We start from the raw sequence: 72,089 nt of genomic DNA, 5'->3' as shown, positions 1-72,089 counted from the left end.
GCCTAGACTAGTTTTTTAATGCTTTATGGTTTGGTGTAGGATCGTTTGTGTATTATGCTGCTTAGCTATAAAATTAAGAGGTTCTTCCAGTTGGGGCCATTCATTCATTCATTCATTCATTCATAATTCACTTGTTTGAGCATGCATTTGATCTAAATACTTTATTAGTCACTAGGCACACAATACTAAACATAGAAAATGCTGAAGACACATTTTTTTTCTTCATAGTTGGTATATTCTTGTTTAGATGTTAAGGTAGGGTGGTTTTGATAATGAATATTTTTTCTAGCACTTTATTCTTAAAAAAACTTTTAAAAAATAAGTCCACTCTGTAGGCCAGGCTATTCTGAAGCTCACTATCAGCCTGACTTATGCTTGAACTAAGAGATCCTCTTGCTTCAATCTCAACATGAGCTACCATGTCTGGTTTAGCACTTTGTCGGAAATTTTATTTCTGTTACTAATGATATGTAAATACCTACTATTATGAATAATTTTCGTATTGTCTTGAGCTTTTTAGATTTCTTTATTTTATTTTATGTGTGCCCATATATATGTATGTGCCCCACGTGCTTGCCTGTTGCCAATAGTGGTCAGAGGAAGGCACCAAATCCTCTGGAACTGGAGCTATGGATGGTTGTAAACTGCTTTGTGCGTGCTGGGAACCAAACTCTGGTCCTCTGCTAGACCAACAAGCGCCTTTATTAACCGATGAGCCAGCCCTCCAACCAACCTTGTTAGATATGGTACGAGATTGAATCAATCTGATAGAGAAACAGAGCCAAGCGGTGGTGACTCACACCTTTAGTCCCAGTCCTAGGGAGGTGGAGACAGGAATTGATATGTCTGGGAGAGACAGAAATATAAGGCGGGAGGAGACAGGAGCTCAGGATTCAATCGAGGTTTTGTAGAGAAGGCATTCATTCAGTCTGAGGATTCATAGAGACAGGATCTCGCCTTATTCAGTCAGCGGATTCAGTCGAGGTAAGAACTAGTGGCTGGCTGCTCTGCTTCTCTGATCTTTCAGCTTTCACTCCCTTAATATCTGACTATGGGTTTTTTTTACTATTAAGACCGATTAGAATTCATGCTACCCTTTGTGTTTTTAAATGCTGTCTCATTTCATGCTTCCAAACTCTCAGCAGCTGTTGAGGTTGGATAATTGGTGAGGTGGCAGCCAACACAAAAGACAAATTTATGTTTAGTGCCACTTGTCAGGTAGATGCACAAAGGGACGGCTTTTCCTGCTCATCATTAAAATGCATTTCCCAGTTGGAATCATTGTTTTATTATCAGTGTACGAACTTCACCTGACTCAGCTCCTCAAATGAGAAGTGAAATTTGAGCCACTTATAGTGTATGGAGCCTTGTTGTTTTATATGGGACACAGCAAGGAAGATGTGGAGGAAGCATAACTCTCTCAGAGTCACCGTCTCTTCTTGACAGTTGAAAAACCAGCACGGGAGCGGGACTAGATACCCCAGTCAAGGCACACCTTGTCTTCAACATTAATGAAACACTGACTGCATTGGGTTCCTTTGCCCTTAGTTACTTTTTTGCTATTGCTTTGCCTGTGGATGTCCTATAAGCAGATTCTCAGGCAGGGCAGACACCAGCATGCTGCCCTGATGACTTGGATTTTCTTGTGGGAATCGCTGCATGTTTTGTCCTCCTTGTTTCCATATCACAAAACCTCCACACTCCACACTCACTACTTGTTCCATCTTGTGTTTAAATGTTAAGAGAGCCAGAACTCATCAATGATGCAAACAAGATAATCCTCTGCACCCTGGTCCTGGATATAAACTTAGATTACATATCATCGGAGTTATAAAATTAGTTAACGTTTACTGGGAAGACACATTCTAAATGATTTCTGTAGAACTTGTTTTGAAGAGCCCAAAATAGTAAGTATCATGCTTACACAATGTTCATATACTATGTGTTTAGTTAGGGTTTCTATTACTGTGAAGAGACACCATGACCACAGCAACTCTTATAAAGGAAAACATGTCATGGTGGTGGCTCACATTTTCAGAGGTCTGGTCCATTATCATCATGGTGTGACATGGTGGCATGCAGGCAGACATGGTGCTGGACAAGGAACTGAGATTCCTACATCTTGAGCCACAGTCAACAGGAAATAGTCTGAGACACTGGGCATAGCTTAAGCCTATATGAAACCTCAAAGCCTACCTCCACAGTAACACACTTCCTCTAACAAGGCCATACCTATTCCAACACACTTCCTAATAGTGCCACTCCCTGTGAGCTTATGAGGGCAATTATATTCAAACTACCACACATTGATAGTGCATTGATATTCACTGAGTTAAAATATTTTTGTTTATGTGCATGTGCCTATTAGAATTTTATATGCACCATGTGCATGCAGAAGTCTGAGGAGGCCTAAGAGATCTTGGATCCCTTGGAACTGAAGTTAGAGGTGAGGTCTTCTATAACTGCAACAGAGGTGCTCTGAAACATTGGATCATCTGGGCCATCTGTTTCCATTGGAGATTTTTTCAGGGGATCTTCCTTAATCAAATCTTATCTGGAGGGGTTTGGAATCAGGCAAATTGGAGAATGCAGGTGAACACTAACCAGAAATTTCTTTTTATTTGTGACTCTCTGTAACAGATGATCATAAAAAAACATGAATCTGATATTTATATGTCCAATGAACCTGAAACAATCCAATGTTCTTGAGCAGCTCTGGGTTTGGTGGTATAATCACCTTATTTCTTGGTGGAAAATGGAGCTGTCTCTCTTTTAAGTTAGTGAAATACATTGTTGAATGGACACCCTACTCTGCTCTGAAACTGCCATCAAAATGATCTTTTTAACACACCCACACACAAACACACCCACGTGCATATATATATATATATATATATATATATATATATATATATATATATATTCTCTTCTTCTGGAACTAGGAAAGCTCTTTTTCTTATTCTCCAAGGAACAGTAAAATCCTCTGATCAGTGGGAGTTGTTCCTTACAGCAGGGAACCATGGGGTATTGGAGTAGCTGAATAGTTGAGTCACTGAGTGGTGGAGTAGTGGGACAGCTGAGTAGTGGGTAGCCAAATAGCAGAGTAGATGAACAGTGGAGTAGCCGAGCACCTAAATAGTAAAGTAGCCCAGTAGTGGAGTAGCTGAATAATGGTGTAGTTGACTGGCAGAGTAGCTGAGTAGCAGCATAGTTGAGGAGTGGAGTAGCTGAGTAGTAGAGCTGCAGAGTGCTGGAGACCTGCTTTGGCAGGAATTCACATCCCAAAGAAGATGTGTGGAGGTGGGGGAGGTGGGGGAAGGGGAGGAGGAAATGGTGTAATCTGAGAGTGAATTGGGATGACTGCCATCAGTGTTGTTTAATTGAAAAAAGTCTACACTTTATATGGCACATGGGATAAAAGGGGGGAAAAAGGGCCCTGTGAGCTGGGGTGTGGTTGAGAAATCTAGCATTGACCTTGACAATAGGCACTTGTCTTGTGTCAATGGGAGGGTCACAAGTTCTTCTTGCTAGAGATAAGAACAACGACTGCCCAGGTAAGCAGGAACCTTTCTCAAACCCCCAGGGAATGGAGACCCTTGTCTGAATGCCTGACCTTGGGAAAAAAAACTTCTTCTGCGGACCAGGCACTATACTACAATTTAAGAGCAATTTTCATTCTTCAGGCGTCTAAGCACTGAGCTGTTCCCTATATGTGTCCCTTTGTGTCTTAGCCTTACTATGGCCTGTTCGCCCCATGGGCTCCAAAGGTAAGGTCTCACTCTTTTCCCACCATATAGGACCATTCTGATTTCTTGGTATTTATTAACTGAACTCTTGCCCTTAATGACCTCAGGCTCTGGAGTTGGATTGTAGGCACTTTATCCTTGGGATCAGGTGTATTTAGCAAACCTCTAACTTTCCTATTCTTGTTATAATGGGATTTCTCCTTCCACAGTGGCAGGGAATTTTTTTCCCCAAAGAATTATTTTGTTTAGAGAGGCTACCATTGTATACACTTTCATCCTTTACCAAAGTCCTCACAAAATTCCCCAAAGGGAAAGGTGTTAATAGTGAGAATTATTTAAAGTGGAAGTTAAAAGGTGCTGGAGAAGTGTGGAGAAGCATTGTTGAATTGCTGGAACTTTGTCATCTCTCAAGAATGCTATCACATTCTAATCCAATGAGGGGTTTATCTGGGCACTAGTTCAGCACCCTTATGATATGAGCATCTCTGGGCATGCCACACAGACAAGCCAGAAGCATACTTTACTGATCTAGCTGTTCCCAATGCAGTAATCCAACCAATATCAACTATCACACTGATCATTCCGTCTTCCAAGGCTGTCTTGGCATCTGCCTTCTGAGGAGCCATGCTATGCGGCTTGGGCCCTAAACTCTGTGCTCTCTGGCCAGGAAGTTTATGCTACCACACATTTTTTGCCATCTTTACTCTTCCCTGAAGAACTGCTCTCTGCCCTCACTATTCTTTGGGCAACCATTATAGCCCATTCCCTGCTAAAGTTGTACACTTTACAGAACACACATGCATTCATGCATGCACGTATGTACACACACACACACACACACACACACACACACACACACAAAGCCTTTTAAAATACACAGATTGCTTTTTATCCAAAGCTAAGTTGGCCCTTCTACTTTTGCTTGGTTACAATGACTGACTTAATTTCCGTTATTGTGGACGCTGCTTTGAACTCACCTCTCACACTCACCAGCTGCCAGGCTTTGCAGTGTGCAAGGCACTCACTCCATTTACAGAAGTAGAGTCATAGCTCTCCGGGAATACTGTCACTTTATTGAATTTCTTTCCTTATTAGGGTAATTGTCATCTTGTAGAAGTGACAGAAAGATGTTGCATTGATCAGGCTACATTTCTGTATGTCAAGAATATACTATCCTGCCATCTGTGCCTCATGGGTTTTGACTCTCCATAAGTTTCTCAAATCAATAGGTTTCTATTATAATTCCCTGTGACATAGAAATTCATTTAGTGTTTTACTCGGTGTCTAGAAATAAAGTAAGATAGTTAGCTTACCAAAGTTTCAGAAGTGGGTCTATCAGACAAACTGCCTTTATTATCTTGGGAAATATCTTTGATCTTATGATATAGTCTTCAAAAGAGAATAATTTCAAAAGAGAATAATGCTGCATTAGGCATGCATTTAAAAATACTAATGTAAAAACATACTCAGCACCCCCTGTCACTTTTAAGGACTCACTGTTTCCTACTGGAAACTCTACAGTTATTATGAGAAGTGACCATGATACAAAAGACTTAATTTCATCATAAATTTGTTAATATTACTTTTTGTTTCCTAGGGCAATTTTCAGAATTTTTGAATTAAATTACCACATTTTAATTCAAATTGTTTTTTAAAACAAATAAAAAAATCCCTGCCTGTGTTTTTTAAACTATGCTGAAAAGAAGATACAAAAAGATATATATTCTGATTGTTCCATTCCAGTTAAGATGGGGAAATAAATAAAAGGGATATGAAAGAGAGAAAGAAATAGCTAGCGCAGACTAAGGCAGGAAAGCCTCGCTCTGTGCCTCTTTCCTTCCACTCAAAGTACAGCAATTTCTGATGCTCGACTCAGACCCAAGTGTGAGCTGGTTCAGTCTAGGCCATTGGCTCCCCAGTATCAGCACGTCACTCGTGGATGTGTGAGAAATGCAAACAAAATCTTTGGTTCTTTTTCCGACGACCACATCAGACACGCGAGATGAGACTAAGCAGCAGCAACTTGTAAGTGTCCTACAACAAGCCCTCCTTGTCATTGTGATGTGCCCGAGTTCCAGACCCATTGCTACAGGAGAAGAGCTCCAAGCCAAGTACTGGAAACAGATGAAGAGACCATTATTTTAGGTATGTGCTTTATATTCTTAATACACACACACACACACACACACCCTATACTCACATACACACTCACTCACACACTTATACACCCCACATTCATACCCCCCCACATTTACACACATACACTCTCACACACATCCACACACACTCACAGACACCACACACAGCATACACACCACACAAACTCACACACATACTCATTCACACACACTCACTAACTTACACACACAAGACAAATACACCACACACAGTAACTAACACACTAACTCACACATATACCACACATACACCACACATATACTCACTCACACATGCACTGCACACACACACTCACTCACACACACATGCACCACATACACTCATACACACATACTCACACACCATACAAACACATATATGAAACAGTAATAATCAGGTAAAAAGAGACTACCAATTTGCTTTCTTTACATTTTCCACATTTATTATTACTATTGTTGTTGTTGTTATTATTATTATTTTATTACTTTAAGAAATACCAATCCAAATTCCCACTTCCTCCCCTTCTCCTACTCCCCTCCTACTCCCTCCACACACCCTTCCCTCAACCCCCCTCCAATCTTAAGAGAGGGCAAGGCATACTGTGCTGTGGAAAGTCCAAGGCCATCCCCATTACATCCAGGTTGAGCAAGGTTTACATCCAAAGAGAACAGGATCCCCCCCCCCCCAAAAAAAAAAAAAGCCAGTACATGCAGTAGAGACAAATCCCAGTGCCATTGTCATTGGCCCCTCAGTCTGTCCCAACTGTCAACCACATTCAGAGGGACTAGTTTGAACCCATGCTCGTTCACTCCCAGTCCAGTTGGAGTTAATGAGCTCCCATTAGCTCAGGCAAATCGTCTCAGTGGGTGATGATTATCTTAAATATCACCATAGAACCTTCATCCAACAACAGATGGAAACAGAGGCAGAGACCCACATTGGAGCACTGGACTGAGCTCCCAAGGTCCAGCTGAAGAGTGGAAGGAGGGAGAGCATGAGCAAGAAAGTCAAGACCATGAGGGGTTCACCCGCTGAGACATTGCCTAAGAAGTCAATTGGAAAGTGAGGAAGTGACACTGAAGGTCTGGGCAAGGGCTGTCTCTGGTCACCAGCACGGGTACCTTCAAGTGCCTCTGTTCACCAACAAGGGTACCTTCATATGTCTCTCTGTTCACCAACAAGGGTACCATCACGTGTCTCTGGTCACCAACAAGGGTACCATCACGTGTCTCTGGTCACCAACAAGGGTACCTTCACGTGTCTTTGTTCACCAACAAGGGTACCTTCAAGTGCCTCTGTTCACCAACAAGGGTACCTTCACGTGTCTCTGGTCACCAACAAGGGTACCTTCACGTGTCTCTGTTCACCAACAAGGGTACCTTCACATGTCTCTGGCCACCAACTAGGGTATATTCACGTGTCTCTGGTCACCAACAAGGGCACCTTTGTGTGTCTCTGGTCACCTTTTAGGTGACTTCAGAGAGTCTGTTCTTTAGCCCTGGAAGAGGCTGTGATGGTTGCTAGACACCTGACATGGTCTCTGGCAGGCCCACAGAGAAAAGAATGACTAGTCCACAATAGTCTTGAGGACAAACAACCCTGTTCTGTAATCTTCATTGACCATTTTTCATAAATGCCCTCCCTGGGATACTGGGGTTATTCTGAAGCCTTCTAACAATATCAGGATTTTGTAAAGCTAAGTTCATAAACAATTAGTGAAGACTCAGATTATATAGATCATGACTGTTTGAGGGTACAGCTAGCTTTTTGTTTTGTTTTGTTTGTTTGTTTGTTTTTGAGACAGGGTTTCTCTCTGAAACCGTCCTCCTGGCTGTTCTGAAACTTTCTTTGTAGACCATGTTGGCCTCGAACTCACAGAGATCCACCTGCCTCTGCCTGTTGAGTGAGGGGATTAAAAGTATGCACCACCACTGCCTGGCTACATCTAGCTTTTGTGAAAACTTTCAAATAAGCTTTTCCCAACTTTGATGACCTAAGACTCAGGACCCACGCAGGTCCTTGTGGGCTGCCAGCCAGTTGATTTTTACCCTAATCAGGATTTGTATGAACATGATATTTTGTTTATTTCATTGCCATTTTTGATGGGGAGCTTCAGCCAATCACATTCTGTTTAGGGTGTGTCCCCCTGAGGCCAAAGAAAACAGATAGGTGCACTTGGCTCTTTCTCTTTGTTCCCTGTGCTCCTGTATCACTGGAAGCCCGGTTTTGTAAGTTCCCTTTCTTCCGTTTATTAAAGCTGAATCTATTATATTAAACTGGTCTGGTTAATTCTAATTACCCATCAACCACACTCATCACCGTTTTGTTCTTCTGATTTGTAAATGACAATGGAGAGGGGAACAAATGTCATTTCACGTGACAAACACAGATCTGTAAGTGCACAGAGCTTCCCATGGGGCCAATGATTCCATAACAATTGGTGCTGTCTGTCCACTACACTGTAGGAGTTCAGACCAAAGTGTGAGAGCTGTATCCCTTTGTATGTACCCCCAGATAGGCTGAGGAGTGACCCCAGGGCATTCTGTACAGGATGCTCCTTCAGCTTCCTTACACCCAGAGCAGTTCAGTCCAGCCCTGGGAGATAATGCCTGATCAAACAGTGAAGCACAGGTTACAGAGGTTGACACAGCAGACTTCATTTTACATTGTAGTTCCCTGTGCTTCAAAGCTAGGGAGAAGGGGAAAACCTTGAACACAACTGGAACACATAAAAACACTAACTAAAATCTGCTCTATGCAGGGTACTGGAGAGGTGGCCCAGCAGTTTAGAGCACTTGTTCTTGCAGAGGATCTGGGTTCAATTCGCAGCACACACATGTTGGCTCACAACCACTTACCACTCTGTTGACAGAGGTTTCTGTCTCACCCGGTCCCACAGTCATTCGTCCCAAAGAGATACACAGAGGTCTACTACATTAATAATAAACTGGTTGGCCTAGTAGCTCAGGCATCTTATTAATCAATTCTTACATCTTATGTTACCCCATTATTCTTGCCTGTATTAGCCACGGTGGATTGGTACCTTTTATCAGCAAGGCATTCTTATCTTGCTTCCTCTCTGTCTGGGTCACGACTGCAGACTGACCTTTCCTCTTCCCAGAATCCTCCTGTTCTTGTTGCCCTGCCTCTACTTACTGCCTGGTTGTAAGAGTTAATAAGAAGCCTGAGCTACTAGACCAACCAGTTTATAATTAATGTAGACCTCTGTATTTCTTTAGGACTGGATGACTGCGGACCAAGCAGGACAGAAACCTTTGTCAACACAACTCCTGTTCCAGGGGATTCAGTGTCCTCTCTGCCCTCTGTGGGTATCAGGAACACACAAAGGTTAGATATATACACACACAAGGAAAATACCCATACACATAAAATAAATTCACATGGATTTTTTTAAAAAAGAAATTATTCTATGTAGTACTATAGAAGTGCTTTATACTTAATTAAGGTAAGGGTCAAAAGTCTCTTTGTAGTGGGTCAGATAATAGCTATTTTAGGCTTTTGGGCTATGAATTCTCTTCCTCAACACCACCACTCTGATATGGAACAGAAGAAACCTTAGACAATCCAATGGATAGCTGTTGCCTAAAGCTTGTGTATGGACTCTGGGATTTAAATGTAATGAAATTTTCATGCATCATAAAATGCTATTTCTTGTAGACCTGGCTGGCCTTGAACTCACAGAGATCTTCCTGCCTCTGCCTCCCAAGTGCTGGGATTAAAGACATGTGCCACCACTGCCCAGCCTAAAAGCTAGTTCCAGGACAGGCTCCAAAGCAACAGAGAAACCTTGTCTCAAAAAAAGCTATTTCTTTCCATGTTTCAGTCATTTTGAAATGAAGACAATAGTTCTCAGTTCTGAGCTTATGAAGACAAAAACAGTAAATTATAGTTTTCCGGCCACTGGCAAGTTATGTGACTGCTTGAGTTTATTATAACTGTTAGAGGAAAGACAATTACAAAAACACAGAAACCTATGCTTAACTCTCATTTCCAGCCTAACGACATGGCAAATGGCCATACGTGGTGGTGCACACCTTTAGTCCCAGCACTCAGGAGGGAGGCAGAGGCAGGTGGATTTCTGTGAGTTTGAGGCCAGCCTGGTCTACAAGAGCTACTTCCAGGACAGCCAGAGCTAAGCAGTAAAACCCTGTCTTGAAAAACAAAACAAAACAACCGAAAAACAAAAACAACAACAAATATGGCAAAGGAATCTTTCTAATTTGAAGATAAATTACTTTGGTTAAAGGAAAGTTTCAGTTGTTTAGGGCTTCGTCTGCTCCTGGGGATTAAAGCCTCTGCCTCGCACACACTAGGCAAGTGCCCACCATGGAGCTACCTCTCTAGCTCCTATAATGTTCTTTTGTTGAATTGATTTTTTTTAAAGCCTCAAATTCTTTAGCAGTTCTTTGTATGGGAAATGATGACAAGCATCTTCAGAAAAAGTCATCCAGAAACTTTGCACTCTTTTTGATCTTTCCCTAATTTTTTATGTATTGAGTTTTCTTAGATTTGGGCTCATGACATATCTGTTGTCGTGAGCCATAAACAGAAAGTTTATTCCTAGGCCAATTAATTAAATGACATTTTACTCATTGTAAAGAATAGAAAGAATCTTGGTGAAGGCATTTAATTTTTTCCCAAACCAGCACATGCATATTAAAATTAAAATATATAAAAAACTACTTAAAAACTCAGGAAAAAATTATTCTTTCAAGAAAAAAATCCTGAATATGATTGTCAAAGACAATTACTTGGATGGGCATCCCTTTCAGGTAAATGGACTTGCCTTAAAAGAAACTGTTATGCCCAATGGCAGAGTCCCCCCAAACCAACAAGAAGACCGAGTCCCATATGTAGAGCAAAGAGCCTTTATTCTTTTTCAAGTTTGAACTTGGACTCTCTGTGTGTCCAACACATTGGCATGATCAGAGAGCCTCGAGCTTAGTTGGGGTGTGATTTTTAAAATAGCAGAGGTTATAGTGAGGGATTTCTAAGGTTCAGGACTCCCGACTGACTGACATTTGTCTAAGGGTGCCCTGGTAAAAGGGTCTGGGCTAAGGGACGTCAGGTGATCTTATCTACAATGGTTGGAATGTTAGGTATTTCCTTTGGATACTAATTGCTTTGCTCCTGGGTGGTGCCTGGGTGGTCCCAGTTTGTGGTCTTTTCTGGAGTCACTGAGACTGAGGTCTACTTTCTTGTTTGTCTCTTTAGAGCCTGCTGGATTCAGGCATTATGCTGGCTTGGCCTATCATCTGTCAGGATGTACTCAGGCAATACTCTGGCCAGCTCAGGGTCCTAGTTTATACGTAGGTGCAAAGGTCTCTTTAAGAGACAAGCTCCACCCACTCTTGGTCTCTCATGCTGTTCCTATAAAGGGGTAGGCAGGCTTTGTGACTGTCCCGCCCCCCTCCGTTTCATTTTTTCTTCCCTTCCCATTTCCTCCCTCTCAATGAACTCTATCAGCATGGCCTATTTGTCACCCACCACTTCCTCACCCACCACGGGTCACGGTGACAATAGAGCCTGTCTTGGCAGATGTGTGCCAAGCTGTCCTGAGCGGATAAAACAGCTGGGGTACGTGAGCTGAACTCTTCCATTCACAGAAAAACACGCTATCAGCTATTCACATCAGGTATTCCCGGACTCCCAGGCTCACACTCCTGCCACAGGCAGGGCCGGCCGTTCCTTTCACACTTAGTCCCTCACTGCTTCCGCCCTTCTCCCCTGTCCCTCACAGAGGGCACCTTACTCCACATTCTACTGCAGATAGAAAGGCCAGCCAACATTCACTTCCGCACCTACCTATCGTGTTCCAGCTCCCCAGATCGTGCTACGAGCTCTTTGAAGGGCAAAGGCTTTTGTACCTCAAGCAAACGTCATGATGGACAAGGACACATGACAGATGTGGGCAGACACTTGTCGGGCGAGGGCATGGACACACAGCGGACATTACTGGTTGCCTTTGGGTCGTTTACAAGCAATCATTAGTCTGCCTCTTATCGTCTCTCTGATATCTACAAGGAAGTAGGCGCCTCCCTGAAGCTAAGCTCTGCCTGTGGCTCACTGGCAGCGCTTCCCTGAGAACCTCAAGAGTCCCTTTCCTGCTGGAGCCTGGAAGCACTCCCCCACCCAACCTAAAGATCCTGCAGGGGACCTTAGAAGTAGAAATCTGATAAAAAATATTGACTGGGAGAGACATCTGTCTTGAAGTTACATTTGAAAAGAAGGAACAATATTCTTATTTGTGTGTGTGTGCGTGTGTGTGTGTGTGTGTGTGTGAGAGAGAGAGAGAGAGAGAGAGAGAGAGACAGAGAGAGACAGAGACAGAGAGAGACAGAGACAGAGACAGAGAGAGACAGAATTTCGAGTGTCCAAAGGGGTTTTCTGAGACACGGGAGACATCTACTAGAGCTACTCCCACTGCTCTGTACAACTCTTCTTCCCCTGAGCTCCAGGGTTAAACTACCTCGTCCTCTGCCCTCTGTGGCAATGGAACCTCAGAATGACAAAAAAAAAAAATGCAGGGCAAAGAGAAATCCACCTCATTTTGGTTTTCTTTCACATAGCATCTAGAACTTTGACAAATTAGCAACCAAAGAGGAATTTATCTTGTGCCAATGAAATTTATACCTCTGTACTATTTGGGAGGAAGCTCAGCTGGTAAAATCTTGCCCTCCAGGTGAGTACCTGAGTTTGACTCCCCAGAGCCCATGTGAAATAGAAGAAAGCCAAGCCGTGGGGCAGGAGAGATGTTCTGAAGTCGAGGGCACCTGCAGCTCTTGCAGAGGACCTGGGTTTGGCTCTCAGCACCCGCATGGTGGTTTACAACCACCTGTAACTGTCACCCGCCTTCCACTACCACAACCCGGGGTGGGGGGTAAGATGGCACATAGTCAATATAGCAGACTGACCCAGGCTTCAGGGAAGTGCCAGAGCAGACTCGGTTATTGTGGGCATTAGGCAGACCCTTATCCACCCTCATGGGACCCAAGGGGCGGAGTTATCTGGACCATTGTGTTGTCTCTCCTTCCTTGACTTGGCTATTTGATGTCAGGGCATCATCTCTCTCCAGGCAGGTTCCACGGCAGGCTCCCGATTGGCTCAAGGGGAAGTTGCAAATGTGCATGCTCAACTGGCCCTGAGGGATTTCCTTTCTGGCAGTCACAGCCGGTTTTAGCCTGCTGTTACCTTCCTTCTACTTGTAACTCCATGGTTCTCAGCTCCCAAATGGTGGCTCACAACCATTGATAACTCCAATTCCAGAGGGTACAGCACCTTCTTCTTACCTCTATGGATCCCAGGCACACATGTGGGTAACACACTGGTATGCATAAAATAAATAAATGTAGAATGATTAAAAAATTAAAAAGCCAAGCAGACATAGCAATCCCAGTAATAGAGAGGAGGAGAGAGACTTAGGACTCCCTGGTCAGCCAATCAGCCATCCTTGCGGACTATGTCACCTCCAGGCCTGTAGCAGACCTTGTCATGTGGGGGTCGGTATAAATACACACATACCACAGACACACACACACCCAAGTTTGAAATTTCTCTTCATAAAGAAAACTTATTTTATTCTTCTTGCTCTCAGTTTCCCTAGAACAAGTTAACTCACTCAAGAAAACACACTGTTAAAACATCCTTCCTGTGACAAGAGACCAAGAATGTCTACCAACCACCATGTGAGAAAGTCAGCTTAGGCTGGATCCTCCATTCCCAGGGAAGCCTTTAAATGAAGGCAGACTGCTCCACACCTTCACCAGACACAAGAGGAAGAAATATCCCAGTTTTGACTCATCAAAGCTGTGAGGTGACAACTTTATTTTCCTTTGTTAAGACGGAGCATAAGGCTGGACATGGGCATAACTGTTAACTCCAGAGCCCTTCTGAACCTGTAATACCTTTAGCTGAAAATGGATCCTTCTTGGCCATTGATTCCTGCTTCATTTATGTCTCTATGTATTCATGTCTCAGTGGTGGGTCAGAGCTCAGATACAAAATTCTAGTTGTAACGGAGTCTAACAATTAATCATTGAAGCTAGAAGGCAAAATGGAAGAAAGGTAAAACTAACGGGGCGTGAGTCAGTTGGCCATTCTCTCCCACCGCACTTCCACCGCCTGCTGTGCCTTGGTAATCTCTAAACTTTCATGTGTATCACCAAGAGTACATATACCACACACACACACACACACACACACACACACACACGCACGCACGCACGCACGCACACAAATGAGTGTGTAATATTTTCCATTTGTTTACACTATATTTTGAAGCAACCCTCCCATGGTTGTGTGAATTTTGTTTTCATGACTACATCAGGTGGTCACTGCATTGCAACTCTTAGATTAATATTTGTAGAAGCAAAGAAAGCCTGACAAAATGAACAAACAAACAATGGCCTGTTTAAAAAATAGTAGCCATTTATAAGGTGGATTTATTTTGGAGGGCTTGTGTTCCTTTTGGTGTTACGTCTTCTTCTTACTCTTGCCCTCGGGGTTAGCCCAATCCATGAGAGCCTCTTTCTTCTGTTCTTTAAAACGTACAGCTCTACCATACCACTATCCCTTCACCCTGGGAGAAATTTCTCTTGCTCTTTAGTAAAAATCTTCCAGAATATGGTAGTAAACCAGCCATTAGCAAGATTCAAGCTGGCCTTCGTCAGATTTGCTTTTAAAGTTATGTATCAAAGAAGAAAGAACAATGGAAGTGGGTGCTGGCTTCAGTCGGGCAATGCCGAGTCTGAGGTCCCATTAGTGTCCCAATCTTCCTGCTGATGAGAGGGGTGGACATCCTGGGCTTTTGTTGAAAATTATTTAACAAGCAGACCTTTTAGAGACAAGTGTTATGTATTATTTAGTCAACAATATATTGAGGAAAGAAGAGAGTTCTCTTATTTACACAGCTCTGTCCCTTCTCAATAGACTTCATTGCTTCTTATAATTGATCTGAGAATTACTGGCTGTTTCTTCCTCCCTCTGGAGACTGGTGGCATCAATCAAGAATTACACTGCCTTTTACAGTCTTCTTCCTTTTCTAGAACAAGCATTACATGAGCTGTGATTGAATTCTTTTGCTCTATTCTAGTCAGTTTATGGAAATGGGAAGAATAAGATGTTGCTATTTCCTTTTAGGTCACCAACAGGGGTGCACAGAGGGAACTCATGTGGAATTTATTCTCTCCAGGTGATTGCTGCCCATTGGTCTTTCTGTCCACAGCGTAGTTTCCAATTTGTATGTTGTTGTTGCTGTTAACAGAATCATCAAGAGCCATGAAGGCTTTGGATAATGAGCTCTATGTCCCCATCTAACTTCTTTTGGCCAAATTTTTGAGCTGCTTACCCTGTATTCTTTTCTTAGCCCTAATCATAGGACCCAGCTCATCTTCAGCTATCATCAAAATAAATTCTCTTCCCTTCTGTTTAGTGTCTAAAGCAAACATCGATCCACCCTCCATGAGCCTATTCTGGGAATGTGATCCCATTCCAGACCACAGAACTAATAAACAGGTAGTCAAGGGAAGCAGGGGGACCCAAGCTTTATTCAGGGAAAATGGCCAGTTGAAGAATGAACATAGTATAGTTACTTTAACTTTAGACATCACCAAAATAGTTCTGTCAGTGTTTCTCATGATGACCAACTCTACTTGGCGAAGAAGGTTGGAAAAGATCCTTAATCTATCATTAAGGAAAGAAAAGAAAGAAGTGAGGCCATTCAGCTTTCTGATTGGACAATGATGCACATTGAGGATGGTTATTTGTCCTTCAAGATGGAGTAAAGAAGGAACAATAGATCCAATAGTATACCCGAAAGAATGAAAATTTGTCGAGCATTTCCAAAGAAACAGAGAGTGTTTGTTAACCTTGTGGACAGTAGATGTCACTCAGAGACACACATCTCAGCTTCATGTTGAAGTGGTTGATTGTACAGAAATGGAGTCATTTTGGCAGGCCATTCCTAGGGACAATTGCTTGAAACATGACAAACCACCAGCCCACCCTGGGAGGCTGAAGTATGCATACTACGCAGTTCAAGCAGCTACAGGAGTGATGTCTCCTAAGACTTAGGCTGTGGTTAAAGTGGGTAGATGCTAAAATAAATGTTGCTGCTTGGGATTATGGGAAACTCGGGAGCTTGCTATATCAAACCAAGAGGACCCTTGAAGCTTTTAACCATTTTTTTTTTTCAGAGTCGAGAAGTCACACATCTGAGGCTTTAAGTTTATTCTAAATATTTCAGCTGATGATGGATATCCTGGAGGTTCGGTTTTCCCTCGCTAGCTTGCCGGTCTGTGTTTATTTGCAGGTTGTAGCTAACCGATTGCACACCATCTCCATCCCATTGCGGTAGACCAGCGCTGCTCGCTCTGTTATTTTCCTGGAGGTTGTTTGTAAAGTGTTCCCAGACGGCAAACAACTGGGTTACGCCGCCGAGCACTCTTGTTTTCTAAGCCTGGGCAACCCCCCCTCTCCGCCGCCCCGCTGTGACTTGGGTTAAAACTCCAATCTGTTGATTTAGGTGCCTAAAGAATTTAGATGGAAGGTGGGTAGGCACAGAGGTAAACAGAGGATAGACACCCAGAGAGAGACTCCTAAGCTATTTCTGTTTGTGGAAATCTGAAACATTAGCGTGTGGGTTGCACATTTGCAGAGAGAGGAGGGGGGAATAAAAGCAGAAAGAGTGTAAAAGAACATAAAAGGGAGGGAGAGAGACAGAGCAAGAAACAGAGTGAAAGTCAGTTCAAGTGGGTGACTCTCACCCCTGGCAGGAGATCAGACAGGCACGTTCGAGCCAACGTCAATTTCACTTTATTGGACCACACTGTCTCAGGCAATTAGAAAAATATTTGTTAAACATCAGATGAGAAAAAGGAACATGGAGGCCAATAATGCACAACAATGTTTATAAGAGAGAAATCATGAAGTGGGAAGAATAAACACAGTTATTCCACCAGCGCCTCCTGCTCTGGAGGTGACTTAACTCACATGCAGAGAAGAGCCCTGAACACATGGCCAGGATGTCTTGCCGCTGGCACCCCCTCCCCGGGGTGCTTTCAGAGTCAAACAAGAGAAGCAACAACAACTTGAGGAATTAAAGAATATGTATATGTCATGTGTTTCTGATATGTCATAAGACTGCCAAAAATGCATATATGTCATGGGATTGCTCATTGTTTTAGTTCAAATGACAGCAAGCCAGAAGGAGAATAAAATTATCATTTGAAAAGTCACTCTTTGCTTCTCTTTGAGTGAAAAAAGAAACTAATTGATAATGTAAAGCAGCGAGAGCCACAGCCTATGTGCGCAGAGAGTTCTTAAGAGAGGAAAGTGTGTATCAGCTCTGTATCTAGCACAATAGACTGCCAGTCCCTCATAGGTCACGTAAGCATCGCTCATCTCAACGTGGTCGGGTCCTGTAGCCTGTCCTGCCCAGTTTTACAATGGCAACAGTGGAGAAACTGGTGAATATGAGATTTCATAGCAGCGCACACGCGCGCGCGCGTACACACACACACATTCTACATATACCCATGTATGTGAAATATACATGATTTGTAGCCAATCCATAGCCAATAAATAGATAAACCTCTTCTTTCTCTGGTCCCCAATCTCTACCAGTCTACCCTCTTTTTATAGATCTTCTCTGTTATTTTCCATCCTTTTAAAAATGTAATTCCTAAAAATGATCACATTCTACACATGCTGTTGGTAAAAAATGTTCCTGTGTTTTTTCTCTTGTGAAATGGGATGTGTGCACATCGTCCACACAGCCCAGTGCCAGCCCTCAGGTCAGTTTGGCTTTTCCAAAAAAGCAAGCGCATCAAGTGCGTGCCAGGTTTTCTGTGAAAAGTTCAATTGCAAGGAAATGCGTAGAAGGACTTCTTTTTGTATATAGTGACTCTCCAAGAAACAGTAAGTTAGTAAAAACTAAAATATCTACAAATCCTAACACTAATTCTACTCTAGACCAGTTTCGGTCTAGGGCTTCATTATTCATTGAAATCCAGTGACCTTCAGGATTTTTTTCCCGCTTTTAAGGGGGAGAAAAAAAGCACTGTCTTAAACACTGACTATGATTATGTACAATAATGGCTAGGGATCTGCAAGCAAATCTAAGAGAAGGCATGGTTATCTGCCCATAATGACAGAACCTGAAAACAAATTCTAACTGCACATTAAACTGATTTAGGTGTGTTAGTAAGTGCATCATCATGTGGTATGTGCGTGTGTATGTGTGTGTGTCTGTGTGTGTGGTATTTGTGGTATGTGTTGTGTTTGCTTGTATGGTGTGTTTGTGGTATGTGTGGTATTTGTGTGTGTGTGGTGAGTTTGTGCATGTAATGTGTTTGTGTATGTGTGTATATTGCGTGGTATGTGTAGTGTTTGTGTGTGTGGATGTGGTGTTTATGTGTGGATGTGTTTTTGTGTGTGTGGTGTGTTTGTGGTATGTGTGCTGTTTATATGCGTGTGTGAGTGTGTGTGGTATTTGTGTGCATTTGGTGCATATTTCTCTGTGTAAATGTGCCTCTTTTTGCATCCAGATTTTGCTTGAAGAGCTTCAGAATGTGAAGCATTTATTATGCCCCCCAGACAGAACGCGAGAGGAAAGAAGCTCGCACGGGCATCTGGTCACTTTTTAAGTACTGTTATTGAATCACTGTTCTTGGAAGAGACTGAAGTGGTGAAACATCTCTGCTAATTTCCCTGAAGAATGTCACATTGGGCAATGTTGTGTGGGTGGTCATGTAATGAGACACTGGTGTCTGTCTATCGCACATACTGTATGTGAAAGGATGGTAGATAAAGGTAACTTAAAATCCATCCCCTGTGTTTATATGATGCTTATCACCGTGCTAGCTAGACACCCAGGCTAGAAGTTTTATGACAAGTAAAAGTTCCACCTCCATTTATTTGAAATCAATGGGCACTGAGACTAGGCAGACTCTTGAAGGCGTAATGTGGACTGATGGGTCAGGATAGTCAGAGATGTAATGACTGACCCAAGTGGCTACAGTTCTCCTGTTTCCAGAAGTGTAAGCAACTATTTCTGTGGATGTCACTGGAAACAGAGCTTTTATCTTATAAACACATCGTAAGCACATTTGTGGACATCTACCATCAAAACTGTTTTTACCTAAACCAGTGACTTTTGTAAAATCTGGCTTTTCACATCCTTGTTTATTTTGAAGAACAATAGCATTGGAAATTTCAAAGGACAATATTGGGTTCTTCTTGTTTCTATTGAAAAGAGCAAGAGTTGAAGCACCTCGTGTCGAAAGTGTGTCTATGTGTTATGCGTATGTATGAGTACTTGCAACATATGTATGCATATATGAGCATTAAAAATACCTATTCATTTTTGTAAGTAAATATAATATTTTCAAGGCCATCCCCTAAATACTATTTTTTCTTTATATAACAGAGTTAACACAATAGCGTATGCTGTTGATTAAGACTAACCATCACTCAGGGAAGCTGGGCATCTGCAAAGTGACATCCAAACAGTGAGGGGACACATAGAACATCTGTATTTTCTTTGGGAGATTCTTTCCCTTCCTTCCTCTTTCTACCCTCTAACTTCCGTTGTTTTCTTTCCGTCTTGAACTGTGACGAGGACACTCTGGCACACAGATTTATTCATCTTGACCTCTGCTGTGGTTAATCCACCCGAGACAAAGATCAACTTCTGGCAAACACTGCTTCCCTTTCCCCCAGATCAAGAAAGAAATTTACCTAGTTGCTTGCATTCTCTGGCTTAGGTGTCCTGAGAAGGAAAGCCTGACAGGAAAGAAGCAATCAGCATCTGCGACACGTCAGTCTCCCCACATTGCTGGGTACCACTCACACAGAGGCACTGTGTTCTGGTATATTTGGTCAACTGGACACATTGCATGGACCGGAAGCTCTGCAGTACAAAAGAGGCTGTAGAGGAGGCTGAGGAGCCCACAACCCGTGTTTTCATGCTCTGGTTATGTTCCACCACCATGTGGTACAGGACAATTCTTTTATTCACTTTGGGCAGAAGTAGAGAGTAGTGTAGATTAATCAGACACACTTGCAGCTAAGAGGAATGGAGCCTTTACCAATGCCAAGACCTCACTGGGACCATTGCTTTTGACCTCTTTCTCAAACCGTTCACCCAGGCTGCTAACAATAAACAAAACCAAGGCATCTGAGTCTCTATATTTTGCCTTTCTTCTCCTGTTTAATAGCTTTTGTTGAGAATTTACTCCACACAAAACAATGCAGGCTCAGAGCCTCCCAGCCCTGGTAAGAGATCCACTACTTGAAGGAGTGTCAACGGCTGCTTGAGACAAAGTCATCATTTTTGCAAATATGTTAGTTCAGTTGTTAAGGGATCTTCTGTTTGCAATAGGGTCTCTCAATCTCAAATCTACTAAATGCCTTAGTGTCCAAGAGGAGGACTGAATATTCAGCATTGACTTTTGTTACCCAAGTACTAGTTAGTATTTCCTGGAAATGTGGTCCAGTTTTCAGTGAATGGGGGCTATGGTCTTTGCTTGCAGAAAGAGAGGTCACCCTCCAGATTCCATAGGTTCTTAGAGAACCCTGGGATTTTAGAATTAAGAATGGAGAGATCAATTAATGCAGTGGTTCCCAAACCAAAAGTAACTCTTAAATTCCCCTCAGCAGCCATAATAAAAACCCAGGTTCTCAAAATCTGGCCTTCTCTCAAACTTAGGGAAATATCATTTGGATGGCCAGAACCCAGTCTCCCAAGGCATTGTGTTAAATCTGAGGATCCATTAATCAGCTGTGGGAATTACTATCCAGGCCAAACTAGTCAGAGCTGAAGTGAGAGCAAAGCCTGCAGGGACTTTGGGCCTGGTTGTTCAGGTAATGCTATGAGAGGCAGACGACCTGCTTCCTGACCTCTGCCCACATGGCAGAATTTACTAGACCACTCTAGAAGATGGGCTGTGCTAACCTACTCCCCAACTCAGTATTTTGTACTAGAAAATTCCAGAAATAGTGGGATCCCTGGGTCAAGGAAATCAATGATGAAGAAGCATAGTGTCGTAGTTGGCTTCTCTGTTGCTGTAACAGAACATTGACCAAAAGCAGCTGGGGAAGAAAGGGTTTATTCCATCTTACAGCTCCTAGTCTCTCAACAAGGGAAGCCAGGGGCACAGAGGCAGGGACTGTAGCAGAGACTATCAAGAAGAGTTGCTCCCTGGCTTCTTCACCAAGGCTTGTTCAGCTCCATTCTTATAGAACCCAGAGGCACCTACCAAAGGGATGGGACTACCCATAAAGAACTAGGTCCTTCCACATCTAACACCAATCAAGACAATGCCCTTACAGACAAGCCCTCAGGTCAGCCAATAGAGGCAAGGCTTCCCTTGATTCTTCCTCTTCGCACTGGACTCTAGTTTGCTTCAAGCTGAAAAAAAAAACTAACCAGCACACATAGAAAAAAAACAATCACAACAGCATGAGTTGGAACCGAGTGTTTTCTTAAGTTAAGAGGCAGAAACCACAAAGTAACAAGCAAGGAGACAGGAAACCAGCAACAAAACACACACAGAGGCTAAGCGGTGCTACAGACACCATGGGTTACCACACCACGTGACTATCGGGGACTTCTTTGGCAGGGTACACATAGCCTGCCTTGCTTGCTTTTATTTAAGATCTGTAGACTTGACTCATCTCTCAAGTTTATTCAGAGCAGAAGTAAAGGGGGAGAGGACCTCTCTCGGGCATGTTTCAGCCTTGACTGCAAGTGCTTGAAAAGGGGCGAGAACATTAACGACCAGTGCTTACTACAAACCAGTTCTGCTGGAGTAGAAGAATCCAGGTTTTTTTTAAAAAAGGATTTTATACATGAGCACTGTCTTTATGTATTCCCCCTTCCTCTCCTCCCTCCTTTTCCTCTTGTCCTTTTCCAATTCATGGTCTCATATATATATATATATATATATATATATATATATATATATATATATATTACATTTATAAATTTATAAACACAGCCCACTGAGATCATTTGGTATTGTTCATCTGTGATTAGTGCTGACTGGATGAAAATGAGGATATGATCATTCCAAGATACAGTTGAGGAGATTTTTATTGCAGATATGATGAAGAGTACAGCCAGAGGCAGCTGGAAGAATCCAGAGCAGGAAGAGAAAGTAGTGGACTAGACCTGGCCAGTACACTGAACTGGACCATGGGGGATATGAGAGAAGAAGAGAAGAGAGAGGGAGAAGAGACGGGACCAGGGAAAGTCAAGAACCAAGAGGCCAAGAGATATATCAAGAGGACAAAAAGATGCAGGAGAGTGCAAGGCTGGCTGAAATGGCTGGGTTATATAACAAAGAGCTACAGGGGAAGGACAGCCTGGCTCCTGGACTGGGGAGTTCAGGGTGGGGGGCAGGGTGTGCCAGTCATACATGTAACAGGTAGGAAATGAGGGATGATAGGGAAACCTGGCTGCCAGGCCTGCTTTGCTATCTTATATAGGTACCCCATGTTTGAGACCTAACTCTGACTTTTTGGCACTGAGGAACCTAACATGGCCTCATCCTTGGAGAAGACTGATTCATCCTCCCAGGCCCCCACCCCCGTCTCAGCCACTATTAATTACTATAGCTCTTGTTGGAGGGAAGCTTTGTGAGAATTCTCTCATCCCGTCAGTATGTTGGATTCAGTTGTCTGCTTTTGGATTTTGTTTGTGTGGCCATATTGTTGAGATTTCCTGGGTGTAGCTTCTCTGTGATATATAGAAGAACTGCCATGCAGCAGGCTTCCTGGTATAATTGTTATGGTGTCTTCTCTACCCCCAGGTCCCCCAGTCCACTGTGTGCCCCCCCCCCCATCCCCATGATACCATGGTTGGAAACCATTACTTAGGAATAAGTGAGAGAAACTTGATTGCTTTTCCTTGCGCCTCCAAGATGAAGACAAGAAGTGGGTCATTTGCCGATGGTCGCGTGCAAGTCGTCTTCCTTAGGAGGCACACACACTATGTTTTTTTTCCCCCGTGATAAAAGTATACTTGCAGAGCAGACCAGGCAAACCAAACAGGTTAGTTGCTGAAACATATAAAATAACTATTGGAGTTAATGGCAATGTGATTGGACAAACACTGAAGTGGAATCCAGATGGATAAGGCTTAGCAAGATCAAGGCAATTGCACAGGAGAACAAAAAGGAGCTCACACACTGAGGAGAGCCAGGTCATATGAACAGTGACTCAGGAGACCGACAGTACTGATGCCCAGGGTTCTTCAAGCTTTGGTTCTTCCTGCTTCCTAGGTCAGCTTTCCTTCAACCCCATAAGGAAGACTGCAGATGTCTACTTCTCCCCAAGACTTCTCTAACTTGAAAGGCTCCCATATTACAAGAAATGGAAACCTCCTATGGTTGCTTTCCCAGTAAAATGATCTATGGATTCACATGGCTAATAAGTGTATCATCATCATCATCATCATCATCATCATCACCATGGTTAATAAGTGTATTTACTGCTGTCTTGAAGCATTCCTATCTACTCTGCAGCTTTAAACACACACACGAAAGTCTGTGCAAATATGAGTTCTGAAAGTTCAAAAGGGCTGAGCTAGTGTTTGCTGCTCCAGTTCTCAGTGCTTCTCTGCTGGATCGGATGCCCACCTGAGCTCCCGCCCTTAACTGAAGCTGTTGGCAGTCCATGGCTTATGGGAAGAGGAAGAAGCCAGTTTCTTTAGGGTGTGCCCCTCTCCAGTGCACCTCACTGCAGTAAAAGACCTCACACCCCGAGTAAATGGCCAACGTAAGTTGGGCTAGATGGGTTATTTAAAAGAGAAATAGAGCTGGGTTTTACAGTAAAAGAAACATTTAACAGGACAACATGTTCGTACAAGCTTTGTAGGGTGTGGGCTCTAACGATGGGGACAATTCCCACCTTCTTGGCTAAGGACAGGAAAACGAAATAAAGAACACCACCGTCTGCTCTAGCTCTTCGGTGTCTCCAGCTCGATTTCTACACTCTGCCTTCACCAGGTCATTCTGACCTCACCCGTCCTGTCTGAAATCTTAAGATTTTCAGACTAGAAAATAAATGAATATCTGGAAGCATTTTTCTTTTTTTTAATTGAAAATAAATTTTCTTTCATATACTATATTATAATCCCGATATGTTCATACACTATACTCCCCTCTCTCATCTTCTTTCAGACCTGCGCTACCTCCCACCCATCTAACCACATCTTCTTCCTCTCTTAGACAACAAACAAGAAATGAAAAACAAATCAGAATCAAAAAGAAAAAGGACAAAAAAAACCCCCCACATACACATAGAGACACACAAAGCTCCCCACAGAAACACAAAATTTGAAACTGTAATATACAAGTGAAAGATCATTAAGGAAAAAAAATGCCCAAACAAAGCAATATGAAACAAAAAAATTCCCCAAGTGACCAAGGAGTTAGTTTTGTATTTGTCTCCTGCTGCTGTGCCCGAGGCCTGCCTGTAAGTGTGGCTTGTATTAAGCAGTGTTTGGATAAAGCTGTTTTTCCCCTTGAGAGTGGTTGTCAAGTGGAGATGGCTTCTGGGTTAGAGATGGGAGCTCATGCCCACTTGGTGCTGGGACCCTACCTAGCTTAGACCCTGCTCTTGCCGCGCAGTCTCTGAGCTCGTGTGCGCACGCGTCCTGCCGTGTCTAGAAGGCCTTGTTTCCTTGGTGCCCTCCATCCCTCTGGCTCTAACAACCTCTTCTCCTCTTCTGCCGAGTTCCCTGTGTCTTGAGGGGGCGAATTTGATGAAGACACCCCTTTGGGGAATAAGTGTCCCTAAGCCTCTCGCGCTCTGCACATTGAGTAGCTGTGAGTCTCTGTTAGTTCCCATCGTCGACTGCAGGAGGATGCGGTTGTGTTTTTCAAACCATACCTCTTTCTGCCAGTTTGCAAATTCATGTCAATAGAAGCACACAGAGACCCATGCTGCTCCTTCTCTCGGTCCAATGCTTTGTGTTTGTGTGTGGGGAGGGCATATGTGGTTGGGGATGTGCAGTACGTGTGTGCGGATGCTTGAGGTCATCTGCCCTTCTCTCACGGCTCTCTACCTCTGCTTTCTGAGACAAGACCTCTTACTGTGTAGGGAATGGGACAGGGTGGCTGGCTAGTGGCTTCAGGGATCCACATGTCTTTACACCCCATGACGCCGCAAGGCTGGGTTTAGAGGACCGTACAGTCATGTGGCCAGTGTTTTTCTGGGTTCTAGAGATCTGAACTGAGGCCCTCCTGCATGCAGGGGCAGGCACTTTACCCACTGAGCCGTCTCCACACCCCTCTTCTCTTTTTTAAGTGAAAGATACATGTGCAGATATTTGAGGTTGTAAGAATATTAAATTATGAGGAAAGTCATGAGAAAGAAGCCAGAAGTCCTCTGAGGGTCCATTCCACATGAACTTAGATGGTTCCATTTACTTGCTTTGTCATGCCTGCATTTGCCGATCTGCACTCAAAAGCCATGCACTTCTGCAGCCCTTCATAACAAAATGCTACGTGGAGTTACAATTACGTAATAATACAATATAAAAACAATTGCCTAACTCACATTCCCAGTTAACCCCGGCAATCACCTGGACATGTATGCAAGCAAACAGACATTTTGCTGTGGAAGATAGCTCTGTTGAAAAGTCAAATTATGATAAAATTGTGGTAGTTAAACAATAAAAGAACACTAAAAAGTCTTTGAAAAGACACAGCATTGATTGCTTGATCTATGATTAACTTTCTAGAATTTTTTTTCAGATTTGGTCTAGGACAAGACGGTGAGCCAAAGGATGACAGGCAACTGCTGAAGAAGACTTCTCGAGCTTGTTTGAGGCTGGAAACAGGAGATTCTTAAATGAGGCTGGAGCTGGAGACGACGCACACACACATACACACACACACACACACACACACACACAGCAATGCGCCTTGGGATGTGCTTGCTGACTTAGTTTAGGAGCTAGGTATGAGAATGAGAAAACAGCATGCACTTAGCAGTTGGGTAATAAATAAGTCAAACAACTGGACTGAACTGACCTTTGCTCCTGGGAGGAGGGTTGAAATGATTGGCCAGGGAGATGAAACCCCCAAGGCAGCGAGGCCACACATTCATTTTCTGAACACTGCCTGAAGTGATTCAAAATGACAGTCATATCTAAAGTGATCATGTGTAAGTATATGAGTTACAAATGTATGCACACGCGTACATGCAGAAAACAAAATATTGGGTGGTGATTATATGTCTAAAAAGGTTCATTCAGGGGGGAACTTTCTTCTTTGCTTTATTTTCTTTTCAGAAGAATTCTTCCTCAAAACAAGGCTCAAAGTTTAATTCAATATAATTTTCTCTTTGCCTTTAACCTTGGTAAACATTTGCACTATTCTCCCGCACTGGTAGAAATAAACTCACAATGTCAAGGAAAAAAAAGATCTTTTGATAGAATATTGATCTGAATTTTTTTATGAATCTCTATCTTCTAATCTGTCATTAATACATTGTTTTTGTCCCCCCCCCCCCCCCGTGTGTGAGGTACTGGATGGGCACACATTATGTATGGTCAGAGGACAGCTTTATGAAGTTGATTTTCTCCATCCACTTTTCTGTGGGTTCTGGGAATCAGTTTAGGTTGCCAGGTGAGTTCTCATACCTGATGATTGTCTCCCAGTCCCATACTGACAGTTTTTAAGTGTTGGTACATTCACGTGGTAGAAATCATAAATAATGAGACTATTTATTTGTAAAAAATGAATGAAAAGTAATGATAAGCTAATTATACCAAACAACAGATAAGCCAAGTTAAATTTGGCTGAAGAGACGTGTATAAGACAGATGTTCACCCATAACCAGCTTTTAAATTAGGAAGCAGACACGAAGGCAAACATCATGCAGAGTGGACTGGCAACCCTGACTGTCGGTTCTTCCCCCTGCCTAGGTATGTACCAATGAAACGACCCGCGGAGAAGAAAAATACACACATTGGTTCTGCAATATGCACTAGATAATCTGAAACAGGGCAACCACCCCAGCTCTAACATGTGTGTTCACAAAGGGCTCCGTGGAAAGGACCAGAGAAGGTATGGGGGTAGGCTGATCCTTGGGGATAACGAAAAGAAATATAGCTGGGTTTTACATTCTCTAAACCTCAGAAAATGACCTCTGTTGTCCTTTCCCCTGCCTTCCTCCACTGGAGCAAAGGCCAAAGAAACCACCTTTGTCCTACTAAGAAAAGCCAAAATAAATGGCTACTAACCTGGAGACACACTTTGGAAGACAAGGTGACCCACAGCTCAGCATCTGGAATTCCAGGGAAATGCAGTTTCCCTTTTGATATTATAATTTTAATGTCCTTAAACTTATTCTCAAAAGAAATGGATGTCTGTTTCCCTAAGGCTAGACTTTTTTTTTTTTTTTTTTTAAAAATCGCTTACAACCAATACCAAAGGGTACCGAGTTACAAGTAACTTTGTATTCTTGCTGTTAGGTGGATAATAGACTTTAATGGAAGGCTTTCTGTTGAGTTTGTCCAATGCTATTAAGTCATTCCAATTTTATGAAGTCTCAATTATGATAGTATTATATTTAGCCTGCTATGATTTTGTAAGACTAATGCCCAATAGAAATGGTGGTGGGATTTAACGTTAGCTTAAAAGTGAATATTGGTGGAGACTGGAGGGAAGTCATCTTCCGTTCATAGGCCATAGAGTGTAGTAAGGATCATAGCTTGGACTTTATGGTGCCTGCCAGCTTTCAAAGGGGTCTTGCCGACTGTCTTCTGTGATTCTCACAAACACTACTGCATTGGAAAGCGGAAAATTATCTTCTAAATGCATTTACAGAGTCCCAAAGACTCAGTAGCTACTTCCTATTCTTGCCAATCCTTCTTGGAGGCCAAGTGCTTAAGTGCCAAGTGCAGAAAGTCATGGAACTTCTGTGGTATCAGTTAAGGCCTCTGAGCTAGCCTGATCATTTGGAGAAAACCATGGTTAGAATCCCTTTACCTACCTGTCCTTTATTGCTTACAGTCTTTGACACAAAGCTCACTGTGAAGTTGGACATAGATTGTGGGAACAACTTTAGTTTCAGTGGGTAAAGGGTACTTAAACCAAGTCAGAAATACAGAACCTGGGGACCACAGAGAGCCAGACTGACACCCATCAGGAGACAGAGAAGGGCTCTTAGTGAACCAAATAGAACACCTTACCTGAGAAAGAACTTTGCTTGAGAAGTGAATGACTCTGTCTGTCTATCTATCTATCTATCTATCTATCTATCTATCTATCTATCTATCTATCTATCTATCTATCTACCTATCTTTTTATTTATCTATCAATCACATATTGATTATATATGATGATGGGTTTCATAGTGGCATTTTCACGAGTACTATATTTTATCAAATTCACCTCCCATCACTCAATGAATTTCTTTAGGCTTGCTTGGGGAAGCATGGGTAAGGAATTATCTCTAGGAGAATGAACAATTTACTGGAGGTTTTTCTGTTTATGTGTTGCTTTTGTTGGTTAATGAATAAAGAAGCTGCCTTGGGCCTGATAGGGCAGAACTTAGGTAGGTGGAGAAGACAGAACTGAATGCTGGGAAGAAGGACAGAGTGAGAGAAGCCATGGATCTTCTGACTGAGATGGAAGCTGATTAGAATCTTGCCTGTAAGCCACAGTCACATTGTGATACACAGATTAATAGAAATGGGTTAAATTAAGATGTAAGAATTAGCCAATAAGAAACTAGAGCTACTGGACCAAGCAGTGTTTTAATGAATACAGTTTGTGTGAAGTTATTTAGGGGATAAGCAAGCCGGGTGGCAGGGATAAACAAGGGGCCCTCTCCTTTTAACAGAAGAAAATGTCTCTCCTCCAGCTGCCATTGCCTGCCAATAGATACTTGGGAGGGGTGGAGCCATGCTTGTTCAGGTCTTGTGCAGGTAGTCACAGCTTCTATAAGTTCATGAGTACAATGGACATGTCACGCCTGGAAGACAATTTATGACAGTCCACCCCTTCCTCTAGCTCCTCCATGCTCTCTGTCCTTTCTCCCTCAGTGTTCACTGAAGGACTTTATTATTTTGTAGTCTTATCTTTGAGTAGAATTATAGTGCATTAATTCAATTTGTAAAGCATAATATCCTCAGACATACCTGTTTCTTTTTTGACCAGAGTGCTTGAAGTATATTTGTTAGCCTTGAGAAGAGAGTCTTGGGTTAATACTTAAAAGATGTGAGATTTTTCAAACATATACAAAAATAAGGTTGCTCAATAAACAAACTATATGTGATCAGCTCCAGGGACGACACGATGACTCTTCTTTCAGTGAAACCGCCACCCAATTCCCAACTCCTAGGTTGTTCGAAAGTCACCTCTGGCCCTGTATTATTTTATCTGCAGGTTTTTGAGTTTATGTCCACACAACATTTCCTTTTGTACTGAGTACTGGGCACATGTGTGCATAAAATAGATGTAAAGTTAAAGATGAGTTCCTTCAGAAAGAGTTTCTGCTTGGTTCTGGATAGACACATAGCCAAGAAAATCAGCTATTCTGTGGACCTGGGAGTTCAGCTCAAATCCTTTATCCTCAGCTTAACCCCATTTCTTCAGTTTTCTAAAAAAGTAATTATTATTATTTATGATTGTTGGAGAAATGGCTGAGTGAGTTACTAAGAGCACTGGCTCTGCTTTTAGAGGACCCAGGTACAGTGGCCAGCACTACACCCACAGGATGGCTCACAACCCTCTGCCAACTTTGGGTCCAGGAGACAGGATGGCTCACAACCCTCTGCCAACTTTGGGTCCAGGAGATCCAGCGCCCTCTTCTGGTGCACATATACTCATGCAAGTAAAACACTAATATGCATGAAATAAAATAAATCTTTTAAAAAGATTTTTAAATGCATATGGATGTGTGTGAGTTACTGGAGTTACAGGGAGTTGTGAGCTATCATGTGGGTGCTGGGGACTGAATCTAAAGCCCCTGCAAGAGCAGAGGATACTCTCCCTCTGAGCCATCTTTCTAGCCCCTACTCCTATGTGTAGCTTTTTATAATTTGAAATAAGAAAGAACGGGAGTTGGAATTTATCACAGATTTAGCCACTGCATTATTCCTATGATCTCTCTCTCTCTCTCTCTCTCCCTCTCTCTCTCTCTCTCTCTCTCAACAAATGCTTGCACTCTATCTGCCAGTGGGTTATATTTGCTTTCTGATAAGAAAAGATGAGAAGAGTCAGGTGAATTGCTCATATTAGCAAGCAGGAGGAGTTGACCTTGAAGTCTTTCATCTCCACAACCCATTGCAACGATGCTTCCCAAGTATTTTTTCTTTTGGGTGTGCAGTGCACTGTAGAGCTGGGTATATTGAAGCTCTCTGGTGGCATAAATTATCTTACTTCTTTGGGGAACTGTATAAATGTACTAATTTTGAATAGCTATCCTATGTATGGATTTGGAGATATAAATATCTGTAAACTAAATTATCAACAGAGAAAAGATTGAAGCACAAGAGGCCAAGGTAACCACTCGGGCACACTTACTTGCCTGATGGCATGGATTGTATCATGCCTTGTTGGACCACATATGCTTCCTGATAAACTCATTTGTATAGGTAACTTTAAATTAATTAGAAAACTATCCAGCTACACTGACATGGTATCTCTTTAAAGGACATCCCTTATAAATCCATCATGTTCAAATCCTTTGCACCTTAGAATATGCATTGTCTGCTAGGTACCAGCAAACAAAAAAGATTTTCTTCATAACAAGTTAAAAGCATGGTTCTGTGATGGAGCTGCCTGTCTTTGGATCTCAAATGTGGTGCTTGCTGTTGTTTAGTTTTAGTAAATTATCCAACTCTCTTTCTTAGGTTTTATTTTCTGAAAGATGGGAAACAATTTTAAAAAATTAATGTCTACTTTATAGTGTGTTGTAAAAATTAAATAAACTAATCCACATAAAACATTTAGTGAGTGAATCAGAAGCTACTATTCTGGTTACTTCTCTGCTGACTTGACCCAAGCTGGAGTTGTTTGGGAAGAGTGATTCTCAATTGAGAAAATGCCCTTACCAGACTGGCCTGAGAAAGCCTTTATTGCATTTTCTTGATCAATGATTGATGTGGGAGGGCCTAGTTCACTGTGGCCATTGCCTCCTCTGAGCTGGTGGTCCTAGATTCTAGAAGAAAGTAGGCTGAGCAAGCCAGTAGACAGAAGTCTTCCGTGGTCTCTGCATCAGGTCCTGTCTCCAGGTTCCCACTCAGTTTCAGTTCCTGCCTTAGCTCCACGCAGCAGACATGGATTCAGGACGCATAAACCAAATCAACTCCTACCCAGCTGGCTTTTGATTACAATGTTTATGACAGTAATAGGGACCTTAACTAAGATAGCTACTATTTGGGAAGCTTTGTGAAGACATGAGCAAAAATTCTCTGTGTGCCAGAATTATCCTCTAACTTATTCCCTTCCAGGCTGGGGGAATCCCTGTTCCTCAGGCTGTCAGCTTCTCAGCCCGGGTGCCCACATTCACAAATCACCTCCTAGTTCCAGCCCACATACCCTTGGGACTTTCAGTACTTTCATGTAGGCCTTCCTTCATGTTTGGTTCTTGTTTTGTCTCCAACACGGTTATTGAGGTATAATTTTCATAGCATGACATTTATCCATTTTAAGACTCCAATACTTTTCTTAGTGAATTTGTCAATTTATAAGACTGTTATCACAACATAACTTTCAAGCATGTTTTATTACTTTGTTGTGGCCCTTCGCACCCACTTGTAGTTAGCTGATGTTCTAAAACGGCACTCGGGCAAAGACCAGTTCACCTTGTGTCTCTCTCTCTCTAGATATTCACATAAAGGCATCCAGATGACAATGTCCAGCCTTTGGTTTCCAGTTTCTCTTGGGCAGTATGTTTTCTAATTTAATCCTTACTGTAGTGCACACTTTACTCCCTTTTCTGACTGAGCAGTAGTCTCTTGTATGACAACACACTTTATTGATTCATCTGTTAAAGGGCCTTTGACTCTTTTAATTTTTGACTATTGTGAATATGACAAAATAATGCTTATGCAATGTAGTCTTTGCACAAATATATGTCCAAATCTCGAGCTGAACTGCTGAGTTTTATGTAGTTTATATGATTCCTACTAGGAATCACCAGTTTATTTTGAAAGCTAGTTGTACAATTCCACATTCCTGCCAGATATAGACATTATTTCTCTACCATGTCACCTACAATGTGTATCATCCTCTAACAACAACAACAACCCCCTCCCCCCCGCCAAAAGCGTAATTATTCCAGTTGGTGTGAAGCAGCTTCTTCTGATCGGGGGCTCTCTACCACCTAATGGTCTCATGCACCTTGTCTTGAGCTGCCGAGCATGTATATGCCAACATTTGAAGCAATAGCTATGCAAAACCTTGCTGAGTTTTAAAAAAACGAGGGCTATCTTTTTATCTTTGACTTGCAAAGGTTCCTCATACGCTCAGAACACTGAGTGCTTATCGGATGTAACACTCGTGAGCTGCCCTATTCTGGGCGTTGTTGTCTCACAGTATTCTAAATACAAGTGTTCATTTTGACAAAGAATAATTTATATATTTATGGCATGGGGGGTCGCATCTAAGAAATCATTGCCCAATTCAAGGTCACAAAAGTCCATATGTATTTTTTTTTCTAGAAGTTGTAGGGTTTTAGCTACAACATCCAGGCATTTGGTTCATATTCTAGTCAGTTATCATTGATTGTATAAGGCAGAGGTAGAATTTTATTCCTTTGCAAGTGGATTCAAAATTTTCTCATCCCAAGTCATTAAGTATCTGCTTTTTCTACTTTATATTTTCTTGGCAACTTTGTCTAAAACTGGTTAACTGTAAAGTTACATTTTTATGTTTGAATCTAATCTATTTTGAATTAATTCTCATTGTTTTGCAGGTAGTTTTTCAAATTTGTTGAAAACCAATCTACCCCTTTCCTGCTGAGATTGCTTTGTGCTCCTAACGGCTGACGAGAGCTCGGACTGAAGCTCCCTTTTCTGTGCCTGCTCTCTTCTCTCTTGTCAGCTAATTATCTGCTTCACTCTGTCTGCCTGGAGAGGAAGTGCCTTGCTTCCTCCCTTTGGTAACTCCCGTCACACTAGAAAATATGCGTTAAAATTCATCTTACGTGGGCATAAAGTTAAGACTATTGGTAGAAGACCCTGGGAAGAAGAAATGAATGAGAACTTACTTTTAGCAGATTGCAAGACAGAGACTTAGAGACTTCCTTTTGTCTGACAGTTCCACACTTTCACTAAAGGAAGAAAGTAGATAGATGAGACATATGGCAAAAAAAAAAAAAAAAAAAGGTCAAGGGCACCACTGGGAGAGAGGTACCTCGCTAGTACTGATAACAACTATTAAATGTTACATCCTCAAAGACGATTCCTGGTCACATAATACAATCTCCCGATTCTTCCCTAGGCACCAGGCTAAATTGAAAGCCAAGGAAAGGAAAGCATTGCTGACAGCATCCAGTAGAAGACAGGGTTCTGGGAAGGAGGACTCAGCACATTAGCCATCCTGGTGTGACCCCCATGCATTCAGGAGGCAAGTCCAAGGTCAGCTGTAGTTTGTGTGTGCTGGTCTAACTGCTGGGCAGTAGCATCTCCTACTGCCTGGACCACTGGGCTGCACTGGTAGTCAGCCTTATGGACCCCTGCCTAAGGGATGGGAGAGGCTTGAGGAAGGTGTAGGGAGCAGTGGCCGGCTGCTCCATCATGGAGACACTAGAAGAAATTGGTGATGGACTAGGCCTCATGGGCCCATCCTGACTCTATTTCTTGTCATTTTATTTAATTGTGTGGTACATGTACTAAACAGTGCTATAAGACTACAAGTGGAAATAGGTTAGTTCATTACTAAAAATTAGAAAATAAAGAGATAAGTAAACAAGAGGTTCATCATATGCTCGAAAGACAAGTTCATGGCTGGTTAAGTGGTCAGAGAATGTACTCAGAGCAGAATGCTCAGGGTTGGGTCCCAAAGAACCTGCTGATGAGCTCTCTCAGCTTGTTGGGGCTGAACTCCTGAGCTGCCATAGCTTGTGTAGATGGGATAATGGAGTCCTGTCTTAGTTAGGGTTTCTATTGCTGTGAAGAGACACCATGACTCTGACAACTCTTATAAAAGAAAACATTTATTGGGGCTGGATTACAGCTAAAGGTTTAGTCCATTATCATCATGGGAAGGAATGTGCTGATATGCAAGCAGACATAATGCTGGAGAAGGAGCCGAGAGTTCTGTATCCGGATTGGCAGGCAGCAGGAAGAGAATGCTACCTGGGGCCTGACTTGAGCATTTGAGATCTCAAAGCCCACCCCCAGTGACACACTTCCTCCAGCAAGGCCACACCTACTGCAACAAGGTCACACCTCCTAATATTGCCATTTCCTGTGAGCCTATGGGGGCTGTTTCATCCAAACCACCGCAGTCCACTCAAAGGACTGTAGTAGGTGTGCCGTGTAAAGTCCTTAATAACTGTAGCTGATGAAGTCCCACTTCTTACTTTGTTTTTGGCATGTATTTCAATTGGAGGCATGACTTTGTTGGAGTAGGTGTGGAATTATTGGAGAAGGTGGGTCACTGGGAATGAGCCTTGAGGTTTCAAATTTCCATACCAAGCCCACCCCCTTTCTACTTGGGGCTTGGGAGGTAGCCCTCACCTACTTCCCTGGTATCATGCCTACCTTCTGCCATGCTTTCCACCATGAGGGCCAAGGGCTAACCCTCTAAAACTGTAAGCAAGTCCTCTGTTAAATGCTTTCTTTTGTGAGAGTGGCCTTGGTTTTGGTGTCTCTGTACCAGGATAAAATGGTAGCTAGGTGATTTAGAGATACAGTGAGCTCGAAAAATAGAACAAAGCATGAAAATGGAATGAAGCCATATTGATATTGTTTTCATAGCGGGCATGTTTTTGAAGAACTAAGTACAAGTGGTATGATAATTTATAAGCATGATTGATGGCAACAAATCTTTCTTACAATGTGAGCTGCATATGAGTTTAACTTGTGTGTAATAAAAATTTGTATAGATGAAGGCGAACCTTCTAGATTTTTCATTTAGATTTTTTTTTATATATAATTTTATCTTCTAGATGCACCAAAATCTTCCAGTGATTGAAGGACTCCAAATTTCTTTTCTTTGTCATCATTAAGAAGTTTGGACAACCTGAATGGCAAACAGATAAGCAGGCATCCTCCCACTGTGGCCAAGGTCAAAGTCAAGATATCTCAAGGGGCTGCACAATGTGAACCTGAGAGTGTGAGTTAAAGAAATTCTAGATGTCCCCTTCGTGTCTCCTGAGAGGACCTTGCTCTGTCCAAGTGAGTGTCGTGGCTGAGGGGGTCATCGAGTGACTCCTTCTAACTTGACGTGTAGCATAGTCTTCTAGTTCTGCATTCACATTCATCTCTTGCTTCTCATCTTTATTTTGCCCAAACTTTAAAGTTATTTAACTTATGGGTATAGCTGTCTTGTCTGAATGTTTTTCTGGATACTATGTGTGTGCCTGGGTGCCTGAGGAAACAAGAAAAACGGTGCTGGATCTCCTGGCACTGGAGTTACAGATGGTTGTGAGCTGCTAGAATTTGAACCCAGGTCCTCTGGAAGGTCAACCCGTGCTCTTAACCAATCTCCATAGCCCTCATCTTTACTTCTTATCCTGTCTAACCATGCGGAATTACGTATTTGATGACGCTTCCTAAGATAATTTTATACTTTCCTCCTTCCTTCATGTCTCACCATTTCCTTAGTTATTTTTATGAGATCGACTTCTGTTACCCACTATCCATGACCTGGCTCTACACGGTTTCTCCAGCCATCCTGTCAGTTTTACGGTTTGTTTACATCCAAGGTATGTAATGTTACACTATTCATCGTGGTTGCCAAGCAATGACATGCCCTGAATCCCTATGGGAATTCCCCAGTTCCCAAACACATTCATTCAAGAAGGCTGTCCTCAGGACATCCATCTTCTTTTCTGACCGGCTACAGATAAGGAGCAGCTGTTGGATCACGCCTACCACAGCTACTGACTCCCATACTGGGAGGTGACAGGATCTCAGAAAGCCATCCCTGGCAGCTGGATCTGCTCATGGCTCCTATGTCCCACAAAACATGTTCTCAGGAATGTGGTCATTTGGAGACATGATATGCCATCAAGGAAGCATTTCGCTCTGTACCATCCGGATCTCACCGGATGTCACCCTTGCCGCAAGGCTCATAGGGAATGCTGTCCTAAGAGCTCCGCGTGGTCAAGTTCCCAGGAAATGAAAGCCTAAGCCTTTCTTGGCATGCAGTCCATTCTTACACACACACACACACACACACACACACACACACCTTGCTTCATGTCTCCTTTTGCTCATAATACTTTTTTTTTTTTTTTTTGTAGCAACCCCTCCTTCACTCAACTCTTCCCTCTTCCTTCAGGATAGTAAGCCTTCAAAATTAGGCTAGAGTCTCTCTTTCCATGGACCCTGCCTACAACTGACCAAGTCCTGTGAGATTTATCCCACGGTTTCCTTTTGCACATTATTTTCCCCTCCTAATTTCACAACTGTCAAGTTTCCTTCAAAGAATTCCAACATTTTGCACTTAGAAAGGACCCGAGATAATCCTTTGTCTCTTTGCTCTTTCATATTAGTAATTAATCAAAGCTCTGGACATCTGAGCTCTTTTTTGAGGGCCAACATGACTTCCCCTTCCTGTGAATCCTGGGAGGTCTGGAGCTCTGCTCCTCCAGGGCCAGAGTCTTATCACTGAAGATTATGATGCTGGCCTGCAGCTATTCAGGGCACGGAAATGGAAATCTAAATTCAAGTCCTATTGAAGAAAGGACCAACAAAACAAAACAAAATGAAACGAAAAATATTGCCGAGGGCCAGATCACTAATAGACACACACACACACACACACACATACACACACACATACACACACATACATACACACACACACATGCACACACACACAAGTGCACGCACACACACACTCTCTCACACACAAATTCCACTTTGTATGAAGTCACATCAGAGAGACTAAGACAGGAGCTGAGTTAGAAATATCCTCTGTGGTCCTGAGAGCCAAGATGTTATACACATTAGGAAGAGAATCGGATCATACTTTGAAGAAGGCACTAAAAAGCATGTATAAGTTCATCTGCAAGGTTGAAGTGGTGGAAGTATACGTGTGTATGTAGGCATGCGTTTACATACATCACATATGAATATCCTCCCAAGTATCTATTGCCATATGTGTATGTATGTGTATATTCACATCGCTATGTGCATTACTGACCTTGTGCTCTGTGATGAATCCTTGAGGGCGTTAGTCTGAACTCTGCCACTGTGCCTTTATCACTGCTTGTGCACAGGAAAAGTTCAGGCGGTTCTCAGGACCTTTCTCCAGTGGCCACACAAGTCAAGAAGAGCAACTTGGCCGGCATGAAGCACAGAAGTAGCGTGGTTGTTTAGCTTTCGGGATGCTCTGGGTTTCACCCCAGTACTGCAAAAATAGAGAAACAAATAAATAAGGAAATGAAGATAGTGACGGCCGCCTCTGCTGATTCTCAGGACTCTGATCCCTCTCATGGCCGAGCTGCTATTTGATGCTGCTGTTTGGAAGCCACACTCAAGCAGCAAATGGGCTAGGTTCTCTGACCTTGCAATGGTGACATCCCATGATTCCTTAGTGCCTGGACATCAAGGCCCTCACTGCAACCTTTGGCAAATTCTGGGTGTGCTGGTCTGGTAGCACACCCTGAGAGTGGATCTGGTCAACTTAGCTGGCTCTTTGGACAAGCCTACACTGGATTTAAAACTTCTGCAGGAAACAGGTTAGTTGTGGCTTAACTTTTTAAAGGGTCATTTTCATCAGTTATGGCAGAGTTATCCAGAGAGAATGATCCAGATTCCAGTGTGCGCTGGCCTGTAATCATCATTACCTCCTCCCCTGGCCCCCAGGATCCTCCATCATTTTCTCTGTCTCCTCAGCTGGTGGTCCCGAGCATCCACTTCTGAAGAACTAAGACAAGCTGTCCAAGAAAGCGCATCTCTGCTTAGATTCGGATCTGTGCTTCCTCCCAGGCTAACATCCAGGGACAAACGCTCTCCTGAGTTAGATGTGAAACAGACTCCTGCTGCTCAGGAAACAGCGGAAAGGCCGGCTATCCAGGGACCAACTGAGCTTCAGGAGAACGGGAAAGTAAAAGCTTAGTACTCAGGCCCCTCAGGACGGGTTCAGATAAGCAAGAAGACATTCGGTGCGGAAGCGCCAGTGTGTGTGTGCAAGTGGCTCCTTAGAGAAATCCGATAAACATGAGAAAGCATGTCCATGACTGCCTTGACCCCCTGATGTTCCCCAGAGAGTGAACTGACCCTGGCACCATGGCGCTTGGCCATAGGCACAGAAGTGAGGGAGCATGCCTAATGGACGGCTGTTGTGAATCCACAAGCCTTGGTTTTTGTTAGGCAGGGCCATGACACTTTGTAAAACCCTTCCATTTTGGTTGAACTGTGACAATTCCTGTAACTACAATAATTTGAATTCCAGAAATAAAGTAGCTTGTTTCAATTCTAGCCATCTCTACCCTATGGACCCTGCATAATGGCTTCCAGTTGGTCATGGATCACCTCGTGTTCGATGGCTGACTGACCACTCCTTTGTTATTCCTAGCAATGGCTAACTCCACACCAAACAGGAAACACTTCAGCCCCTGACCCTTCTTGCCCCATAACTGTGCAGATTGGAAGCTGACTGCAAGCTCTAATCTTTATGGGATCCCCTACTCTGCAGATATTTTCTCCCAAAGAAAGGCCGGGATTGTATTAAAGCCACTCATTTCCTTGTCTGTCCTACGTTTTTGCTGACCACTCAGCTTTTACTGACCTTCATTCCTGTTCCCCAACCTTGGGCTACTAGAGGCTAGGAGGAGATTTCCTATTTCAGCCTACATTCATCTTTATTTTTCTGCTGCCCCCGAGCTGGGATTGCATGTGTGTGCCACCATACAGTTCCCCCATCTATCTAGTTCTAGGGATAATCTCAGATTCTTACACTTGTGCGTCAAGCTCTTGACTAACTGAGCCACTCCTTTCTAAACATTGAGAGTTAAACAAAGGCTGACCAGAAGGGGCTGTGTCTGAGCTGGGACCTATGGGCAAGTGATAGCTTGTGGTGGATCACTGGCTTTGGGATCTATAGGCTGGTTTTCAGCCCTTGTCAGCCGATAAAAATGCTCAAACCGTAATCAGCAATCTCTCTTGCAGGTTAGAGTTACAGAGACCTCAGCCATTGCCACAGTTGGGGGTCCTCAGAGACTACCAAGCCTATGTACCTTCCCCAACTCTCTTAATTGTAGATACTTTTACAAGACTTAAAGTATTGTAGATACTTTCCAAAAGTAAAAATAAACCTAGTACTTTTACAATCCTTTTTTTGTGGTTACTTTCTTGGTTTATAGAAGAACTGACTTTGTGGGGGACCAATGATGTCACATTAGTCACGCCGTCATTTTTCAGCTGCTAAAAGCAAAACAAAGTACAACCTCCCTCCACCTGTGAAAATAGAATGAATGTTTTCTGTATATTTTAATATCATGTCTTAGGAAAAGGAATCCACCACCCAAACTCTTGACTGACACCCCTTTATCCTGTGGTTAACAATGATGCACACTTCCTTCTGTTAGAGCCTGGGATTCAATAAGACAGATCTAGATCTACAATGGAACCTCAACAAAATGCACCTCCTGTGCTTTTCCCGCACAGAGCAATGATACCTGCAGGGGAATTCAGCAAAGATTTTAGAGTTCCCTTCAGTCACCAGGTTTTCTAACACCAGAGGAAGACTCCTCCAGTTAGAGAGCTCCAATGTGTTTCCATCGTTGCTCGTCTCTGTGTTGTGAAACGCCCTCTTTGTTTTATAAGCCTATTACAGTGAGGAGACTGTCCTCACTCCCAGAGCACAGATGAGAATCCTACTCTTCACTTTGCTGATGTCAATTCTTCATGGGCCTAGTGGATGCCCATGGTAATGACAACGCATCTCTATGTTGAGTCTCATTTATTACGATGCGGTGAGAGACAAGACAGAGCCTGGGTTTTTCTCAAGAGCTGCATTCTCTCCCAGTGTTAAGCTGAGCAGAGACGAGCAAAGTCCTCATGCAGGTAATAAGCTAACTAGGCACCAGAAATCTCACTTTAGAGAATGATCTAGCTGTGGCAAACTTAATTTTGGAAAATTATGGAAAATGCTGGAGCAGAGTTGCATCAAAGTGTTGGTAGCAACTCTTGGTTGCTCCTGTAAGAGGAGCTCACATGAAAGCCACTGTGTGTCAAATCCTAAGCTAGCTCAGCGGGAGCCGGCAAGGCTGTGTCAAAGCCTGAGCTAGCTCAGCCAGAGCCGGCAAGGCAGCCTGTGCTCACTCCCATGAGAGCTCCGAACTCAGCCACGATTTGGTACCGAGGTCAAACAAAATTTTGAAGCCATTTTCTTTTGAAAACACAGGCAAGATTTTCACTTTGCCATTGTGTTCACGCAGTCGAACAAGAGCAAGATTTTTCCTAGTTTTAAGAAATTACAATTATTTAGCCCTTAGGAGGCTGAGGAAGGAGAATTTTAAGTCTGTGACTACAGCAAGCACCGTTTTATTCCAAAGCTGATGTAGAGAAATCGAAGAGAAATACATTTTTTTTCTTTTCCTATCACTCTAGTGAGCAAGTTTTTCTAGAGGGTAATTTACGGTTTATACTACGACGAAATTGCAGTTTCCTACTTTGAAGGATGGCACTTCACAGTTACAGTGACAGATCCACGTTCATGAGCTGAGGCAGGCTCAAAAATAGGGGGAGAGCGTGGTGATCTTTGCTGTAGCTTTGGTCACTAGATCTGGACTCTGCTTCATAATACACATTCAGAAATGTTTTAGATAGTGTCTTAACTTGGGTTCCAAAGCTGTGCTAAAACACCACACAAAGCATGGGGTCCACCGTGCAGGGAAGACAGGGTAGGAACTCCAGACAGGAAGCTGGAGGCAAGAACTGGAGCCGAGACCAAGGAGGAGTGCCGCTTTCTGGCTTGCTCCTCCTGCCTCGCTCAGTTTATTTCCCTATACTGCCCAGAACCACCTGTTCAGGGATGAACTGCCCACAATGGACCTTGTCATATCAACCATTAATCAAGAAAATGCCTTGCTGGCTTGCCTGCTGGTTAATCCTGTGCTGACATTTTATCGATTGAGATCCCTTTTCTCCAGGTATCTACTGTGTATCAAGTCAACATAAAAACTGCCAGCAGACATAGCTACACGCCTGCACTGCCCCTTGGGAAACTCTGACCAACTGGCTTTTCCTGAAGACTCCGTGGGTCCAAACAGTTTGATGATGCTGCATCCTCAGTTTTAAATTCACCTTATTTCGATTTAAGACTCTGGACCTCTTAGCCTTGGATTGTTGCTGGGATGTTCATTTTGGAGATGTCCAAACTTAATGTATTTGGAAAAGCTGCAAATTTAACTGATATTGTAACTATCTTATCTATATAATAAACTTCAAGTTTAATCTGTCAGCACCATTGACCATATTGCTATAAATATTAAGATTGCTTTGAGAGGGGGCAGGGACTTTAGTGAAAAAAAAATGCCTTAATCTTCCTCTGATGGTTTAAAGACCTGTGCTTCTTAATTCCTTTTATACTCTATACCCAGAATCATCTATTCTGTACTTACGATTGTACAGTCATCACGGCTGATAATGGTCTAGCAGCCATTTACCCTTGAATGATAACTTTAATAGGAGCGTTGTTACAACTCACCACAGGCTGATGAAGTTGATTCATGGAAACTATTCACACTGGATTCTTGGAATCCTGTTTCATACTGGTAAGAAGCTCAATATTTCAATCAAGTTCAAAACCACAGCCAGATGTTGGAGTCTTTGGAGGTCAGCTTTCGAAGCCGTCTCTCAGTCGGGATGATGCCAGTCGCGCTGCAACTGAGAAACAGAACCCACAACAAGGATTTGAACACAGAGAGATCTCAGCTTCTTTTCCTGTTGCTGCAGTTAAACACTCTGATAAAAGCACTTAATAGAGAAAGGGCTTACTGTCACAGCTCAAAATACATCCCATAATGGCAGGCAGTCAAGGCAACAGGAGCTTGGAGCAGTTGGTCACAGTCCGTCTGTAGTCGGAAGGACAGAGAAATGGAAGCAGGCTCGCTAGTCTTTATCTTCACTTCTTCGTTTTATTCAAAGATCCCTTGTCTCAGAAATGATGTCACCTTTAACTAAGACGGATCTTCACCCTTAGATGAACATATTCAAGATCATTCCTCTCAGGCATGTCTAGAAGTCTTTCTCTAAGCTAATTCTAAAGTCCCTCAAGTTGTTAATTTACTCTAACCATCGCTATCTCGTATAAATGATTATAGCTGGGCATGGGGTCCTGGGCTGCAAACAAGAGCTAACTAAGTGCGAATCAGAGTGGGTGAGACAGCAGGCAGGGTTTCCCATGGTTTCTGCGTCGAGGCTCTCCATGAGGAGACAGCAGGCAGGGTTTCCCATGGTTTCTGTGTCAAGGTTCCCCTTGAGGTTCTGCTTGACTTCCCTCAGTGATGAGGAACACGTCCTTTCCTCCCTAAGTTGCTTTTGCCCACGATATTTTGTCCCAATAACAAAGGCAACTAGAAAGTGACTTGGCAGCTGCAACGTGTTGATTTCCATGGCTAAGGAAAGTCTCCAGGTACTTGCAGGATGCTATAACACAAAGCCATAGGCTGGTCAGCCTGTAAACAACACACACTTCTCAAAGCTCCAGAGATGCGAGGCCCAAGCTCAAGGCATCAATGTCTGGTGAAATTCTGCTTCCTGTTACATAGAAAGTTCTTTAATGAGGTGACTTCACATGGTAAAGGAGACAGACAAGGCAGTTCCCAAGGTTTCTGTAATTAGTACACTGACTTCATCATGAGGGGTCTGCCCTTGTGACCTGCTCATATCTCAAAGGCCCAATCGAGTGAGACTACCCCACTTGTGATTTGATTTTTAACATGTTTTAGTTCCATTTCTGATGTTGTGAAATAAGGGCCCAATAGAAAGCAGCTTAGAAGAGAAAGGGGTCTACCATTTTGGAGAAATCAAGGCAGAAAATTCAATTATTCATATCACACCTACAGGAAAATGCAGAAAAAAAATAAATGCATACACAGTACTCGCTTGTGCTCAGCTCAATTTCTCCACTCTTGAATTGTTCATGATTCCCTGCCCAGGGAATGGTGCCACCCACAATGGACTCAGTCTTCCCATATTGATTAACTAACTTAACTTTTACCCCCCAAACATGCCCAAAGGCCAATCAAATGTAGAAAATCCCTCATTGAAACTATATTCCCAGTGATTCTGGATTGTGTCAAGTTGGTGACTGACACTAAGAATCACACGTATATTGTAGGAAGACGCAAATATTAGACGGTAGCAGAAAAACATTTGTAAAGAGTTAAAGAATGCTGTCTTGTAGTTTAATAAGTTACAACTAATAAACAATGTTTTCCTCTTTAGTTGTTCAAGTTCTTTTATCAAATCTACATGAAATATGTTTCTAAAAGGTCCGTGAGTAGAGACGACTCTACTCCCTCTTCAGTTCAAAAGTTCAGCATTGAATTTAGCATTTCTAGCTTTTTATTTTTTCAGTGTGGATTCACTTGGTAAAGCAGAGCACATCAGAGGCAAAATTATGAGTGCTTTCAATCAAATACAGAGAAAATTAATCTTGCAATTGGGTGGCACACACATATACATTATAACTATATTAAGCAAACTGTAATGACTTTTCAGAGGAAGCAACAGCTGAGGCCAGCATCAGAATTTAAAAAACCATTTGATGGCCGGGCGGTGGTGGCACACGCCTTTAATCCCAGCACTCGGGAGGCAGAGGCAGGCGGATCTCTGAGTTCAAGGCCAGCCTGGTCTACAAGAGCTAGTTCCAGGACAGGCTCTAGAAACTACAGGGAACCCTGTCTCGAAAAAACAACAACAACAACAATAACAACAACAAAACCATTTGATGTACACAACTGACTATAATAATCTATTGATTAAAGTTATGTAGATGGAGAACAAAATGAAATAACCATGCCAAAGCACAGTTCCTATTTTGCAAGGTGGTGGGTGCTTCTCTTGTTCTTATTTAATTGGATTTTAGGAATGTTTCAGCATTGAGAAGAATTATATTGTAATAGCTGACTAGTCCCACGTTGGCACCAAAGAACTCTTCAATTAAAAAATGATTAGTTGGAAATCTTTTATTGAGATTCTCGTGTGCTAGAAGCCAGAAGCCTTCAGGTTTTGCAATAACTACAAAGGCAAACTGATTCCTACAAAGTCAGGGAGACGAGAAAATTAAGTGATGAGGAGCTCAGACAGTGTGCACGATTCAATTCTGAAATTCTGTAAATGACTTGTAGAAACAATCTTTTGATCAAGCTCCGTTTCTGATAATTGGATTATATCATGTGCTGGCATGGAATGAAAGTCCTGTGACTTTGGAGCATCTATTTGGCAACACATTAAAATTATGGGCAGAGAGTTTATTTTTATGAGTTTTGCCTTATAAAATGTTTTGTGGCAAAGAGAATCTCAAAATTGAGGAAAAGAGACATTATCTACTACGTATCTGGTCTTCTATGCAGACACACTTGCTGAGGGCGAGAGCTGCCAATCTCAGTCACTTTGTAGCATTTTCTCCATGGTGATTACATTCATGAGTACCCATGCATCAGTGTATTTTATCAATTATGATACTATACATTACAGGGAAGAGCAAACAGACATCCATTTCAAATATTACTAGAAATTTTATTTGAAGACTATTTGAAAAAGTAAAAAGATAATTAAGAAAAGTAAGAATCTGCGAAAATGATGTACCATGTATGATATTATAGTACATTTTCAGTGAACGGGTCATAGAGATGTTGTATGTTATTTTTACTGTGAAGATATCAAGATAATATAATTTTATATTTTTACTTAATGTATGAAACTATGAATAATTTTATTTTTAGATAAAGTGATTATGCAAAGAATTTCTGACAAAAATACAAGTCAATCTATTTAAATTATGTGTCAATTTGTTGAAAGTTTCTTTCTTTTCCTCTCTCCCCCCTCTCTTGCTCAGGTGGGCCTTAAACCCAGGTACAACTCATAAACATTTTATTTCTACTGAATTGTTTGAATCTGTTCATAAACTCACACAAAAAGTCAGTTTAGGAGGTAGAACACAGCTGAGGCTGATCTTGAACTCCTGACTTTCCTGCCTCCAGGGGCTGATATTGAAGGAGATGGTTAATGAATACTAGAAGTATATAATTTCCATCAATCCCCTTTTGTTTTCAAAACTGTCCCGCATGGGATCTTAGTATGCCAGAGATGCCATTATAAAATTCTACACAGACTAGGAGGTTAAACACAGAACCTTGTTTTCTCCCAATCCGGAAGGATGGAAGCCAGGCAGTGGAGCGAAGCCACGGTGTGCTTCCAATACAGGCTCTACTCCTGGCATCTGATATCCAATGCTAGGACAGGCTAGCCCAAGTTTTGAGATGGCAGAGACACGAAGCCCACTCTTTCTGATGTATCTCACTAGGGCACCATCGCTGTCTGGAGAGTATCATTCTCGTGATCCGCTTGTCAGCCATTATCACCTTAGGTAGGTCTCACTAAATACTATCACAGGGGTCGCAGTTTCAAAGGGCAAAGCTCAGTCCACTACACTCCTACTTAAAGCTGTAGTCAGAATAAGAAGGGACAACTGGGCCCAGTGGCATGGGGCTTCATATGCACAACCTTGTGTGACCTTCACCACCAACATGCAAGTTCTCTCTCAGTACGCAGAAGAGAATGCACATCCCCTTGATCTCTCCACTCCAAAAGGAGCCTTTTGTCCTCATCTCCTTGTCTCTGAAGGATCTCTATTCTCAGAACTCTTTCTCAAGCATGTCCCTGCTCCCTTTGGAGGACACAGTTCCTGCTTTCCATCTTGCTAGGGAGCATCAGATTCTGCGAGGCTTCCCTGGAGGCATTTTGCTGGGTTTCCCCTTCACTTCACTATAATTAGTAAGTCTCCTGCTTAGGTGGCTGCTCTGTGAGGCCACTAGCAAGCTAGCGATGCCACCAATGGGTTTCTGTGCTCTGAAATAACCCTGGAATCCTTGAGGCGTTTGTTGTTCCTTCCCAGCTCTCTTTGAGTGGTAGACTTCTTTCTGCAGGTTCATTGCCACCTAAGGATTCTCTCTCTCTCTCTCTCTCTCTCTCTCTCTCTCTCTCTCTCTCTCTCTCTCTCTCTTTCTCTCTCTCTCTCTCTCTCTCTCTCTCTCTCACACACACACACACACACACACACACACACACACACCATCCCATTCTGCCTTCCAGAGTCAACTTCTTCCTCCTGGTAAAGAGCTAGCTCTTAAGTAAAACCACATTATTTACATGGACGTACTTTACAGTTTGCTTCTCATCTTCTACAAGATGCTTTTGGAGCCCTCTACCAAACAACTCACACCTACACTCTGATGCCGTCAGTTTCAAGATTATTGTGGCTAATACAAGTTGAAAAACAACAATAATAATTCAGATGACTTCATTGTTTACTGCATCTCCCCTTGTCTAAGTAATGAAAGCCAGTGGCTCCATGGGGGAGGCCACGACAAGAGTGCTGGGAACACAAACCTTAGTTATTACCTCAAAATGTTCTGCCAAAAATGCTGGAATTTTAAGGTTTAAAAAAAAAGCTTTATAAATTATTTATTAGGTCCACTCTTTTATAGATGTTCTATGAAAAGCTTAAACCCAAATAGAGTAAATGCTAACTTTTAAGATGACATGCAACAGTGGACCACAATGAAATCCGCCTCCTTCAAGTCGGAATTCTTCCCATTGGTTGACAGTTGCTTTTTTCATGTATTCAGTTTTTCTGAATCATTCTCAAAATGTGTCTTTAAGAATTGGAGACAGTGTTCTGAATATGGTAATCTTCTAGATGACACGACTCCATGAAATTTAGTGCAGGAGTGTGTGTGTGTGTGTGTGCACACACGTGTGTGTGTGTGTGGGGTGTACATGTGACAGAAGAGAACTTCAAGTGTTCCGCAGGTGCCATTCAGCCAGCCCCCGCCTTTTAAAAAAGACTGTCTGTCATTTCCCCAGAACTTGCTAAGTAAGCTGGGCTGGCTGGCCAGCAAGTCCCAGAGACCCACCTACCTTTATTACAAAGCATACACCAAGTCCCTGATTTTCTTTCCTGTTGTTTCTGAGAACTAAACATGGGTCCTGCTGCTTGTGTGGTCAGCACTTTCCTGACCAAGCCTGTCCCCAGACCCTTGCACTGAAAGTTCTGCTACCCTGAAAAATTCGGTGTAGGTGTGAACCTTCCCAAGTACATGTACTTATCCTGACAGTCCTGTCCAGCCAGGGCTTTTCTTCCAGGCCATGGGTTTCCTTTGTGAATATACATTCAATGCCCATAGCCTTGGGATGTCATGGAATGGAGCTGCTTTAATAATTCATACTGCTGAGGGGAAAGGAAAATGATTTATGCTGTAAAAAAATGAAACCCTTTCCAATTAGTGTATAATCTAAACCTTAACTGCTTATTAAAAACATTTTTCTCACAGAGTTGGATCAAATTTCCTCCCCAGGGTTTTCCACTTTCAGTACAACTTTTTAGATGAGGATGACTTTGGAGCTGCATCCCTTTCGCTAGCACCAACGCACTAAGGATGCTAACCCATCCCGTGCACAATTTCTGAGTCTCAACAATTATAGGCATCATATCAGCGCTTTGGGCAAAACTGTCCTAGGACTACCTTATAATAAGGTCAATGCTGAACCTGTAAAAACATCATGTTTAGCAGGGTTTTCTTTCGGACATGATTTTTTGGTCTATATGACATTTTCTATTAGTTTAATCAACTCCTGTCTTAATTAGGCCTATGTTGAACGGATATCATTAACTACTTTCTTCTTGTACTTCCTCTTTGAGAGACGCAGAAAAGCAGCATGCAACAACATATTACCTCAAGAAACTCAGGCCCCAAACATTAGGTTTGTATTCCTCCGAGAGCAGTCTTACTGATTGCAGTCTGATCATATGCTTTTAGGTCCCTGCTCTCAACGGTTACTGAAACCCTTTCAAAGCACCAAATCTTAGCTTGCAGAAAATTCATACCCACAGCCCCAAGCAAACTCCACCCATTTCCACAACCTTTTAGTCTAAACAGGGCAAAAGAAATAAACATATCTATTAAGGATACTATTATAATTTCAGGGTTCAGGTTATTTAACACATGGGAGTGTAAAACGAGGAACAAGAGGAAATGTGAGGCACAAGTGTGATGATTTATGTAATTATTTCCTGCCATGCTCCGTCTCAGCAGTGCTGGATTTATAAGGGCACTCTGCCTTACAGAACAACAATACACTGTATATAAAGCAGAGAGCAAGCACACCAGCCCTGCTTAGCAACAAGCCAAGCACTGGTAAGAGGCCTTCCAGCCCCCAGCCCACCCACCGGCGAGTGGGGGAAGTGCATGGAGGCCTTGCCACTATGTCAAACAGAATTTTATTTTCTAAACAGACCTCACCAAGTGGGGTCTTCAAGTATTCGATGCACGTGTTTGCTCCTTAGGTATCTGTTCCGAGAAGTCATTACTTCTCTGTCTCTCCCAGATCTCTTCCTTCTCCCTCCCTTCCTCCCTCTCCCTCTGCAAATTTTGCGGGTTCTTTCCTAACACAATGAAGCAAACTAGAGAAATAGTAACAACAAGCACCCGGGGCTCACAAAGTCTTTTCCCCAGCTTCTACGTGTTTATTTTTCGTTGGATGCTGAATACAGGTCTTTGGGGAAGAAGAGGCTGTGAAGAAGCCTGCCTTCAATATACAAACGACTAGAACAAGCCCGCACAACTTCCCGATGACTGAGCCTAGATAATTAGGAAGGTTTCCAACTCCTAGGCCCTTCCACGCTTCCTTACACCTTCTGAGCTCCTGCCTGCTCTCAGTCCTCCTGTGAGCCGAGCACTAATTTTACTAATTTTACAGCATCCAGGAGCCATGCTTGACAGATCTCCCATCTCACCAGCTCTTCTATTTGACTCATGGGTGAGAGACCGGAAGTTGGACAGAATCATGGTAGGCAGACAGATAGGGAGGGGGCCATCACTAGCTTATAAAGGTGGCAAACTTCCAAAATGGTTGGCTTCTTCTCATCCTCATGACCTAAGACAAAGGCCTGGGTGCTTAAAAAAAACAAACCAAAAACAAGAACAGAAACAGAAAATCAAGAGCTTTGTGGGCTTTTGTCTCCTACAGGCAGGCCAGACGGACCGGCTCAACATGTTCAACGCTGGATCAGGACTTGTGAGTCCAACACCAAACAGAACAAAACAAAACATCAGCCCTTGAAAACAGACTGGATTTTTGAGCCACCCCTCTGCTTTTTCCCTGTGAGTCTTCTGCATGTGTGTTTCCCGAATATAACCCTTTCTTAAGTGCTGGTTCTGTCTCTGGCTGTCTGCAGTGTTTGAGATTTCTCCACTATCTGTTGTGCTCAAGATTTTTTCCTGCCTTTTAAGTTTTTAACTGGTGGAAAGAAAATGAGTGCAATCAATACCCCTAGACTGTATCATCAAGGATTACAGCACACTGGACACCATTGCCCCTTTCATTCAGCTCATTATCCCTATTCATCAGTTCACTAATGTGGCTGACCCACCTGTCCCCTCTAAGGTTTCCTCCCCTCCACTGTCCCCTCCCCTCCACAGTCTCCTCCCCTCCACTGTCCCCTCCCATCTACCGTCCCCTCCCCTCCACAGTTTCCTCCCCTCTACCGTCCCTTCCCCTCCACAGTTTTCTCCCCCTCCACCGTGCCCTCCCCCTCCACCATCCTCTCTCCCTCCACGGTCCCCTCCCCTCCGCTGTCCCCTCCCCCTCCACCGTCCCCTCCCCCTCCACCATCCTCTCCCCCTCCACGGTCCCCTCCCCTCCGCTGTCCCCTCCCCTCCACAATCCCCTCCCCTCCACTGTCCCCTCCCCCTCTATTGTTTCCTCCCCCTCCATGGTCTCCTCTCCAAGCCTCATCTTCTGCCCAGAGTCCTCTAAGGCACAGGTATGTTTTTACTCATAAGGAAAATTTGGATCTGGATGATTTTTCAGGCATACTCTGATTATTTTAATTCCAATTGCGCGAATCCTCTGCACTTGAAGAGAGTAAAAGAGCTCTGCCTGCTCCTCAGTGACTTTTCCCGATGCAGGCAGAGACCCCCTCATGTGGACATTAAAAGACCTTACTTGCCCATCGTCTCTCCTTCCTTCCCCACGCTACACACAGCATCTCGGTATGCTGAGGATTTTAAGATGAAGAAAAATAAGACCACAGAGGCAAGAGTCTCAATAATCTCTCGTCCTTCTTTCCTGAAGTGGCTCATGGGAGGGAAATCCATGCCACGGTTTCCTTCCTAAAACAGAGCACAAAATCTAGAAGATTCCTCTCTGAACTTCTCCCTTCTTCCTCTGTTTTGGACAATCAGATGACAGGTGTCCTACCCTGTGCCTAGATGGAAGGGGTGTCATATAGAAGCGCCACGAGGAACTGGAATGACCTGATCTCGCCTTGCTTTCCCTCAGGTTATTGCACTTAGACCATATTTTTTTTCCCAAACACATGCGTCTGCCAGTCCATAAACACGCTCAGATTTCCCCAGGTCACTGAGGTCTCATCCACATAAAGTATCAACTAAACTAATGCATGGTTTCTCTTGTCATTCTTTGTTTTGTTTAGGGATATCAGCTATAAGCCCTGTACGTTCTCTCCTACAACTGACATGTCAAAAACACTCATCAAATTGTCAAATATATGCATCAATTAATGAAAAGAGAGGCCACTAGAGAAAGCAAGGCGGGTTATATGACAGGGTTCAGAGGGAGAAAGGGAAGCATGAAGCAATTATATTGTAATCTCAAAAAATAGAAAAATAATAGTAAAATTAAAATGTTTTTAAACCCCAAATATCTTTCACCTGTCCCTTGGTTCCTTTCAAAAACCCACCTTCTCTTACAATTGAAAAGGTGAATAGACTTTCACCCCACATGCCTCATCTCTAACTAGTGTTTCCTTCGTGGTTTCTGATAAGCAAGGCTCATTGTTGTCCCTCCAACAGACCAGCTAGCCTTTGCCATCACTTTACGCTGTAGAGACTTGTCTGCAGTACCCAAATGGCTAGTTCACCTCTTTGAAGGTCTTTGGTTCTTTCTCAGTGATAGCTACGTTTATAGAGTGATGTGGGAAAACGTTAGCTCATTAGAGGATATGTCCTTGACCAGGATATTGGGATTCCAGTGTCTACTACTTTCTTCCCAGCTACCCTACTGTGAGCAATGGCACCATACTCTCCTATTTCGGTGCTCACTGCCAACTAATGGGAATCAATTTCCTCTGTGAATTAGAGCACTTGGGGTCACTAGGAGACCCCCTTGACATCACATTTACTAATGTTACCTCTTAGAAGGAGATGGAGACTCAGTAGGTTCAAAAAACTCCCCCCCTTCCTGAGGTCACTTCGGTGATAAACAGTGCCAGGGAATTAAGGAGAGGCTTGGGATGTAGTGGCCCGTGCATTGCCCAGTGGGACCCTCAGAGTGTAATTTCCATGAATATATCTAGCTATGAATGGAACTCTTTCTTGTAATAGTTTACCTGTTTATAAATTGCCCAAGAGACTTCTCAGTGCTGTCACAGCCATTATTCTTGTAAATAATGCCAATAAATGTATTGGTTTACCAAGCCAGACTTGGACAGAAATTTTCCTTTGGGCAGCTGCTGCCTTCTTTCTCTGGGTTGAAGAGATTTTTCCTTCCATCACCTAGGAAGAGTTCACGACACACGACAGGCCCAGAGTAATGGCCTCAAGAGATAATGGGCTAAAATCTCTGAAACTGTGAGCAAAACGGATCTTTTCTCTTTGTAAGTGGGTTTTTTTTTTTAGATGGTTTGTGGCAGCAGCAGAATGTTGCCTGACACCCTCCTCCACACCAGGGGAAGGAGAGGGAAATGGAAGGAAGAAGCCCTCTGCACCATAGGGGGAATGATGAGGACAAGGGCAACCGGAGGACAGATCTTATTATCACGATGTTTTCAGCTACACAGTAAGACCCATTTTACCTACTGAAGCACAGGAGCTGGAAACATGGCGTTGAGGGTTGATGGAAGAAATAAGAGCACCAGGTAGGGGTCCCCAGGGCTCAAGAACTCAAGAAGGAAAGACCTGTCTTCCTAGGAATTAAGGAAGAAACCTGAGCCATTATAGAAGGGACAGGGTGATGTTTCCCTGGAAGCCTGGAATTGCTATCCTGATATTCATGGCATGACTGACTGTGTTCCCGTGATAGGTAGTTTTTGTTTTAATACCAGCTGTGAGAAGGGGCCTACGCAGGATTATTGTTAGGATTCAGAGGGCTGTCAGGAGGCTTTGAGATAGAGATGGGAACTGGTGTGCATCAGTAATGGGAGAGGAGAACGGGTAGGGAGTGACCTGTGGAAATTCCGTGAGAACCGCTCTCTGCAGATGCAGCATGGACTGAGCGCATGAGGATGGCAGTTGAGAGGATGGTGCTTCCGGGTGAGATGACTTCCGGGGGAGCTACCTGATCACGAAGGGTTTTCCCTGCAGTACAGCAGGGGCAAGCACATTAAGACCTACGAAACAAAGGACTCTCTAGTGACCATCCTGATGAAGATTCCAGCTCGTGGTAGGGGCTAAGGAACCCTGCCCATTTCCTCTCTAGCGAAGGATGACTGGGGCTCACTGTATCCTTTTTGTCCGGCTCGTCAAGGTGCACCTCTTTGCCATCTACAGGGAGAGTCATAATTCCCCATCCCTGCTGCCAAATTCCGCCAGAGGGACTTAAGGCCTCATGTTCTTTGTTTCCTCTTAGCCTGTCCTCATTTTCCTTTGGTGCCTGGCTGAAGGCGTGGCTAGTCTGCTGGCTGACTGCTAACTGACAGCCTTATGGTAACCGAACAGAGAGGGAAGAAGTGAGCAGAGGCAAGTGATGAATGGCAAGTTGAGCACCCTGCAATGAAACGTCTAGAAAGAATGTTGAGCGTCAGAGAGGAGGAAGTGGAGCGTGGAAACAAGGAAGTTCCAGATACAGAACTGTCAGGAGGCCCTTCCTCATGGCTCCAGATAAGTTAGAACAGCTAGCAATAGTATAGAACATCACTTCAAATTCTCATCCAAGTAAGCGGACCGCCCTCTTAGGCTGAACCTTGCAAACGCATTTGACCAGTAGGGCTTCCCAGTCATGGCTGCCACTGAAACCCAGAGATGATTTTAACAGCTGTTCTCACAAAAATATGGTTTCAACATGAGAGGGCTGGAAAGGCTAGAGCTAAAAAAATGGAATATATATTCTCTTTAGAATAAAAGGAAATGACTAGAAGCCCCATAATGAATGCCACAGCTTACTAGAAAGGCAGGTTTAAAGAATAAGGAAATGCACGTAAGAGCTCAAATTGAAAACAGGTGCTAGCGTCTCAGGGCGCCACAGAAAGCAGCTCTGGAGGATACCCAGGGGCACTGCATCTAATTCCCACACTTGATGTTTCAGGAAACCCAGGTCACCAGAAGTGAAGTGACTTTCCAATGTCACACGTGGTTAGTGTCAGATTAATCTCCCAATTCCGCAGTCAATCTTCTCTGATCTGAATACTTCTGGCCAAAGCTAATATAAGAAATCTCTGCTTTGTCTTACAAAACTATCTTAAAGTTGAGTTTTAAATAACCACAGCCGCCGATTCTTCCTACTGTTGCACCCGGGGACACCTTGCCTGAGCACCTTCAACAGTACTGATGAACTCGGGGTCTCATGTGGCTCTAAGCCTTGGGGCCCTTCTTGCCTGTTTTCCTTCACTCAGCCTTTTCTTCCCAGAGGCACATAGCTTGGATACTGAAATTTGCCTTAGTGTGTCTGTAATCTCTTACCTACACCATTTGCTTCTCGTGTTTCTCTTTCTACTATGGATCCTAAACATTGGGAGGAATCATTGGGCTGTGTACTGATTCTAAAATTGCTAATATTTTTTAAACTCTAAAGAGCAACAGCCTAGTGGTTTCCCTTATTTCCACGAAGAGGGACCATTACTGACTAATCTGAACGACCAGCACTGTTTCAGAAAGGAAGTGCACACACCCCTCTGCACATACACATACTAGACTCTGGGGTCCCTAGCAGAGAAGCATTCCCACTTTTCCCTTCACACCCATATCTTGGCCGTTTTTCAAAGTCCAGCAAACACAAGAGATGCAGACTTTGGGTCAACCCACTTTGCATGTGTTTTCCACTTCTCTGAGTATGTAACACATCACTTTGTGAGCTCTGGAACCTTCCATGTGGCTATGTCTTACAAAGAACCTTCAGCTCACAACTGAACTCAAACTTTTCTTTCATGTCCTTCTCAGCATGTAACAGACTCAGCACCATTCTGCCCAAACGAGATGGGGATGGGAAGCACAGGGAGGAGGCTGCTGAAACAGAAACAAGACCATCTCCAGGACCCACGCCCCCAAGCTGATGCAATTCATGGAATCTGTCACCATTGAATCAATTGATCATTTAGCCAACAAGTGTTATTGGAGGTCTCCTGTGTCCTAGGTGTTTTCTGGGAATGGCTGCGGAGTGTGCTTGCCAGGAAGAGGTCGGGTCTGCCTCTGCTCTTTGCTTTCCGTGCAGAATGTTTTTCTTGCGAAGCTCACTAGTCAGAAATGAACTGTTTCCATTCTCTGACTGAAGACTGGCTGTGCTGTCTGGCTCCCTGGCTCCCCACAGCAAACTTTAATTCTCACTGTGACCTCTTGACTGCCGTCTAACCAGCGGTCCTGTTCCTCTGCTGTGACCTGTCCACAGAAACTGTGTGACTTGTTTCACACAGCGATGGCTCTGCTGAACACCTTACTCAGTGTTTCTCATTTGAGTCACAAACATTATCAGCCTAGTTAGTGGGACTTTTACCTCCTGGTTTTCACCCTAATTTTGCCAGAAAGTGTTTATTTCTAAGGATTTATTCTGGATATTTAATCAAAACTCTCTAGGGCTGGAGTGATGGCTTTAGCAGTTAAGGGCTCGCCCTGCCCTTCGCGAATACTAGAGTTTGGGTCCTATGTGTTCCTGGCATTCATGTTGGGTAGCTTACGATCACCTGGGCTACAGCTCCAGGAATCCAATGCCCACTTCAGTCTTCTGTCGGCACCTGCACACACATGGCATGCAGCCACACAAACACACATACACATAAATAAAAGTAAATTTATCATCCCAGTTCCTGTCTGCCAATGCTACTGATGATAATATTAATAACAGTTGATGCCAGTTCAGTAACAAGTACATGTTAGACCCTGCTGGGAGCTCTCTGGGTAGCCTCAACTCGATCCTTACAAGACCCTGTGAAGTAAACACTATTAACACTTCATGTTGTAAATTAGTAAATCTGTGCTCACCAACAATCCATTGGTTTAAATGGCTGCCAGTGGCTTCTCAAACCTCAAACCAAAGGCTGGATACCAGTTAAGCCACTGTTCCTTTTCACAACTACCACCTGTAGTGGGTATCCATTGCCATGGGCTATCCGGCCTGACAGAGGCGGTGTTTCTTGTCTGATCCAAGATCAGACTGCCAGTTCTATTCACTCCTGAGTGGAACAGAGGCCCAGGGTGGCTATTTACCTTGAGTACATCCTAATAAATCCTTTGAAAGCCTTTTGACGGGGTCTCATGGTTTCACCTACGACCACCAAATACTCTTTCCCTTCACGTGTACAGAACTTCATTTCAAAAACGTATCTTTGGGGCTGGTGGATGGCTCCGTGGTTAAAGTGCTGTTCAAGTGGCCTGATCTTCATCCGCAGAACCCACTTAAAGGTGGAAGGTAAGAACCTTCCGACTGCTACATGCGTTCATGTGAACCCTCAAACACACTGTGTGCATGTATATGTGCATGCACAAATATTCACTGCCCCGCATCCAAACTGTTATGCCGGAAATCCGAAATCCGAACCACCACCAGGAAACCGACTCTGTGCAAAACCAGTCTTTACTGCGAGCAATGACAAGAAGAGCGGCAACACTAACAGCGCAGAAGAGAGCCAGGCAGGGAGCTCATAACAGAGGGGGTTTATATAGGGGAGAGGCTTGGGCCATTCCAAGTTTCTGGGCTTGTGATTGGCTGCCCCCTAGTGGGGTGAAGGGAATTCCAGGCTTGGAATTGGCTGCTCCCTATGATGTAAGGGGGCTTTCCAGGACTGAAGGGAATTCCCAGCTGCTGGTAACTGCCTGAGGCGGAAGGCCAAGCCTCTACGTGTTCAGTGATTGGTCAGATTTCTCTGCTCAGGGATTGGCTGGTTTTGGGGGGGGGTAGAGATGGCTTCCATTCTGGGGTCAAACTGTACCTCTTTCTTTGGTTCTTTTTTTTTTTTTTTTTTTTTTTTTTTTTTTTTTTTTTTTTTTTTTTTTTTTTTCCCTTTTGACCCTAATTTTTGGACCAGGACAAATATCTTTGGTATGCCCTGGATCTAAGGGCATTGTGAATTCTTTTGATCCTGGTTTCAGGGTCCGGGGTCTTTTCTCCAGCTCTAGGCTCAGGGACACATTTTCCCCCGAGCTCTGGTCACATTTCAGAGTGTGCTTCTTTCGCTGGGTTGGGGTTTGGAGCCGAGCTGTTCAGGGTCTGTGCAGCACTATGGTTCAGGGATTTTGTGGGGCCTGGGTCTCTTAAAACAACAGTTACCTGTTTTCCCTGGAAACCTCATTCTTGTCTTCTTTTTATATTTCTTTATTTTGTATAAGTGGGTGTTCTGCCTGCATGTATCTATATATCATTTGCATGCCTGCTGCCTTCAGAGGCGGAGAAGTTGTCGGCTCCTCTGGAACTAGAGTTGTTGACCGTAGTGATCTGCCTTGTGGGTTCTGGGAGCTGAGCCTGGTCCTCTGTAAGAGCACTGAGTGCTCTCAGCACTGAGACATCTCTCCAGCCCTCATTGCTGTCTTTCCTTCAAATCCAATAATTTATAGGTCAAAGATATAGTTTATTGGTAGCATACTTGGCTAACATGCATGAGAGTCAGCAGCACATGAAAACAATTAAATAGAATAAACTCATGCTCATATATGCCATGGAAATCCTACTTCCACTGTGACTGCATTCTGGACAACTTGGATTATGGTTAATTTTGGAATTTAGTAGTAGAATAGAATATGAAACTCATGTTTCTAATATTGAAACTACATAGTTTAAAGCACACTAGAGTGCTATTTATCCAGTTTTTATATTGCAAGATTATGAGTTTATCAATTACCTACAAATTCTATAACCATGAATGAACCACCAGGCACTGTCACCCAAGCTGGCAAGCAGTCACCTGCACTCTACAAGGGGGTCTCTAGGGACTGACAATTCGGTCCTGGGATAGTGGCTGGGCTGAAAGAGATGGCACATTTAGGGGCTAGAGTAACAGCTCAGCAGTTAAGAGGCACTGCTGCTCTCAAAGAGGAGCTGGGTTTAGTTTCCAGCATGTGAACAGTGGCTTGCAGCTTTCTCCAACTATAGCTTTAGGGGATCCGATGCTCTCTTCTGACCTCCTGAGGAACCGGGCACACGCACAGTGCACATACATGCTTGGAGGCAAAAAAAAAAAAAAAACAAAAAAAAAAACCTACAAATGAAATAAAAACAATAGACCTTTAAAATTAAAATGTGATGACATCTTGAAAATTAGGCCAAAGAGACCAATTATTGTCTACCTGCTTTGTCCACCCTTTCTCTGGCCGTCTCACTTGCACTGACTGTGAGAACTGTGTAATAATTTATTCTCACTTACAGACGTACCAAGAGCAATCAGAAAGACTCAAAGAGAAAGCATCCTGCAAGCCCGCAGATTGTTGTCCATCTCATTATTTGTGCTAAACGGTAGAGGAGAGCAAGCATGTGGTCCCCCAGATCAGGATACAGCAGATGGAGCATCTAACACCCTCATGGCTATGAGTGGACGGACGGACGGATGGATGTGTGAATGACTGATGGAATGAACGCTGCAACGAAGCATGCTTTCCCCCTGGGCATCCTCCTGCATCTTGTTAAATTGTTAAGAAATTCCACACAGAGATAGGGTTTGGTATCAGGATTCTCATCCTGTCTCTCCACGTGCCAGGGCAGTCTCCAAAAGTGCTACAGAAACAGCACTGTCAGCCACGCCTGCTGCACACTCGCCACTTGAACACCCTGTTCTCCGGGCCCTGAAAGAGGTGACGAGGCTGCTGGGATTTCTTCCTGACGCGGAGACTGTGCACATGCAGTTTGCCGTGGTATTATTCCTTTGGTGAACTTCCTTTTAGAATATAGTTCAGAGACTAATTAAAACCACGTCCTCTCACTGATGAATTTGCATCATTTTATAGCCGGCATACTAGCGTTCCTCAGACTCTTCTATTTAAAGTTGCCGAATGTGGATATGTTCTTTTCTCTCGCCCGTTTTCACACTTACGCTGAAAGGGTAACCAACTCCATTCATCACGAAAGAAAGGAACAATGTGGTTTTGTAGTTCATAGCAGCAACTGCTCTGTTCATAGGGAGCAGCTCTTTAGGGAACCAGGAGACAGTATCTATCCCTTGCCCGTCTCCTCTCCACTAGTTCTCCCACAAGACTCAGTAAAACTCACCTCTTCCCATCTATTTCCACATCACAAAGAGGAGAAGAGAAAACTTGGGTCTCCGTGAAAGGGGAAAAGTGCTTTCTTTTTTTTTTTTCCTGGAGAATGAGCACAGGGAAGTTAACGCTGGTGAAATAATGTGCCCAGGCACGGTGCCCGGTCTCTTCATGCTGCTCACAAAGGGACCCAGGGAAAAAAGGAAACTTCCAGTCCCAGATCCTCTGAATGATGGCTACAAAGAGTCACAGAGGTGGCAAGTTAACGCTGGTTTTCACCCAGCATTAACCAGACACAGCCCACAGCCCCTGGCCCTCCACGAGAATCCTGCTAATTCAGAGCCTTGAAAGGCCCAACATGGGGTTTATAATTTTGTTTATCACCCACAGCCAGTCCTGAATGGTCTTAGCCCACCTGGACTGAGGAAATTAGGGAGATCTTTGTCCTTTAGTAGAGGTTTTCATTCCACATGGACTAGCGGGAAGGAGGGAGGGAAGGGTAATGTCACGATAGTCAATCACTGAACTAAAATGTTCCGTTTCATTAGCTAGTTAGTAAGACTCCATTCCATTAAAAGCATTAGCATCCATATTCAGTAACTGCTAGCCATGTGATTCATTGATTCTGAGTCGTTGTCCAACTATTTAAACATATCAAATTAATTCTTAAAAATTTTAAAATGCTGGAAATTGAATCCAAAGTCCTGTGCATTCTAGGCAAGCACTCTCCCACCGAGATGCACTCGATCCTACACTGCCTTTTAACAACCGTGAGTTGACAGGAGGAGAAATTGTTTTCATACATACAATCTTAAGAATGAGTACAAGAAAATGGCAGTGAGATTGTCAGGAAGCCTTCCATTGAATCATTTGCTTTAGAAGATGCTTTTCTTTAAAGGCAGGGCTGCAATTCCTACTTCCATGAGGCTGAAGTGATGTAACAATAAATTACACGTGAATTTTGAGGCAGGCGGATCTCTGAGTTCGAGGCCAGCCTGGTCTACAAGAGCTAGTTCCAGGACAGGCTCTAGAAACCACAGGGAAACCCTGTCTCGAAAAACAAAAAAACAAAACAAAACAAAACAAAAAAAGAATAAAGCAGCCTTAGAACTATGTTAAGTGATATATTTATTTATGCATTTGTTAAGTGATATATTTATTCAAGCATTTATTTTGGTTTATAGGTGAAGGATCTCTAAGAGTTCCCTAGTTCCATAGATCACTGTGGGCTTGTCTTGGAGGGTTACAATCCAGCCTTACTTCCAGTCAGGCTTCCTACTTCTTGATTGGCTGATATTTGAAGAGCGATTCCACCTCAGGAATCCTGCCTCCATGGATGGAGCAGGATCCTGTTACCATGGGTGGAGCTGGGAACCATTTCTGTAGCTATGTCTTTACTACCATAAGAAATTGACACCCTCTAAAACCATGAGCCTAACTAAATCTTACCTGCCTTAAGTTTCTTCTGCCAGGTACTGTGTCACAATACATGCTATTATTAGACATTTTAATTGAGCTAGCCATATGTAAATTCAGATTTACCATTGTTTTTTAAGCTTTTGCAGTGCACATTTCTTTTGACTAGTTTTCCCAGGCATGCCATTGCAGAGTGCAGTTGTTATCCATAATACCCTCCTAAAGTCATTGCTACCATGACCTGGGTATGAAGCTCTCTGGCTTCCTTGTGAGGAGGCACAAATTGCAAAGGCGGATAAGAGTACTGAATGCCTTCTCTTCTTCCTAATCATCCAAGAGGCCATATTTTGACTTCTTTTCATATCACATAAACCTTTTGTTAATATCTAAAATATTAATGGTTACTAATATTCACAAGAACTTGGTTACTAAGCTTTAGATACTTTTTGATGCTTTCTATCTATAAAAGGAGCTAACATAACCAACTTTAAAAATCCTTGTCCTCAGGATTAAACTAGACTGCAAGCTGAGTGGGTAGGATATAGCAGGTAATAAATTCGTGTTTATTTTATTAGCCACGTGTTGCTCAATCTCCCAAATGGTGACTGAGATTAGCTAACGAGAAAGAGATCCTTAAGATAAACTAGAAAGTAGTAAAGAACCATTCCAGGGGCTCCTACTGTTTAGAAGATGTCTTCACACAGGAGAATTGCAGCCTAGTCTTGGGTTCTTTGTTGGATGCCTTGGCAAAAACAGCAAAAGCAGAGAAGTAGAACCATTGGAGAATTTAGATCAGAAAGAGGAGGTCCAGAGGAAGGAGAAGTAGGACCATGTAACAGTGACGGGATACTAGTAACATGCCAAGGGAGAGGAGGTGCTTAATGAGGAATAACCTTCCCCCGCCCCAGGACACTAGAAAGCCCATGAGGCAAGAAGGTAAGCCTTGGGGGTCAGCTGTGCCTATCAACACAACACACAAGGTCTTGAAGAGTATTTCAGAGGCACACATTCTCTTTAGTAGCCTAGTTCTAAGCCGTGCTCAAGGACTCAGATGTCACATAATAGCAAGAACAAAGCAGATGCTCACACAAATGCTAATATGCTCTTCAAGGAAAGCAGAATTATCATATATGCAATTTTACTGGGTTTGATCTTGTCAGTTCTTCAACTATAAGTCAGTGTTGACATCCGTATTCTGGTTACCAAAAGCATAGAGACTGGTAAAAACTAACTCAAAGCTATGAGGAAATAGAAATTATCCAGTCAAGAACAACCAAATAACCAAACAGACATTCTTGTAAACATGACAACAGTAACCAAGGATGGCAAAGCCGTCAAGGTGCTTGCGTCCTCGTTAATTTGAAAAGTGGGGGAGACTGAGCAAACGGTCTGGTATCACACCCACCCTTCTTGACCATGTTCGAGTCAGGTAATGAAAACCAAACGCTGTCTGGTAAATAAGGAAGCAATGGCAGGTTCCCAGGTAGATGGGACACATGCCAGCAGGGTACTGAGCTGAACTGAACAGTCCAGACTCTGGAATTCTAGTCTTAGATATTGCACCAACTTTGAAAGTGACTTTGGAAGGCTCACTTTCAAGGTAAAGATTTCCTGAGAGGTTAAACCACAAAATCAAACTACATGATTTTCCAGGTTTCTTCCCATCCAATTCAGCTGTGATGGCAGTCGTTTCTGTTCCTTCTTTTATGTTTTTTTGTAAATCTTTAGTTATCATCTCATTTCTCTGAGTAAGAAATCAATGAAAATGCAAGGGCTGAAAAAAATTCTTCTCTCGGCATGAAATTTTAAAGGAAATTTCCCATTTTTGAAGATAATTGTTTAAGTTGTTTTAAAATAAAACTTGCAACATGTTTCTAGGTTCTGGTAGCCAAAGACAGAAATATAAGTGCCTCTCTTGAGAATACCGTTTTCCTGGCAAACTGATTGCTATCTCTCTTCAGTGTGAGTATTTCTGTGCTCCTCCCCATGTTGAGACCTGATGACCAAAGTGCTGATATTTAGAGGTGGGGCTACACCTTGTGAGGGCAGAACCCTTGAGTTGGATTAATGACCTTTTAAATAAGATGTAGTGAGTTGCTTTCCCATCCACTACTTGATGGCAACATTGGTGGATATGTCATCTATGAACCACAAAGCAGATTCTAGAGATACCAAATCTCTGGAGCCTGGCTCTTTGGTCCACTGACCTCTAGAACTATAAGAAACAAGTGTCTGTTGTGTATTAGCTTCTGAGTTTGTGGAATTTGTTTAGTCTTAAATAGTTCCAATACTAAATGTTCAAAGTTATCTTTCAAAACTCAACACAATCACTTAATGATGACCCTTTATAAAAATCAATAAATCATATGCTTCCAACACACAGTGGGACAGAGTGATTATTCCCATTCCCAAAGAGAGGAATGAGGCATAGCAAAAATAAACAAACAGAAAATCTGAAACACATCCAGTCAAATAGCTAATCCTCCAGCTCCATGTCTGTCACTCATTGTTTGAGACTCATATTGAAATTATCTGGGCACTGAAGAGATAAATAACCCCACGCTTCCAGCTCCATGACCTGTGACATGTAGCCTCTCTCTTACACAGTCTCTCCTTCACGCATGCTGCTTTCCTTGGAAGACATCCTGTCATTCTGGCATCTCCAGCATCCTGGGGTCTCCTTGGAAACTTGAACTTGATGTTAATAGCTTCCCTAAATGTCCTCTCAGGGTCTTCTTGCAGGAACTCAATTCTTGCAACACTCTGCCTGACCTCAGTGGTTCTCTGGAATTGTGGTGCGAGTCTCTCTGACCCCTCATCTCTTCATCTTTCTTGCCTTTAAAACCAATGCCATTTGGATGGTGCTACTAGGTTTTGATGACAGATCCATGGACCACAGTGATCCTGGGGAAACATTTCCCCAATAGTTGCTTTCTAGGAGCAGAGGACTCTTTCAACATTCTGGGTTTAGGTTCTCTCCTTTGAAATGATTTTGCATTTTTACACGTTTGAGGCTTTGATGGGCGGGGTCTTGACCTCAGGGTACTTTTTCCCTGTTGTCCTAGGTGCAGAGAAGAAAAGTTTATCTTTAATGGCACCAATATCTTCAGCATTTTCATATGGCTTGTCATCTTTACTCTTCTTGTTCTCTCTTCATTCAGCCTTCTTCGCCAGACCACATTTTCATTCTACTCAACTCTTTTTCGCTGTAGGCCTGAAAAGGAACAGTAAGCAGTAGCCGAGTCATGGCCGAACATTCTCATGTCTTGAAACTTCTTCTACCAGAAAAATCAGTCTGCCACTTTGAAATTTAGCCTTATATAAACTCTTGAGACATGGGAAGAAGGCAGACAGACTATTTGCTGCAATATAACCTGAAACGTCTCTATCCCAGTTCATAGTGGAATTCTTGTCCCCCTTTGAAAGTTGAGCCTCCACTGTCTGTGTCTCTCTCAGCATCATCTTTCCTAAGACCATGCAATGGCTCATCAATGTGGCATTTAAGGGCTTTTCTGTCCCAAAGTTCTAAATTCAACATCCCTCCCTCGAGCCAATCGCAAAGGCCTAAGAAGCATGAGGGTCAGGTTTATCATAGCAGCCATACCGCTCCGGACAGTTTTTATGTTTCAGTGACTCTTCCTGCTGATGTCATGAGATACCCCAAAGGGGTACTTAAGTAAGGAAGAGATTGTTTTAGTGGATGGTTTTAGAATAGAGTCCATCATGACTGAAACATCAACGTGACAAGAGTTTGAAGCAGCTGGTCCTGTTGTATCCGCAGCTATGAAGAGGAAAGTGAGGAACCGTTTACTCAGACACTGTTTTCCTGTTATATAGTCAAGAACCCAAGTCCACAGAAGTGTACCATCCACACTTAAGGTGTATGTATGTAATCGACATGGTCCTTCACAGGCGTGTTGAGAAGCTAACCTAATCAGGTAATCTCTCGTAGATGTACCCAGAGGCAGATCTGGGTAACTGTAGCTCTTGGTAGGTTTTCAGTCAGTAGTAAGCATTATGCCCACTTGGGCTCACTCTTATTCTTTGACCTGTTTACTGGGTATGAATAGTTACCAGTATAGCTACTTGAAAAGATAATATAGGTCTATTCATAATCAGATATCTGTTGTTTTGATGATAAACATGCCAAAAGTTGTTGAAGTGCCAGAATTTTCATGTTTAGAATGACACATGGGCATCAGAGTCTACGAAATTGGCTCCTAGAGAAAGTTCCTGTTTCTTCTATGAGCCATGTGCCCAAAAGGGATGCCCCTTGTCCTTGCCACTGATACTTTATACTCTCTGTTTTGTCTTGGTTGAAGTAGTTTATGGAATCATCTTAAAAATTATTTCATATTGTTAAATGGCACCGAGGGGGTGTATTTAAAACATGACTCTTTCCAAAGCTACAGAGAAACCCTTTCTCGAAAAACAAAAACAAACAAACAAACAAACAAACAAAAAACCAAAACCATGACTCCACAAATTAGTTACTACGCTGTAGGATTGCCCTTCTTTCTACCTACGAGTGGAGATCCATCCCTTCTCTAGGCCTCTTTGTGTTTTCTCAGCCATAGATTTTTAACACTCTCTGAGACACATTTTTCTGTTTTGAGACAAACTCTTTTATAATCCAGGCTGTCCTAAAACTCATTGTATAACTGTGGGTAACCATAAATTCCTGATCCTCCTACTATCACCTCTCAAGTAATGGAGTTATGGGTATGAGGTATGATGCCCAGATTTTTGTGGCAATGTTCCACATGGAAAAGATCTTCTATGTATGACAGTTAGTCTATACATGAAAAGATCTTCTATGTATGACAGTTAGTCCATACATGAAAAGATCTTGTATGTATGACAGTTAGTCTATACATGAACAGATCTTCTATGTATGACAGTCTATACATGAAAAGATCTTCTATGCATGACAGTTAGTCTATACATGAAAAGATCTTGTATGTATGACAGTCTATACATGAACAGATCTTCTATGTATGACAGTCTATACATGAACAGATCGTCTATGCATGACAGTTAGTCTATACATGAAAAGATCTTGTATGTATGACAGTCTATACATGAAAAGATCTTCTATGCATGACAGTTAGTCTATACATGAAAAGATTTTCTATGCTTGACAGTTAGTCTATACATGAAACAGAAAACTGCTGAGCTCCGAGTCTGCGGTACACTGCTGCTACTGAGCCAGTTTGTGGTGTTTGCTCACTCAGGAACTTACTGACCAAAGGTAGATGCAAGTCTTACAGATTGAGCACTTCCTTGCTTGTTCTGTCTTTATAGTTTTTGACTGTTTCCCCCAAACACATCACCATGCTAAGCCTTTTTTTCTTGTGTCTCTTTACTCAGCCTCACACTAACCTTGGAAGGCATGTATTATGACTCTGGCTCTACAAACAAAGAAACAAACTTTAAATGATTTCATAGATAACTCAAGGTCACTTTTCATTGGCAGCAAAGTAAATTCCTGACTTCAGCCTTTAATTCTGAAATCTTTCTGAAATAGATCCTTGAGCAAAACTAAAAATTGCAACCTGTTATGAATATCACGGTAAGTCACTTTATATTGTTGATATTGTGAAAACAAACTCACAAATGCAGAAATGTACATTCCAGTGCATTTCAAACTGCAAATGATGGCAGAGGTGGTGACCTGAAGGACCTGAAGGCACCAATTCATGAAAAAATGTCCCATATACTATCTAAAGAATATTAGGTTCTATTAAATAAATCCAGACAATATTTTTACCTTTATAGAGAGTATTTCTGTTGAACTTCTCCATTGATTTCAAACAGGAAAATATTTCAGAATTTCCCTGTAGTTTTTAAAAAGTATTTTTATTTTTTAAACAGAAAATCTTTTTTCATTATACATACCAATCCCAGTTCCCACTCTTTCCCCTCCTCCCATCCCCTCTACTTACCCTCCCACCCCACCCCCATCCACTCCTCAGAGAGAGTAAGGTATATTGCTTTCGGGAAGGTCTAAGGCCCTCCTTACTATATCTAGGATACAAAAGGACTAGTCTGATCCTATGCTTGTTCCTTCCTTGTCTGGCTGGAGTTGGTGAGCTCCCATTAGCTCAGGTAGACTGTTTCAGTGGGTGTTCCCATCATGGTCTTGACCTCTTTGCTCATAGCCTCACTCCTCCCACTTTTCAACTGGACTTTGGGGGCTCAGTCCAGTGCTCTGATATGGGTCGCTGCCTGTTTCCATAAATTGCTGGATGAAGGTTCTATGGTGATATTTAAGATATTCATCAGTCTGACTACAGGGCAAGGCCAGTTCAGGCCCCCTCTCCTCTATTACTTAGCCGGGATCATCCTTGTGGATTCCTGGGAATTTCTCTATAGCCAGGTTTCTTGCTGGCCCCATAATGGCTCCCTCAATCAAGATATCTTTTTCCTTGCTCTCACATCTGTTCTTCCTCCATCTTGACTATCCAGTTCCCCCATTTTCCTTCCCCTCCCCTTCTCCTCTCATCTTCCCCTTTCTCCCTCCCTTGTCTTCCCACACCCATGTTCCCAATTTTGTCAGGCAATTTTGTCTATTGTGACTTTCCAGACTTGTTACTTAGCTTCTCCAGGACCACGTTTACAGCTAGTATCCACTTATGAGTGTATACATACCATATTCATCTTTTAGAATCTGGGTTACCTCACTCAAAATGATGTTTTCTAGTTCCATCCATGTAAATTTCAAAATGTCGTTGTTTTTTACATCTGAGTAGTACTCTAATGTGTAATTGTGCTACATTTTCTTTATCCATTCTTCAGTTGGAGAGCATCTGTGTTTTTCCAGGTTCTGGCTATTACAAATAATGCTGCTAAGAACATAGCTGAACAAATGCCTTTGTAGTACGATTGAGCATCTTTTGAGTATATGTCCATGTGTAGTAGGTTCTTCTGTTCATGTGTTGCTTTCATTGGTTAATGAATAAAAAAACTGCTTTGGGTCTGATAGGGAAGAACTTAGGTAGGCGGAGAAGACAGAACTGGATGCTGGGAAAAAGGGCAAAGTGAGAGATGCCATGGATCTTCTGCCTGAGGTGGATGCTGGTTAGAATCTTGCCAGTAAGCCACAGTCACATGGCATTACACAGATGGGTTAAATTAAGATGTAAGGATTAGCCAATAAGAAACTAGAGCTAATGGGCCAAGCAGTGCTTTAATGAATACAGTTTCTGTGTGGTTATTTTGGATGTAAGCTAGCTGGGTAGCAGGGATAAACAAGGAACCCTCTCCATACAACATGTCCAAGAGTGGTATTGCTGAATCCCGAGGTAGGTTGATTCCCAATTTTCTGAGAAACTGCTACACTGATTTCCAAAGTGATTGTATAAGTTTGCATTCCCACCAGCAATGGATAAGGGCTCCCCTTATTCCACGTCCTCTCCAGCATAAGCTGTCATTGGTGTTTTTGATCTTACCCACTTTGGCAGATGTAAAATGGTATCTCAAGAATTGTTTTGATTTGCATTTCCCTGATGGCTAAGGATGTTGAGCATTTCTTTAAGCATCTTTTGGGCATTTGAGATTCTTCTGTTGAGAATTCTCTGTTTAGTTCTCTACCTCATATTTTAATTGGGTTATTTGGAATTGTGATGTCTAATTTCTTGAGTTCTTTATATATTTTGAAGATTGGTCCTTTGTCTAATGTAGGGTTGGTGAAGATCTTTTATTTTTTCCAATTCAGTAGGCTGCCTTTTTGTCTTACTGACTCTGTCCTTTGCTTTACAGAAGCTTCTCAGTTTCAGGAGGTCCCATTTATTTATTGTTTCTCTCAGTGTCTATGCTACTGGGGTTTTATTTAGGTAGTGGTCTCCTGTGCCCATGCATTGAAGGGTACTTGCAACTTTCTCTTCTATCAGGTTCAGTCTGGTCAGATTTATATTGAGGTCTTCAATCTATTTAGACTTGAGTTTTGTGCATGGTAATAGATATGGATCTAACTTCATTCTTCTACATGTTGATATCCAGTTATGCCAACACCATTTGTTGAAGATGCTTTTTTTTATTGTATAATTTTAGCTCCTTTTGTCAAAAATCAGGTGTTCATAGGTGTAGAAGGAACGCTGCGGGCTGTGTCCCGCCACCCGGTTAGCTTTACCCAAAATAATTACACGGAAACTGTATTCATTTAAATACTGCCTGGCCCATAGTTTCAGCCTCTTATTGTCTAATTTTCACATCTTCCTTTAACCCATATTTAGTAATCTGTGTAGCACCACGAGGTGTGGCTTACCAGGAGAGATCTTAACCTGCGTCCATCTCGGAGAGAAGCATGGAGACTGCCTGAAGCGTCTCCCCTCTCTTTCCCAGAATTCTGTTCTGTCTACTCCACCTACCTAATTTTCTGTCTCTTAAAGGGCCAAGGCAGTTTTCTTTATTAATTAACCAATGAAAGTAACATAGACAGATAACTCTCCTCCATCACATAGGTGTGTGGATTAATATCCTGGTCTTCAATTCAATTACATTGGTCAACCTCTCTGTTTTTACACCAATACCAAGCTTTTTTCATTACTGTGGCTCTGTAATAGAGCTTGATGTCAGAGATGGTGATGCCTCCAGAAGTTTCTTTATTGTACATGGTGGTTTTGGCTATTCTGGGTTTTTTTTGTTTTCATATGAAGTTGATTACTGTTCTTCAAGATTTGTAAAGAATTGTGTTAAGATTTTGGTGGTAATTGCATTGAATCCATATATTGCTTTTGATCAGAATGCCATTTTTATTATGTTGATCCTATCTATCCAAGAACATGGGAGATCTTTCCATTTTCTAGTATCTTCTCCAGGTTCTTTCTTCAAAGACTTAAAGTTCTTTCAAATAGGCCTTTCACTTCTTTGGTTACTGTTACCTCAAGATATTTTATATTATTTGTGGCTATTGTGAAAAGTGATGTTTCTCTGATTTCTTTCTGGGCTTCTTTATCACTTGTATATAGGAGTGCTACTGATTTTTTGGGGTTGATCCTGCATCTTACCACATTACTGAAGGTATTTATCAGCTGTAGGAGTTCTCTGGTAGAGTTTTTGGGGTCACTTATGTACACTATAATATCATCTGCAAATAACAAAAGTTTGACTTTTTCATTTCCAATTTGCATCACTTGATCTTTTTATGTTATCTTATTGCTACTGCTAAAACTTCAAGAACTATGTTAAAGAGATATGGAGAGAATAGACAGCCTTGTCTTGTTCCTGATTTTAGTGGAATCTCATTGAATTTCTCTCCATTTAATTTGATGTTAGCTGTTGTCTTGTTGTATATTGCTTGTATTATGTTTAGATATGTTCCTTGTATTTCTGATCTCTCCAAGACTTTAATCATGAAGGGGTGTTGGATTTTGTAGAATGTTTTTTCAGCATTAATGAGATGATCATATGGTTTTTTTCTTTCTGTTTATTTATATAATGGATTACATTGATAGATTTTTGTATGTTGAACCATTCCTGCATCTCTGAGATGAAGCCAGCTTGATCATGGTGGATGATTTTTGTGATGTGTTCTTGGATTCGGTTTGCCAGTATTTTACTGAGTATTTTTGCATATATGTTCATGAGTGAGATTAGTCTGTAATTCTCTTTCTTGGTTGAGTCTTTGTATGGTTTTAGTATCAGGGTAACTGTAGCCTCATAAAAAGAGTTTGGGAATGTTCCTTCTGTTTCTATTATGTGGAACACTTGGAGGAGTATAGATATTAGCTCTTTTTGGAAGTTCAGATCCTGGGCTTTTTTTTTTTTTTTTTTTTTTGCTTGGGAGGCTTTTGATGACAGCTTATATTTCCTTATACTTTATAGGTCTATTTAAATTGTTTGCCTGGTCTTGATTTAATTTTGGTATATGGTATCTATTCAGAAAATTGCCCATTTCTTTTGCGTTTCCAATTTTGTGGAGTACAGGTTTTTGTAGTATGACCTAATGATTCTCTGAATTTCCTCAGTGTCCTGTTGTCATGTCCCCCTTTCATTTCTGATTTTGTTTAATTTGGGTGTGTTCTCTCCCTGCTTTTTGATTAGTTTGGATAAAGGTTTGTCTATCTTGTTGATTTTCTCAAAGAACCAGCACTGTTTCTCATTGAGTCTTTGTATTGTTTTCTTTGTTTCTATTTTATTTATTTCAGCCCTCAATTTGATTATTTCCTGTCTTATACTCCTCCTGGGGATGCCTGTTTCTTTTGTTTAGAGCTTTCAGGTGTGCTGTTAAGTCACTAGTGTGGAACTTTTCTCCACTTTCTTTATGTGGGCACTTAGTGCTATGAACTTTGCTCTTAGCACTGCTTTCATAGTGTCCCATAGCTGTTAGGTACATTGTGCCTTCATTTTCATGAATTCTAGAAAGTCTTTATTTCTTTCTTTTTCTTCTTGACCCAGTGGTGGGTCAATAGTTTACTGTTAAATTTCCTGAGTTGTAGACCTTCCGAGAATAATGTTGTTGTTAAATTCTAACTTTAAACCATGGTGATTGATAAGATACAGGGGGTTACTCCAGGTTTTTTTTTGTATCTGTGGAAGGTTTGCTTTGTTACTGAGTATGTGGTCAATTTTAGAGAAAATTCCATGAGGTGCTGAGAAGAAGGTATATTCTTTTGTGTTGGGGTGGAATGTTTTATAGATGTCTGTTAAGTCCATTTGAGTCATGACATCTATTAGTTCTCTTATTTCTCTGTTAAGTTTCTGTCTGGTTGGCCTGTCCATTGGCAAGAATATCCTACTATTAGTGTGTGGGGTTTGATGTGTGATTTAAGCTTTAGTAATGTTTCTTTTACATATGTGGATGCTCTTGTATTAGGGGCATAAATGTTCAGGATTGAGACTTCATCTTGATGGATTGTTCCTGATATGAGTATAAAGTATTCTTCTCCATCTCTTCTGATTGATTTTAGTTTGAAATCTATTTTGTTAGATATTAGGATATTTATACCTGCTTGTTTCTTAGGTCCATTTTATTGTAAAGCCTTTTCCCAACACTTCACTGTAGTAATATCTGTCTTTGAGGTTAAGATGTATTTCTTGTATACAATAGAAGTCTGGATCCTGTTTTCATATCCATTTTCTTAGCCTGTGTCTTTTTATAGGTGAATTGAGTCCATTAATATTAAGGGACATTAAGACCAGTGGTTGTTAATTCTGGTTATTTTTTGGTTGTAGTATTTGTGCGTTTCTCTTCTTTGAGTTTTGCTGGTGGGAGGTTATCTGTTGCCTGTGTTTTTGTGGGTGTAGTTAGCTTCCTTGGGTTGGGGTTTTCCCTCAAGTAATTTCTGTAAGGTTGGGTTTGTGGATGGGTATTGTTTAATATTTTGTCGTGGAATATCTTGTTTTCTCTATCTATGATGATTGAAAGCTCTGCTGGATATAGTAGTCTGGGCTTGCGTCCTTGGTCTTCTAGTGTCTACAGCACATCTGCCCAAGACCTTCTCACTTTCATGGTTTCCATATAGAAGTTGGGTGTAATTCAGTTAAGTCTACCTTTATATGTTACTTGACCTTTTTCCTTTGCAGCTCTTATTATTCTTTCTTTATTCTCTATGGTTATTTTTTGTCCAGTCTATTTGCTGTTCTGTAAGCTTTTTGTACCTTCATAGGGATAGCCTTCTTTAGGTTGGGAAAGTTTTCTTCTATGATTTTGTTGAATATATTTTCTATTCCTTTGAGCTAGAGTGCTTCGTCTTCTTCTGTCCCTATTATTCTTAGGTTTGGTCTTTTCATGGTGTCCCAGATTTCCTGGATGTTTTGTGTTAAGAATTGTTGGATTTAATGTTTTCTTTGACCAATGAATCAATTTCTTCTTAGTATCTTCAGCATCTGAGATTCTCTCTTCCATCTCTTGTATTCTGTATGTTATACTTAAACCTATAGTTTCTGTTCATTTATCCAGATTTTCCATATCCATGATTTCCTCTGTTTGTGTTTTCCTTATTCCCTCTGTTTCCGTCTTCA

General features: G+C 42.5%; 1 long non-coding RNA gene across 5 annotated transcripts; it reads left to right on the top strand.

Moving 5' to 3' along the window:
• The first annotated feature begins 26,005 nt into the window (after nt 1-26,005).
• On the top strand, nt 26,006-38,544 carry LOC119802093. 5 transcript variants are annotated; one of them, XR_005283350.2, is made up of 7 exons: nt 26,006-26,560; nt 26,860-27,001; nt 33,389-33,525; nt 35,061-35,227; nt 35,719-35,819; nt 37,341-37,802; nt 37,960-38,544. It is a non-coding gene; the product is annotated as an uncharacterized LOC119802093 (long non-coding RNA). The 5 variants fall into 5 exon arrangements; XR_005283349.2 differs by having other exon boundaries at nt 26,034-26,096; nt 26,457-26,560; nt 35,719-37,802; XR_005283348.2 differs by having other exon boundaries at nt 35,719-37,802.
• The last annotated feature ends 33,545 nt before the right edge of the window (nt 38,545-72,089 follow it).

This window comes from Arvicola amphibius, chromosome 15 (assembly GCF_903992535.2).
Source record: "Arvicola amphibius chromosome 15, mArvAmp1.2, whole genome shotgun sequence".
Lineage (NCBI taxonomy): Eukaryota > Metazoa > Chordata > Mammalia > Rodentia > Cricetidae > Arvicola > Arvicola amphibius.
The sequence above is the reverse complement of the archived record's forward strand: the minus strand, read 5'-3'. Positions and strand labels throughout refer to the sequence as shown.